The 72,089-nt window shown below is 43.1% G+C and overlaps 2 protein-coding genes across 2 annotated transcripts; both read left to right on the top strand.

The window, feature by feature from the left end:
* Positions 1 to 31,915: 31,915 nt before the first annotated feature.
* Positions 31,916 to 53,407, top strand: SUT2 (sucrose transporter 2). The gene is made up of 14 exons (XM_086822860.1): positions 31,916 to 32,341; positions 32,869 to 32,934; positions 33,016 to 33,114; positions 33,236 to 33,300; positions 33,832 to 33,916; positions 34,032 to 34,065; positions 34,175 to 34,274; positions 34,399 to 34,474; positions 34,572 to 34,904; positions 51,537 to 51,680; positions 51,766 to 51,996; positions 52,127 to 52,190; positions 52,574 to 52,617; positions 52,696 to 53,407. Exons 1-14 carry the CDS (start codon positions 32,114 to 32,116, stop codon positions 52,870 to 52,872), a joined length of 1,746 nt encoding a protein of 581 aa, XP_086678986.1. The 5' UTR covers positions 31,916 to 32,113; the 3' UTR covers positions 52,873 to 53,407.
* LOC147621837 (uncharacterized) lies at positions 45,556 to 46,880 on the top strand. Its single transcript, XM_086822861.1, has one exon. It carries the CDS (start codon positions 45,706 to 45,708, stop codon positions 46,771 to 46,773), a length of 1,068 nt encoding a protein of 355 aa, XP_086678987.1. The 5' UTR covers positions 45,556 to 45,705; the 3' UTR covers positions 46,774 to 46,880.
* Positions 53,408 to 72,089: the final 18,682 nt, after the last annotated feature.

Genomic DNA, 72,089 nt, shown 5'->3' with positions numbered 1-72,089 from the left:
GATAGCAGTGCTAGTAAGCACATTACTTCTCACCCGTAGTTTGTTCTCATCACTTGAATCTTCTCCGTAGTAGGGGAAACACTGTAACATGTGCAAACAACTCCTTATATCTTATAAAAGGAGTTCGTAAAATTGTTCTCATTGTTGTAAATGGTGGAACAATCATGCTTTCACATGTATTATATGTACCAGGGATCAATAAGAACTTATTATCTGTCTCTGCCATTACTAAGGCTAGCTTAGTGGTTCAATTTGAGGATGACAGATGTATTATTCATGAGTGCAGTGATGGAAAGCAAATTGTTTCTTTTGGTACTTTGTCTCATGTCCTTTACAGGCTAGATGCATATGAAAGACAAAGGTATGCTACATGTACAGTTTCTGCCACAAAGGCAATGTGGGTGATGCTAAGATGTGGCATGCACGCTTTGGTCACTTGAACTTTGGCAGTTTGCTGTGAACATGACATGGTGTTTGAGTTGCCACATCTTGAAGTCCCTATCAAACATGTTTGTGAGGGTTGTATTCTTGGAAAAATGCAATGGGCATTATTTCCCAAAGATGGTTAAGATGGTTCAGTCAAAGCTATCCAGAAATTGTAGCTTATACATAGTGATGTATGTGGTCCTATGAGGACACCATCTATTAGGGGCTACCTCTATTTTGTCACATTCATTTTAATGATTATTCCAGACATACCTGGGTATATCCATTGAAACAAAAATCAGAGATTCTTATATGCTTACAACACTTTGCTGCTATGGTTCAAAATGTTTCTGAATGTAAGATTGGTACCCTACATAGTACTGATCGAGGGGGGCGAGGAGTATATGTCTAAGGAGTTTCATGTATACATGGCTGATAATGCAATAAAACACCAATGTACTATGCCATATACACCTCAATAAAATAGTCTAGCTGAACATAAAAACAGGTCTCTCATGGTGGAGATGGCATGTTGTATGGTCCAAAGTCATGAGTTACCTCATGGTTTCTGGCTAGAAGCAGTCATGTGCGCAAGATATGTTTTGAGCAAGTGTCCTACAAAGGCTTTGCATTAAATTATGTCTTTTGAAGCTTGGAATAGTAGAATGCCCTCTGTGGCTCAATTACACATTTTTGGTTGTCTTTCTTATGCACTTGTGTCTGAGAAACTTTGCAACAAGCTTGATGATAAGGCTGTTAAATGTATTTTTGTGGGATACATCTCGGAAAGGAAGGGTTACCGTATCTATGATCCTTCTACCAAGTAGATTCTTGTGAGTAGAGATGTATTTGTGGAAGATGCAATTCAGCCCTTGCTTTCATGTATGTTTGCAGGACATTATTCAATGTAGGACAAATTGATATAGAGCGTTTGGCTAATCCAAGGAATGCTGAAAATCAGCCCACACATGTTACAAATTAGTATGTTTTTTAGCCCATAGCTCAGCCTATTGTGATGATGCAAATGTGGATGATGTAATTGATGTGAGGAAAGAAGGGAAATTGTGGAGTCTAAAAGTATGCCAAAATGGCTAGTGCAAACACTACTACGTAACAACAAATTGGCCACTCCTTTGCCTAGTAGAACACGTGCAAGCTCTCATCATGTATCTCTTGTTGATTTAGATTATACTCTTATTTCCAGTTTATATAATGAAGAGGAACCTGTCTCCTTTGATGAAGCAAAGGAATCTGAAAATTGGATTAGTTCTATGCAATCTGAGTATGATTTGATACTCAAAAATGATACATAGGATTTGGTAGACTTGTCTCTTGGGCAAGAGGGACATTGGTACAAAATAGATTTACAAGCTCAAACGTAAAGCGGATGGCAATGTTGAGCGATACAAAGCTAGGCTTGTTGCAAAGGGTTATGCACAAGAGAGACATTGACTATGGTGAAACCTTTGCACCCACATATCGTATGATGACCATGTGGACTATCATTGCATTTGCAACACATAAAGGTTGGAATGTGCATCAGTTGGATATGAAAACTGCTTTTCTTGAATGGAGATTTGCATGAAGAGGTTTATGTATCTCAGCCTCGTGGTTTTGTTCATAAAAGTGAAGAATCAAAAGTATGCGGATTGAAAAAAGCTTTATATGGTCTTAAGCAGCAGGCTCAGAGAGGATGGTATGAAAAGATACATGCATATTTGGCTGCACAGGGTTTTTGCAACAGCCCAACTGATAGTATCCTCTATATTAAGGAGACTAAGGATGTTTTATTGGTCATCATGTTATACGTTGATGACATGCTGCTCACAGGTCCTAATGATGATCATATTTCAACTCTTATAGTTGATTTAAATAAGTCTTTTGAGATGTCAGATCTTGGACCATTGCACTATTACTTGGGCATTGAGTTTTGGCAACGTAATGATGGCATTGTTATGCTGCAGAAGAAATACATTGATGCATTGTTAAAGAGGTTCAATCTTGAAGACTGGAAACTTGTGTGGCTACACCTATGGAGCCAGGTTTACCACTAACTTTTGAAGATGCAAGTGACTCTTTTGATACTAACATGTATCAAGAAGCTACAAGATGCCTTATCTTTTGGTGTAACACGAGGCTTGACTTTCAATATGTGGTCTTAATATTGAGCAGATTTATGCATAGCCCAGGCACAAAGCATTGGCAGCAGTCTGTCAAATGGGTGTTCCGTTACCTAAAGGACACTATGTACTTTGGTTTATTTTATCCCCAGGGGGTGAATCACAGCTACATGCATTTACAGACTCAGACTTAAATATATGAATAGCCCAGGCACAAAGCATTAGCACTATGTCAAACGGGTGTCCTGTTACTACCTAAAGGGCACTATGCACTGCTTCATTTTATCCCAAGGGGGGTAAATCACATCTGTATGCATTTACAGACTCAGAATATGCTGGATGTTATGACACACGAGTGTCCACCACAACATGAGTGGTTTCTACTTTTGCCTTGGTGATTCATATATATCATGGCTCATTAAGAAGCAACCCACTATGGCCACTTCTAACTATGTGAAGCTGATTACAGGGCAATGTTTATAGCTATACTTGAGTGTCTTTGGCTCAGGCGCCTTAGATGATTTAGGTATTAGCGAGACCTCAGCCACTACCATCTTCCCTGACAATTAGAGTGCTATGGCAGTTGTGAGGAATCTAGTTTTTCATGCTCGCACAAAGCACATTGAGGTGCACTATCATTATGTTAGGGAGAGATGCCCTACAGGGGAAATCATCTTAGCTTATGTGCCAACATAGAACAACTTGGCAGATTTGTTCATGAAGGCTCTCCCACAAGAGAAGTTTGAAGCTTTTTACAAAGATTTAAACTTACTTCCCTTTGGGGACTAGTATGTGCTCCCTATCACAATCCTAAGAGCCTTGGCACATATCTGTACTTCTAGTGCCAGCTCACCTCTTGTTCACATCATCTCTCCCAGGGGAGATTTGTAGCCATATTTGGTAGTGATATGTGTGAACACACTAGGGCACTTTTTCCCTCTTTAAGACGTTTCTTTCCATGTGCTATTATACACCCATCTTGGGGTATACTTATCATTTTTGTACAGCACACATTCATTATCTATCTATCATCCCATTGTGTGCTCTCTTGAGCTTCTCCACTATGTGTGTGTGTACGCACACGCATTCCTATAATCCTATTTCCAACACATACAGTTCAATATATAGTCAAGAATTTTCAAGACATGCACAAGCAACTTTGCCATTAATGGCGTGCATTGAGTGAAGAAGAGGCACTTTTGAAGTATATGAACATTAGACCATGATGGATGAATGCCAAAGTCACTGATAGAAACTTACCAGCCCCACGGATTGTTTGCTTAGTTGGTGGCATATAAGATAACCCTATTGGAGGAAGCACCTTATAGGGGTAATTATTACTTTTTCTGTTTTTAAAACATAGAGGTTACACTTTGGTGTTGAAATATGATGTCTGTCATGTCATGTATGGGGCACATGTATGTGGTGGGAATAAGGTAGAATAAGATTAGGATTCTATGAATTTGAAATGAATGTAAGCTAAGGTTAGGGGATGTGAATGGATGAATGTAAAAGGTGGTCAAAGGTCAAAAAGTAGGCACATGGAAGATGCAAGGGTGCACAAGGCATGTGAGCATTTATGAACACATGGATGGCACAAGTGTGCATAGAACATGTGAATGAGAGCAACAAATAGATGTAACAAGCTCATTCTCATAATGCAAAAATGTAATGTGTTGATTAGCCTTAACTCATATCTTAATCAATTCTATTAATCTTAATACCACACTCCAATGATGTCTTCCTTCCTTTATCTAACTTAGCTCTCTCTTGCAACCCTCATACACTCCATAGCCATCTCAAATCATGTATTTTTTCAACATGGTATTAGAGCCAAGGCTCATTTTCACTCCCAACACTAAGCATTAGCAAGTATTAATGCTTAGTGTTAATATTATCGTTAATGCTAATCACAAATATTAGCAATCTTATCTCTTTTTTTCACTTGGTTAAAAACGTTGAAGGCTTGGTATTGTCAACACACCACACCATTGTTCATGAGCTTCTACGCGGACTTTGGCACTCTAGGACACAGCCATGACTCGGAGGAATCAAGCAAAGACACCAAGAAACACGTTTGACACTATAGCCAGTGCTTGAATTTTTGGGAAAAAGCTTAAAATTGACAAGCTTGAGCTTGATCAAGCTAATTCCAACCATACTTGGTGGTTTTCAAAGGTCCTGAATGTGCCTGTGGAGTCAGATTTGCAAATGGAGCCGTGCACCTCCCTTTTCATTAAGGTTTTGTTAAGCTCACTGATCTTTGATTAAACGGTTGTTAATCCCAAGTATCAATAGCTCAACTTCTTCTTCATTCATTGTTATTCCACTCTCTCAAAGCATTTAGCTCAAATGTGAGTACAATTATCTTGATTGAAAACTCACAGTTATCTATATTTTTTTCTTGATATTAATGGTGATTAGTGATCTTAATCTTGATTAACATCCAAATTTATGCTGGTTCAAATCATTGTAAGGACTAGACACTACTTAGATACAACTATAAATCTCAGTAAGACCCTCCTCATTAAGCCAAAACTACCCAAATCCTAATGGATAAATTTAGTGGTGATGGATTCCATACATGGTAAACAAAAGTCATGTATCTACTCATGCAAAAGGAACTTTAGGGGGTGGTAAATGGAGATGAACTCAATGAAGAGAGTGAGGCTGAGGTCAAAGCATGGATACATAAACATAGAAAAGCTATGGCCATCATTGGGTTAAGGCCTTGGGGATATTATCATTCATCACATCAACAAACAAAGAGCATGCCAAAGATGCTTGGATGAGCTAGAGAAGGTATTCGGAGGTAGGGCAGGTTATTTTCACATAGGTTATGTAGGTCCCAAAATAGTAAAGGTCAACTAATTATCCATGCATTTGATTGTCTAAATTAGGGTTCGTTCTCCTACAAGGCATTGACAAGGCATTGTAAAGCTCAAGGTTGGATATGATAGGTTGGTCGATGAACATATTCTTGCTCTGGCTTAAGCCTAGCACACGTAAATAAATGAAGTACAAGTGCTTGCATGCAAGATATGACCTCTTCTTGGATTCTCTATCTACAAAATCTGGACATGTACAACACGGTTCGTCTTTCACATGCAAATCATATTTTTCCACATGTGCATCATCCCCATGCAATTCGATCTTGAAAACTTCATACTTGTGCTCCACTCTTTGCACTTCTTCTACCACCATAGCTTTCATTTTCAAGGCAACCTCTATTTTTTTGGCCACTTCCTCTAATATCGACGTGTAGTACTTGACTCTAATGCCATTTTGCATGCCTGAGCCACCAGCCTCTATGTTAGTAGTGGACCCATATGGCAGATCTTTTGAAGTTGGAGTTGTAAGAACCGTAAATCCCCACTGCTACGTGATGGGGTGGGCATAACATCTGCATTCTTGCTCTCCACCTAGTATCCACCTTCCCATAATGAATATACCTCCTCGTTTGTGAGGTTGGTTCCTATAGCAACTGGCCATATCTTGAGTGGTAGATTGGGCTTTGGGTATATGTTAGTGTCCACAATATAGCAATGAAGCACATGGTCAGGGAAGAACCATATCCAATGTCTAATGAGACCATTAGGGTGCTTGCGAATAGCCTTAGTAGATCCGTTGCCCACACCTCTTACCCCCATGAGGCATTCCGTTGCTACATGGGACCTTGTTGCCAATGCATGTCCTTTGGATTTTCCACATTGTTTCATTCACCTTGTGCTCAATAGCATTGCCCTCTGTGACTTTCGATGTTCTTTCTTGAGTACTGTTTGTATCATGTTCCTTAAAATTGATCTTCCGTGGGCTCCTAACATACTTGTGGTCTCTTACATGTGTGTTGTATTCTAGTTGATGCGTGGCCTCATCATCAATATCAATGACCACAGGAGATGGTCTCTTGTAACGTGCAATTTCTTTGTCAGAGGGGTAGGCGCCTTATACATGGGTGTTCCTTCAGTTGCCTCATTAACTGTTCGGACCACTTGGGATGGGCTTGTAGAGCACTTGGGATGGGCTTGCCTCATTAACTCTTCGGACCACTTGGGATGGGCAGCAATGCTCTTTTAGTTTCTCCAAGCTTGGACCTCTCCCTATGTGCTTGCCTTGAGATTAAGAGATTGCCTTTGTGCTTTACAAAATTGCATTCGCCATATGAGTAGTAAATGCATCGTAAAGAGAAATCTTGCATCTATATCCTTCCCCTGCCAGCCAACTCCCATTCTTGCTTTCTGCTAGGTTTGTTCTTGGGGTATTTAGACCATCATTACTTCTCTCTATCGTTGTCATTATTGAACCCCAATGTGCTATGCATATCTCCCACCAGCTCAACCAAAAGTCCATTTTTGACAAATTCCTATCCATCACATGACCATTGCGCCACCATTCACGTATCAATCGAGCCTCCACTGATGCAGCTTCACTTTATGGTAGGAGCCATGCGCCATTTCTCGCACATTGCTTTGTGCTCTCCTTGAAACATAACACACACATACTTTTTTATGGTGGGCAACCATGCTTTGCTCCCAATGAAATAGGCAAGACCTCTCCCTATCTGTCGTCAGGACATTATTTTTTCCACCATTGAATACATGCCAAACTATAGTCCAGTTAGCCTGAGCCTCTCGTCTGCCAATGAACCATAGAAATCTACCCTCTCACAACCATGGTTGTCCATCACTTCATTAATGCATTCCCAAAATAGACAATGGGCCTCCATATCCTCCTCTTTCATTTCACATGTCACAATCGTGAGAGAAGATCCTGCATGCTATGTGAAAACTCTAGTCACATTAAAGAGGTTACACAATTAGCTAGCTCTAACTATCTAAATACTTTACATTGGTAATATGCTACCTTAGATCATACACATGACAAGCCATGGTCACCCAATCTAATGTTTGTTGAGTGTGGTCGAATTGTATCCACGCATGTCACAGGTCACCAGAGCCGGTCTGTCACATTCGATTCACCAAATCCAACCTTGAAGTGGGTCCAATGGTGGACATCTTAAAAACATAGCACTTCTCACCTAAGGACCCTTGACCCGGGAACTTGCATCCGTGGTGGAAGAAGTTGTAAGTGCACTCTTGCTTCAGCTTCAAAAGTGCATCTAAGCCAAATCTCTCCTTTGAAGGCACATGCCGAGCTGCCAATGACTGGCCTCTGAAACCTAAAAATCAAATTGTTCAAATATCACAATTTACTTATCTAGATTTTAATAACTCTTTTACACAAACCTAATTGCCCAACCAGATTAGCCTATTAGTTATCTTCCACTAGTGGTCCCATCTCCTCTACAATGTTGATGAACTCTTATTCCCCAATGAAATGTGAGGAACCACCTTCTTGCACTAGTGCTCCCATTACGATTTCTTTGGCCACACACATTTGTACCTTCCTTGCCCCAGCACTATGATCCACCCCGAGCACTCATCGTTCATCAAAGGGTATCACATAATAGATGTAGCAATGCACATCACCAAAACTGAGAAGTAATAGCAAAGATGCTTTCCAGACGCATTAGTACACTCCTCTCCAGTGGTTGGTGCCTTTAGCATGCTTCCAGTAAAATGTGATATATTTGACACCATGTGGTTCTTTAAACACAGGAAAAGTTCATTAACACACTTCAAACTACCTAGGCAATAGCTTCTACGACATACTCCAAGGAAGGCAATGTTAGAGGTTTGTGGCTTTGACCACCAGTGGTGATCATACTTATGCTCCATGGATTCCATTCATGAGCGTGTTTCCATGGTCGGTGGGAACTCAAATGCAATATCACCATTATATTGTCTAGGAATCTCCACGGCCTTGATAACCTCTTTGACATTCAACAAAATCTTTGTTAATGTGTTTCCCTTCTTCATGCTCCAAAGGTATTCCAAAATGCTCTTACCATCTCCTCTTGCATGTGGATGAGCCTGATACATTGGTTTTGTTGTTATCTTGAAAGGGGCTACATAAATCTATAACATTTATCTGAGTTGGAAGACCTCTAGGTGGCGGGCTGTCTAAGATGGCTATTGATTATGGGTTTGAGTTCAATGAAGCATCAATTATTGCTGAGTAAGTGGCTGAAAAGAGAGTCCTCAAGTATATAGAACTCCTCCCCCTCATGATTAGAGGTTGCCTCAAGAGGGATATGCAACTCTCGGGACCCAATCTTTACTATGGCTTGCAATCTTTGCTATGGCTTGCAATCCATAAAATGAGTGGGGGAGCTACTTATTCATATAAAAACTTTACACTACTCACCAGAACTCATCCATTATTGAAACTTAGATTCTTTTTAAAAGATGGGAATGTGATTTTACAACTCATTGTAAAGAGGAACAAAAAGAAGTACACAAGAATAAGAAAGAATGGCACAACATGTAGGTACACAAGTATTGAATGGTGATTAATGCCCTTAAATGAGTTGGCCATTTTTAATTCGATCATTTTAAATTAATTATTATTTTTGAAAAAAAAATAAGTTTAAAATTTTAAATTTCAAAAAAAATTATCCTCTAATATAAATATATATATATATATATATATATATATATATATATATATATATATATATTCAAAAATTAGCAACCCTACATTCTCTCCTCTCTTCTCTCTCCATCACTCCTCTATCTCTATCTCTATCTCTCTCTCCCCTCCTCTCTCCCTCATCTCTCTTCTCTTTCTCTCTTGTGTCTCCCTCATCACGGTTTACAAGATGAACATCGAAAAACATAATCATCACTAAGCTATAAAAAACTCGACAAATACATTAAATAAGTTGGCATTATGAAGTAGTACCAACATTATTACTACATCAAAGAAGTTGGCACTATGAAGTAACGCCAACATTAATACTATGTTCAATACTTAGGAAACACACTCATTAGGATCTTCGACGTGCAACCATTAAATGGACCGAATTCCTAATTAGTTGCTCATTCTCATCGTTGATGACTCTGTATATCCTCCAGTAAGCAATTGTGCTTCATATTCTAAGCTCAAATATATCTATCGTTGCAAGTTCATTCTCCTTTGCTTTGATTATTTGTTTTAATTCCCATAATAAGCTCCCTGAAATCTCTCTAGCTTGGTACAAGTCTGGATTGTTTGAGTCATTATTGTACATCTCATCAAACTCCATGTATCCTTGCAAGATGATACACTCCATGGTTAGCTCCTCTAACGATGGCGTGGCCATGACACATAGAAGGAAAAAAGGAGGACTTGTTGATGGAATAGAAGTGGGAGTATGCACGCTGATAAAGTATAGGGGACCAAGCCTTGTTAGAGGATAAGGGTGCAAGGGGGCTCTTGGGATGCAGGAGAGGTGGGGTGCGAAGCCTTAATAGAGGATAGGGAGGGGAGGGGGCGCTTGGGATGTAGGAGAGGTGGGGCACGAAGCCTTGATAGAGGATAGGGAGGGGAGGGGGTGCTTGGGCTGCAGGGATGGGGAGGGATAGAGGATAGGGAAGGGAGGGGGTGCTTGGGCAGAGGGCTTTTGTGGGCCCTCCAAAGGCCACATAGCATGGCCGGTGGCATGCAAGCCACGCAGCCTACATGCGTGGCATAATGCCACATTCTACCACATCACATGGCATATGTCGCATGCCACACACGCGACACACTACGCATGGTTGCCACGTGTAATGCCCAAGTGCAAGCATTACATGTGGCAACCACGTGGAGTGTGCGGGATTGCGTAGTCCACATGGGCACCACATGCATTACACATGGTGCCTAGTCATTGGCGCCACATGCAATACATGTGGTTGGACATGGCACGCCACGTGTAATGCCCAAATGTGAGAATTACACGTGGCGTCACCACATGCACTGAGCAGTCCACATGGCTCACCACGTGTAATGTCCGATTGTGTGAGCATTACACATGGTGAGCCACATGTAATGCATGCATTACACGTGGCACCACCATGTGGACTGCATAGTCCACATGGTGACACCACGTGTAGTGCAAGCTTTGCACATGGCACCGCCACGTGGACTGCATAGTCCACGTGGCAACGCAACAAACACATGGGCATTACACCACATGACGTACCGCATGCCACGCACGCGGTATAGGCCATGTGGGGCATGGCCTACCAACAGCTGCGTGGCCTGCATGGCTGTCCCACCATACAGGTTACGTGGCCTTTGTGGCTATGGAATGGCTTTAAAGCCGTTGCACAACCAAGCCCTCTCACCCTCTCTAGCCTTCAAGCGCCCTCAATGCCCTCCCTTAAGCGCCTTCATCAAAGCCCTCCCTCAAGCGCCCTCAACACCTTCAAGCTTAAGCAACCCTTATGTGCCCTCAACACTCTCAAGATCAAGCAGTCCTCACATGCCCTCAACACTCTCAAGCTCAAGCTCAAGGGATCCTCACGCGTCCTCAAGCACCCTCAACGCTCTCAAGCTCAAGCAGTCCTCATGCACCCTCAGGACCCTCAATGCCCGAGAGCCCTCAATCATCCAAATTCTCGAGGTAATATTCTTTTAATTAATATAAATTGCATAATAATTCCTAAATATTAAGAGATTGTGTGCATATTTAATACAATGCTAATTTAGATAGTTGCATCACATCCTATTTAAACTAAAAATTAATCATGATTAAAGATTAATTTAAGAACTATTCTTAAATATAGTTACATATCAATTTTAGAACTATTCAAGACATAATGCCTCCACGCAATTGTTTACAATCGAAGGGGTTCACCGGATCGCAATATGAGATCACTCTCTCGCAAGACATGGGTATATCACAAGTGGCCACATTAAGCGAGGTAATGAACACCTCTCAATTGCAGTTAACTATGGGAGTTGGTTCTTTAATGCCTGCCGACAATTGTGTGGCCAACAGTAGTGCCATAATTGTAGAAGAAGAGGAGTAAAAGAGAGTTTCGTCGAAGTGTTTGATCAACACATCTCCACGAATTGGGTGGAGGACCACTTGGTCGACAACCAAAATCGCCTTCCTAGAGTGTCACTTTATCACCTCCTTGCAAACTTGACAATCCACACGAATGAGGATTCCGTTGAGGGGTCAATTAGAAGCATCGAGTGACGAGAGCACATACCAATCGACAATGGTGACATTCATTGTCTCTGAGGGATTCCCTGGCAAAGCACTTATTCCTCAACCGCATCAAAGTACAGTCAATCACAACCTATCATTGTCAGGTGACTTTAATACGATACTAGAGGAGATCGAAGGATGGCAACACATGGTTGGGAAGATGTTTGTTGTTTGGGATGGCAACCATCGACTCAAAGAAGCTTGGCAAGGATGGGTGAATACCAATCGAGTCGAAAAAGAGAGGATTCCCAAGGTGAATTGCAAAGTGGTCTAATTCCTTGAGGAGGAGGAGGTGGAGTTCTTGTTAGTGCTGCACATGATCAACAAGTAAGTGGATTTTACATTGTTTTTTTGTGTATGAAATGAACAAACATTGTATATGTCATCCTTTACCTTTTTTTAAATGCATGCAAAATTTTCAAGGTCACTATCATTCATGTGCCGAACACAACGGCACCATATGATATAGTTATGATGCAGCGTGTAGGTTTTGCCGATCCATAATCATTGTTTTCAAAGTTCAATGACGTTGATCATGCATGGGCCCAGAAAGTGCTTATTCATCGTGGACCTAACAAATCGTGGACCTAACAAATCCAAGTGGCTAAAGCTTCCAATAGCACTCTTGTCACAATTAGTTTTTAAGGCATGTTTTGATTTCGAAATATGTTTCTTAAATATAAACGCATTGCAGTCAGAGTTCAATGCTACATACCAAGCGAAGATCAGTGGCTTGCTTGAGCAAGGGAGTAGAGAATACATGATGAATGTAGAAATGTTCAACAAGAACTATAGGGATGCCCTCAAGGAGACGGAGGCACTTTTCACTAAAAGGGGACATGAGCTGGCACAAATTTCCAACCCCGACTGTGGAAAAGAGTTTTTTTTTAAAGTGATCTCGTGCCAAGGCTGGGGTGAAAAGACTAGCAAATTCACTACTCCAAAGCTAATAGAGATTGCTCGAGCACATATTTCAAATGAAGAGTAAACTCTCTTGATGCATTACATTCTTTTTTTAAAGTAAGTAGAAACATAATGTTTGTTCACAATGCAGGAAATATAGGCTCCTTGACATATTGGTGGCTAGTGGTGAGTTCGCTACTATGAGGGGCACGCAGATTCCGCCATCCAACAAAGCGTTCTTCATGTGGATCCATTATCATTTGTAGTGGTTCCAATTGACCGAGTACACACTACAATTGTACGTGATGTTGGAGGAGGTGGGCTCACCCGTAGTTAGTCGGCATGCACAAGAGAGCCACAGTGGACTCTGGAGTAGGTATCACGGATACCCTGAAATCTTACAAGAAGTCTCATTTTGAGAAGGCATTCATAAGGTGAAAAGGACAAATACATGCCACCTTGGATCATGACCAGCAACCACACCTGTCATGCATAGCACGACCCCTCTTATACAGGTATGAAGTAGCAAAACTCTTTTTTTTTTTGCCTTATATGGTGGAGAAGTTGTCATTCATATTATATTGGTTTCTTGGAATTCTTTAATGTTTTTGTATTAGGTGGTGGAGAAGTAGTGTATGTGATCGGATCTACATTCCCGAGCACCCTTTAGATGCATGGGTGCTATCTGAGATAGAGAAGATAGGATTGTACCCCGAAGAGTGGATCAACAAGCTTTGGGGCAAGGACACATAGATACTTTGCCCATGGTGGTTAGAATATCCAGGGGAAGTAGAGCAGTTTCAAAGGACATTTCCTTGTGTACAGTATTTAATTTGTATGAAGTATGAAGCTTGTTTTTTGGCAATTTAAAGTTCTAATGTTGGTTAAATGAAGTAGTGAGAAAGGGCAAGAAGCCTACCACCGAGCAGCAAATCAGCCCCCAAGAAGAAAAAGGGTAAGAAATCCACAAACGAGGAGCCTCCATCGTCCCAAAAACACTCCGACTCGAGTGGGAAGGGGATGACATTAATGAGGAATCGGAGGACAGCCATTCCAAGGATGATGAGCATGAAAATGAGCATCAGTCCCATGCACAGGGCAAAGAGTAGGTGACCCTTTTACATGGTGAAAGCAAAGAGTAGGGGCTGGAGAGTTTAAAAGATGACGAGGTGGCCGTCTTGGGATCTAGTACATGAACTTAACATGTCTAAACATTCATTAATTCATTTATTCATCGATAGTAATAACATGTATTTGATGTTGTCTAAATGAAGACTATTGTCCCGTTGTGGTGGACCCCCTCTACTTAGTTTTGAGCTCCAACATTGATCACCTCTGTCTTGTGCTTTTGGGAAAGCGAAAACACAGGTACGAACTCTCAGGCGTGCTATTAGTGACTCTCTCCATTCATCGTCATTATAGTTTTTGCAGTCCCCTTACATGCTTTGTTGTTCCAGGAATCTTGCAATATTACAACAATTCATGGGATCTCTGACGAGCCTTCGATAGCCTTAGAGGCATGCACTTGGTGTGGACCAATTTTCCTACAGATCTGTGTCTTTGCAAGGACGATGTTGTGGTTCCTCGAGGGAGGTACTTGTGGAGTCGGCTTTTGTGCTTTCTGCAAAGTTCCTATAGGTCGATGGAACTATGGTGTGCACTCTACGTGCGAAGCACCTGAGGATTACTGTGTAGGAGGTAGGAACTTGGAACTTCACATTGCGAAGGAATTTGTTCTTACGCTTCCCGCGATATCTATATGTCATGTCAGAAGATGGCCAAGAAGAGGTGAGTGCAAGATTCTCTAGTTTCTATCAGAATGAGGCTCAATGATTTCCCTCCCTAATGTACTTACTAGTGTGTGTACGTAGGTCTCTATTTTGGCCAAAATCGCCAGCTTCATGCACCCTAGTGAGAGTACGTCCAGTCGTCCAAAGTATGACATACGGGGAGGCAAGGTAACTACAGATTGTTCAGGTTTCGAGGAGGGCGATGATATCTTCTTGGACTCGAAACCACATAAGGAAACCTCACCATACCAGTTGGATGCGGACGAGAATCCCATCAGATATACTATTGAGCATAGCGAGCCTTTTGCAAGGTAATCACATCATGATTCGAGTAGTGAAATCATTATATAGTAATTGTCTTAAACATTGTCTCACAGGGATGTAGTCTTAGATTGCTTTGCCAGTACTGGGACCATGGCTAGAGCATGCAAGACACTGCATGACATTGCATCAACAAGCGAGGAGAGCAAAAAGGTGTGCCTTAGTTCATGTCTGCAAGACGACCACTTGCCTCTGTGCATGATGATTTGGGTAACTAATTTTTAGTGGAGAGGTCAGTGAATATGCTCAAACGGGAGCAACGTATGGACGTAGGGGCATCATATTCTCCACTCCTCCTAGTACCCATGATCCCAACACAGTCTAGTCCCTCGTCATGGCCACTTGGTGTTCTAATGGAGCCCCAATAACGACATGTCATGCCACATACATCCCCCGTGAGTTCTTTTGCAGTTCCCTCATCATGGGCACCACAGCCTAATCTTGCGATGCCACTATTCCCACTCGCACCTACACCATTTGGTAGAGCTCCCTACCCCATACCACCTTCCTTCTTCCACTCGCACATGCAGTGTCTATACTGATGTATTTCACTAGCTTTTAATGAAAGAAATATATTGGTTTTAGACATTATTGTTGTTCACTCATATTATGTCAATGGCATTGTTTTTTGCTTCTCCCATGGCATTGTTTTTTGAGAGAGATGGAAAAATTAGTGTGAGATCTCAACAACACGAGAGAGAGAGAGAGAGAGAGAGAGAGAGAGAGAGTGATTGTTTTTTGAGATGGATAAATTGGTGTGAGATCTCAATGACACGAAAGAGAGAGAGAGAGAGAGAGAGAGAGAGAGAGAGAGAGAGAGAGTGTTTGACCGAGACATTAAAATAATAACATTTGTGCTTAAAGTAGTTATTCTTATGCTTAAAGTAAGGACTCTAGTGCTCAAAAAAGTCTTTTTTATTCCTTTGAAAGTTATAAAAATAGTAGATATTGCCATGTTCCAAAACTCTTCTTCTAGACACATCCCACACCACCCTCCCCTTATATCTTCATATTGTAATAAGCTCTTTGTAAATTCCTTTGTCATGGCTTCATCTAGAAATCCCTCTAATACGACTACGTTTGCAACCATCTTAAGGAAAGCTCTTCAATCTTTCATGCACCTCAAAGAAAAGGAACCTAGATTGGATGCCGTTATAGAAGCATGGACAATAACATCTAAAGTGCATGAGCTCTACAAGAATCTCAAAACATGCCAAGCGGTAGACCTTGCAGACAAGAACATGCTAGTGGTGAAATCAACAGCCATATGGAAAGCTTTTGGCATCATTGAAGAGGCAAAGGAGGATCCTCTTAGAGCTAAAATTGCCACCTTCATTCGCCTGTTAGGGTAGATGGAAAAGGCCAAGATGATAGTTGAGGCCCAAAATGTTTTCATATGGTGTCTTTGTGAAGAAGTACAAATGATAGTGTCATGTCATAGGTGTTTGTCTCATGTAATTATGTGGCCTTGTAAGTTTGCTAGGAAATATAATGAAAGTTTAAGATCATAATATGGTGACTTTGTAAATGAGTTGCAATGATAGTTGTAAACGAGTTGCAATGATAGTTGTAAATGAGTTGCAATGTGTGTAGTGCTCTTGTATCCATCTACAATGTCACCATGAGTCGTAATGTGCCTGACAGTAGAGGGAGAGAAGTGTACAGAGAGAAACCGCTCGCCTAAACACCAAAAAAGCACTCGCTCAAAAATGCTCACCAAAAAATACACCCCCTTGGCCAAAGACTGATTTGGAGAAGCGATGTCAAGCAAAAAGAAGCATAGGCGATGGTGAAGCAACGAGTTGCAAGAGGTGAAAAGAAAGAGAAAATTGAAAACGATGGGCCTAAAAAAACATGCAGTTTTAAATACTAGCAATGAGTGACAAATATGGGCAACTAGCTCATAAATAGGGGTGGATGACACATACTTTCATGCGTGAAAAATGTTTGTCATGGTCGCGAAAAATCTAGGTTTTTCACAGTCATGAAAAAGTTGGATTTTCACCACCAAAAAAATTTCATTATTTTTTTCCCTTTGTTTAGACATAGAGTTTCCTTGCACCCTTTAAAATCATCTTGCTACCTCAGATCATCCTTTTGATCCGCTTTTTGGGCGTGAAAAAAACAAAATACTCACAATCATGAGTATGTACTGGTTTTTCACATCAAAACATCGCTTTATTTTTTTACTCTAAGCTCGGCTTGTAAATTCCAAGGTCAATCTAAAACAGCCTACATGAATTTTGTACCTCTGAACCAACTTTTTTGGCCGTGAAAAACTAAAGATACTCACGCTCGTGGATGAGTATTCACTGGTTTTTCACATCAAAACATCGCTTTATTTTTTTACTCTAAGCTCGGCTTGTAAATTCCAAGGTCAATCTAAAACAGCCTACATGAATTTTGTACCTCTGAACCAACTTTTTTGGGCATGAAAAACTAAAGATACTCACGCTCGTGGATGAGTATTCACTGGTTTTTCACATCAAAACATCGCTTTATTTTTTTACTTTAAGCTCGGCTTGTAAATTCCAAGGTCAATCTAAAACAGCCTACATGAATTTTGTACCTCTGAACCAACTTTTTTGGGCTTGAAAAACTAAAGATACTCACGCTCGTGGATGAGTATTCACTGGTTTTTCACATCAAAAAAGTCTTTTGAGTTTCCATCTTTTAAAGTGATTTTTTGTGTCCTGGGATCCTACTGACTTGTGGGATACACATCCCTTGCTTATGGGAAGAACTTTTTGGGCGTGAAAAACTCAAGTTGTGAGTATATACTAGTTTTTCATGTCAACTACTCTACATTATACCATGTCCATGGCTCCACATATTGATTCCCTTGTCCTTGTGATAGCTTTGGCCTATCTTTTGAGCTTCATTAGGACCTCAATGGAAGGCTTCTTGGGCCCTTTTATTTGGCAGTTTAAGGAGTCAAACCTTTTCTCTTAAGAAGAAACGTTTTCTAATTAGAAGCTTCAAAACGGCTACTTTATTCGAATTTGAATTTTGGGGGGAAAATGGAATTTAAAATCTAGCACACAAAACCATATCATGTAACATATCTATGGAAAGCTCTTGATGCGTAGATCACGGATCTATAATCTCCGCTCAAATTGGAGCTTGTATGTAGAAGTTATGGAGGTCCGAAAATTGTAAAATTGCCTCCCCCCCTTTTTGGGGGAAAAAGTGCACCCTTTGACCACTCTTACACCTCTCTTACAAACCCAACATTTCAGTCCACATGGCAACCCCCCATTTGGCTATTCCTTAATCACCTTGATTAGGCTTGGGCAAATTAAAGGGCCCAAGAAGACCCCATTCACTTCCTAATGTGAGTTCCTTCACCCTCTAGTCTTATAGTATCCTCTTCCATATTTGGTTGTAGGAGGATACTACTATTGGAGATTCTCTAGTTTCTTCCTTGAGTTGTGAATCTCATCTTCCAACCATTGGATGAATCCTTGACTTGTGTATCTCCTCTTCCAACCATTGGTGGATGAAACTAGTGTTGGATCTATGATGGGAACTAGGTGCAATTCCTCCTTGGCTTTGCACTTACCCTTGTCATCATTGATGCTACTTATCTTTAGTGGCTCTAGTTTATCAAGACCCTCTTGGATTATTTTTGCATGTTCATAATTGTTAGGACAATGTGGCACTTATAGTTTTATTTTCCACATCAATGCTTGTGCTTTGAATGTTCCCTCTTTCTTTGTTAGGCTTCACTTGTGCATTCTGTTAATGCTCTATTCCTTTGGTATTCTTGCAATTGGTGCCTTAATTTTATATACACTTTTAGGCATCAATACCTTTGTGGCACCTTGGTAGTATCCTTGCTTTGTTAACATTACCCTTGCTACCTAGAAACTTTGTCTTGGTTTAGTTGGCTTATCTTTCGTGTTCTTTTTGGTTTTGAGGTAGAGACATCCCTCCCTTCTATTTTGAGGTAGTAACTTCCCTCCCTTCTGCTTCGGTAGTCAAACCTCTTTATTCCCTCCATATTAACCTTGTGCGAGGGCACTGCTTCCTCATTTATTAGTTTAGCAATTTGTTGCTTTTGGAAACTGTTGAAATGTCACTTTAATTGGCCTTTCCCTCATGCAAATCTCATGGCTCATTGGATCATTCTTTAAGCTTGAATAGCCCTAAGTCACTCTTGAAGAGAGTCAAAAGGGTAATCTTTCCTGGTCGTCATTTTTTTGCACCTAGATGGTCCATTATTTCCATTATATGGAATAATAAAATAAACCAATCCCTTATGGCATGACATATACCTTTTTGGCCACAAAGTTATTGCTAACAAGAATTTGCATATTTAAACATCCCTTAACCTTAGCTATGCTACCATGGAAACTTTGAGTGTCTATATTAGTTTGTATCAACTCCAGTTTACCCAGAGGGTTCCCATGTTTGATATGACATCAGTGTCGAGAGTAGAGCCGTACTTGGGTTGGTGTTTCTAGCCACTAATACTGACCCTTGTAGATTCAATATCCAAGTCATCATCTTCCATGGATGATAGTGTACCCATGTTGGTTGATAATGTTTTACCCATTCTGTGTTTTACTTTGTTGATCCTACCTATGACCTCTTCTTGGGTGAGCCTTTTTATTCTATCTTGTTCTTTCTTTTCCTCCCTCTTTTTATGCATTTAGGCAAGCATATCCTGAGCTGGGGATCCATAATAATTTTTAATTTCCTCCCATTTTTGATGTGCCCATAGGTTTTAATACCATCCAAGGTCCCCATCACCTCACTGATCCAAAAGGGTCCCAATCCTCTAAGTTTAAACTTTTTTTACTTACTACTCCCTGTTCCAAATAACAAAGTAGGTTTCCCTCCTTAAGCTCCTTTCCTTGACGTTTTAGTCAAACTATTTCTTACATCAAATCTTTTCCACCATTAACTCATGCATGACTATTAGTATGGTCTCTTCCATCTTTTTTATATTGATAATTCTTTCATTCATTGCGTTCTCAATCAATCTTTTGCTGACTATGATTCTCAAGCTGGATACTATGTACTCCATGAGAATCATAGTATCAACCCCATAGATCAACCAAAATGTGGGTGTAACCCATTACTATCTTGTATGATGTTCAATGAGCTTAATGAGCCCATATCTAGCAATTGTATGTTTGTGCTCCCAGTCTTTTTCTACTTGCCTGAACATTTTTTGTTAGAATACCACATAAGACCTTGTTCGTTCTCTCTACCTAGACAATTGGCTTGTGGATAGTAGGCTTAAGACTTTTAGTGCACTATCATAAAGCCTTTCATGACATGATCAATCACCTTGTTGACGAAGTGTGACCCTTGGTCACTAACAATCTCCAAAGGGCATCCAAATTTAGAAATGACCTTCTTGTATAGAAATTTAGCAATGGTATGAATGGTTTTTGTTAGAATGGTGCATAAGACCTTGTTTGTGCTCTCTACCTATCCAATTGGCTTGTGGATAGTAGGGTGAAGACTTTTAGTACACTATCATAAAGATTTTCATGACGTGATCAATCACCTTGTTAATGATGAAGTGTGACCCTTGGTCACTAACAATCTCCAGAGGGCATGCAAATCTAGAAATGACCTTCTTGTATAGAAATTTAGCAATGGTATGAGCATCGGTCTTCCTAGTAGCCCTAGCTTCTACCCACTTTTTGTGAAGTAATCTGTGGCTACTATGATGTAGCGGGCTTGGGTTCTTTGTGTAGCATGACTAATGATTTTTGCAAAATCAATTCCCCATTTTTTAAAGGGTTGTTGGACTATTACTGTGGTGGGAGACATATTGTCCCATCACAACATTTGCAAATTCATCTGCAAATAATGTTGCCACCATAACCTTGCTTGGAGAATTTTTCGTGTTGTCACTTCCCCATTAAAGTGTCCTTTAGCAATTCCATAGTGTGCTTCCTTGAATACTTGCACAAATTCATCAACTTGTATAGTTATCAAGCTAGCTTAATAAACCACTACATCTTATCTTTATTCAATTGGCAAAAAACCATAAGTGAGGTATTGAGAGATTTCATCACTCCAATCTTGTACCTTGTCGATCTTAAATAAGCATGCATCTAGGGAGATCATCATTGATTCCTATGAGTAGGATCGCCATTAGGAATTCATGACATATGATCAACTAAAACATGTTGCATCCCTTTTCTTATAATGGTTGGGAAGTCAAACTCCAAGAGCAAGGGCAAAAATATTGTATTCTTCCCCATAGTGTAAGGCTTATTAACAAGATATAGCAAGGCCTGGTGATCCCATAAATAATAAAATTTGTTGGCCAAAAGATAGTGTTTGTATTTTTTCATGTCATAAACCATGGCTACCCTTCTCTTTGTGTGGTGGTGTAATTCATTTCCACATCATTAAGCTACCTATTGGTAGACAAATTGGGTAGTCCAATTTGTATTCACAACATGGTTGCTCTCCTAGTTGTGCTACCATATGATGAACTTAAGAAGGCTCTGGCAAAGTTTTATGCATCAATATTCACGTGGAAGATTATGTCATTATGTCCCAATGAAGGGGTCTTCAAATTAGTGCACTTTCCATGACCTTCTCAAGTTCATCATATGCTTGTTGACATTCCTCGGTCCATTCAAATACTATAAGTTGGGCATGCCATTGTACTTTATACATCTATACAATGACCGTGGAATCTTTGCATAAAATACTATAAACCTTCTATAGTACTCGACGTGTCCCATAAACCTTTGTACTCCCTTAAAATTTATGGGTGGAGGTAGTTCCAGAAACAACTTGACTTTGCTTTCATCCATGGAGATACCATTATTAGACACAATGGGTCCTAGTATAACACCGTGCTTGACTCAAAATTGGCCATGTGTCCTGGTATAACACCATGCAATTTCAATGGGTTCAAGGATATTCGATGCAATTAACCACCCTGAAATACCTTTCTCAAGTAAGCCAGGTGGTCTTTCCACCTAGAGTGAGCACACAAACCGTTAATGAAAACTTCCAACCACTTCTATAGATAGTATTTGAAACATGTGTGCACATTAGTTGTTGGAAGGTTGTAGGGGTATTGCTTAATCCAAAGGGCATTAGTTGTTGGAAGGTTGTAGGGGTATTGCTTAATCCAAAGGGCATAGCTCGATAGACAAAAATGCCTCCCATAGTTGTAAATGTAGTTTTGTGTGATCCTCAAGTGTGATAGATGCTTGGTTATAGCCAGAGAAGCCATCTAGGAAGCTATATGCTTCCTAGTAGCTACTCTTTCTAACACATATTTAGTATACTGCAACAAGTAGTGATCTTTTCACATGGCCACATCGACTTTTTTCAAATCTACACACGTTCGTAGATTTCCATTTTTCTTCAGCACAATGACAATAGGTTATACTACCGAGTCAATGTGCTTGATTTTATAGACGAATCATGTAGCAATAAGTCTGTGACTTTTTTCTTGCACAATAGTGGATATACTTGGGGTTCATCTAATAAGGCCTTTGCCTCACTGGCCTTAAACCCTCAATGATAGGGATCATATGATGTACCACTTTTGGTGTGGTACTCCCTTTATATCCATATACTAACAACTCAACCAATTCCCTTTCTTCTTCAAAAGTTATGAACACTAATTTGGGCTCCTCCCTAGGTCGAACCCCTAGGTCGAGCGCACCATATGAGATTCCTTCTTTCCCCTCCCTAGTGCGTTGGGCTCTAAGGCAGATAATTGTCTGCTTGCCCACCATATATATGTTTTATAATGAGGATCAAGGACTCATGTAATTTCATTACATCTTTCTTGGCCTCCTTTTAGGCTAATATCCTATTAGCTTCGTGCTTTACCTCTACCCAAGGCTTTGTTTCACTTGTGCCTTTCTAATTAAAAAGTCACATTTCAACTTTTCTTGGGGTCTAGGGTTCCTCTCACGCATTAAAAAATGCAGTAATCTTTTCTAGCTCTTCACCCTAGTTTTCTCAAAATTTCTTGTGCCCTTTTATAGCTCAACATATCTTAGCCACTGCCCCCCACTGATTCCATAACATATTGTTACGTCCAGCTTTGTAGCACTGTTACCTTAACCATCTTCTAATATGCTTCCCTCTTGGCAATGCTTCACTTTCAAAGCTTATTGTCAACTTTGTTTCTATCATTTTAGCAACATTTCCAACTTTTACCATCGTGGTAGAAGTCAAAGGTCTGTTTGAGTCACCATGTCCGAATATATGTAGTTCCTCGACTAGGGAGGAATACATCAATTGTTGACAATACATACATCCGATTTTCACTGAAATCTAGATGTGGGAGCGACACATACATCAAGTCCTCATCCTTAACCTTGTGTAAGATCCCCACCCTACCCTTACTTGGGTACAAAGGACAAAGCTAACAATGGAAGAATAAACTAGGCGACTTACTCGGGGCCTTACCCACGCTTTCTTGAAGGTGGGCTATCTAGAAGAAGTTTTCTTCCTAGATTTTTCTAAGAAAAACCTAATATCAAGAAACAAAGGTAACTCCTCCAAGATTATTTTTGTGATTTATTTCTTGTTAAAAGAGTATCTTTGGATTTTACTCGATCCAACATCTTAGCCTAACCTCGTCCAACCCCACAGGTTATCCAATCCACCTATGCCTGTGTATAAGGCAAATAACTCCAATGCCCCCTAGCCAATATGGTTTATATAGTTACATGCATATATTGAAAATAGACACACCGATTAATCATTCAATTATTTCCAATTACTAACCACTTCAGCTTTACCAAAAATCCATATCAATTCCTTACACCAGCATAGTATGCTTTGGACCAATTGCTTTGAATCCCATTACATAGTATCAAACCAATTCCTTTAGGTCCTAGACCAATTACCATTGGTCCAACATCCAAGTTAGTTACTTTAGACTTTAAATCCACAACTGATGTAATTGGTCTTTCAAGGATTGCCCTATCCAATTTTGGACTAAAAACAGGTAGATCAATGAGGAATTAGATACAAATACAAATATTGGTTTCATACTAAAAACAGGTAGATCAATGAGGAATTAGATACAAATACAAATATTGGTTTCATAGGATTATACCAACCATTTTTAGGTGTGGTTCATTGATCATTCAAAGGGCGGCTCACTCTATCGACCATTGTTAGGTGCAGATCACACCATCAATCTCCCTTTATAATAGCCTGTCTCATATCATTAGATTCCACATGAGCCCATCTACCTCAGATAGAGTTGCTTTCACTAGCCAGGCCTAACTTAGGGAGCATAGTATACCCATGATGAGTTTGCTTCAATGCTCCATCACTCAATTGTGTCTGTAGCACATGCTTACACCCTTACCGAGGAGGGTCACAACCCCTTCTAAATAAGTAGGTATAATAGGCTCAAATGTTGTTGATGTCTTGGTTCTTTCTATATAGGCACCGGTTCTTGCATAACAATTCTCTGTCCCATAAAGGTTAGATACAATGAAGTTTTCCCTCACAACATGGCTTTCTAGGCTTGAAGTGGTTTCCTCAAGAGAGGTTGGCACTTCACTCGGCCCCAAGGTTCTATGTTCTAGGTCTATGTTGGATGTGAAAGTTCCCTCCTACCTAGACCTTTCGATCCTTTGTACTTCCTCTACGATGTATGTGTTACTGTCCTCATCCACATATGTCATTTGGTAACTAGCTGGATGATAACACCTACTAGCTAAGGATATATTTGTAAATTTGGTGTTCCCATCCTTCTCCCTTTGTGTGTTAGTGACATTGAAGAGGTTACCTTGGGCATCCTTGTATAATCCTATGTCACCTTAATTATCTCTAACCCACCTCAGGAAGAAGAATCCATCAATCACATTCAAAGGTTGCGTGGTTATTGGCTCTGTGCAAGCTCCCAAATTCTTAAGGGCTCTGTGCAATACTTCTACCCATGTCACACATCAAATGCTTGAATTTTGGAGGAGTCTTGCATGGAAATATATATATATATTTCCCTCAAAATCTACATAAAAATCATGTCCACCATGCGAAGTGATGAAAACTTTTAGCTTTTCTAGGATTTGTGGTCCATGTCTTGGCATAGCCCCCGCCGGAAGTGAACATTACTCCAAGAGCACCCTAGTATGGTCAATGTAGATGAAAACCTTTGTAATTTCATGATATCCATAGCACTATAGCAAATAGGTTTAATTTGTAGTTTGTGTGCAAACGTATTCCCCGATATTCTTGTTTGATGCCTCTTCTTTCTCCAGTCGGATGAGCTTCTTGAGCTCTCTTAGCCCTTCTTATTGATTCACCGATGAATACCTAATGTTCAGCAATCTCCATTCCCACTTGCAAAAGTTCTACAAGTTTTATATTCCACAATACCGATCTAGTCTCTTCCGTGGGTGAAGGACTTAGGTGTCTGGCACTATAAGGGAGGTCAATTCTACTCTAGGTCTAGTACAACTCCCTAGCATCAATGTGGGCTCATGTGGAATCTAATGATCTTTGATGGTGTGATCTACACCTAACAATGGTCGATAGAGTGAGCTGCTCTTTGAATGATCGATGAACCACACCTAAAAATGGTTGGTATAATCCTATGAAACCAGTATTTGTATTTGTATTTAATTCCTCGTTAATCTACATGTTTTTAGTCCAAAATTAGATAGGGAAATCCTTGAAAGGCCAATTACATCAGCCATGGATTTAAAGTCTAAAGTAACTAACTTGGATGTTGGAACAATAGTAAAGGAATTGGTTTGATGCTACATAATGGGATTTAAAGCAATTGGTCCAAAGCAACTGGACCAAAGCAATTGGACCAATTTAAAGCAATTTGTCCAAAGCATACTATGTTAGTGTAAGGAATTGATATGGACCAATTTAAAGCAATTTGTCCAAAGCATACTATGTTAGTGTAAGGAATTGATATGGACCAATTTAAAGCAATTGGTCCAAAGCATACTATGTTAGTGTAAGGAATTGATATGGATTTTCGGTAAAGTTGAAGTGGTTAATAATTACAAATAATTGAATGATTAATCGATGTGTCTATTTTCAACATATGCATGTAACTATATAAACCATGCTAGCTAGGGGGCATTGGAGTGATTTGCCTTATTGGGTCCAACGTGGAGGGAAGCCTTACCTTATCTTTGAGGATGTGGTTTATTTCCATTGACAAGATGGCTTTCTAAGCTTGAAACAGTTTCCTCAAGAGAGGTCGGCACTTCACTCGGCCTCAAGGTTCTATGTTCTAGGTCTATGTTGGATGGGAAAGTTCCCTCCTACACCTAGACCTTTCGGTCCTTTGTACTTCCTCTACGATGTATGTGTTACTGTCCTCATCCACATGTCATTTGGTCACTAGTTGGATGATAACACCTGCTAACTAAGGATATATTTGTAAATTTGGTGTTCCCATCCTCATCCCTTTGTGTGTTACTGATACTGAAAAGGTTACCATCCTCATCCCTTTGTGTGTTACTGATACTGAAAAGGATATATTTGTAAATTTGGTGTTCCCATCCTCATCCCTTTGTGTGTTACTGATACTGAAAAGGTTACCTTGGGCATCCTTGTATAATCCTATGTCACCTTGATTATCTCTAACCCTCCTCAGGAAGAATCCATCAATCACATTCAAAGGTTGAGTGGTTATTGGCTCTGTGCAAGCTCCCAAATTCTGAAGGACTCTATGCACTACTTCTGCCCATGTCACACATCAAATGCTTGAATGTTGGAGGAGTCTTGCATGGATATATATATATATATATATATATATATATATATATATATATATATATATATATATATATATATGTCCCTCAAAATCTACATAAAAATCATGTCCACCATGCGAAGTGATGACAACTTTTAGGTTTTCTCAAATTTGTGGTTCACGTCTTGGCATAGCCCCCACCGGAAGTGACAATTACTCTAAGAGCACCCTAGTATGGTCAATGTAGATGAAAACCTTTGTAATTTCATGATATCCATAGCACTATAGCACATAGGTTTCATTTGTAGTTTGTGTGTAAACGTATTCCTTGATATTCTTGTTTGATGCCTCTTCTTTCTCCAGTCGGATGAGCTTCTTGAGCTCTCTCAGCCCTTCTTAATGATTCACCAATGAATACCTAATGCTCATCGATCTTCATTCCCACTTACAAAAGTTCTACAAGTTTTATATTCCACAATACCAGTCTAGTCTCTTTCGTGTGAAGGAATTAGGTATCTGGCATTATAAGGGAGGTCAATTCTACTCTAGGTCTAGTACAACTCCCTAACATCAGTGCATAAGATGAAGCCTCATATTCAAAGGTCGGATTTAAATAGGACTCGGCAAATTTTTGACATGGCTGCATATGCATGAGCTCTTGATCCAACACTAGTCTAATTACTTGTAAAAGTTCTTATGATTTTTTTATGGTAATTTTTTGTAATGTTTTTGTATCTTTGATATTCTAAATAAGAAAACAATAACAAAAGGAATAGAAAAACATACATAAATGCATAATGTAACTGTGAGTTCTTTTTGTTTTTTCCTCTCTAGAATCCAGTTAGATCAACGATCGGGATAACAAATGGACAATCTAGAAGTTAGATAATATGCCACTTGTGTAGGTGCTTCGAATTATCAAGGCTCCAATCAAACTTAGATGATTGCAATTAACGATCCTGTGCACGATTAAAAATCGGGTAATCAAAGAAGAAGAAATCTTTGCACTTGAAAAATGATAGAATTCCCCTATTCACATTATAAAAAATGATTGTATATAAGATGGCTTTGCCCCACCAACTTAAGTGGGTGCCCAATTCCTATTTCTAACCATATATACAAGATTTATGGCTATGGCAAGCTTCAATACAATAGTGGCCCATGGCTTAAACATAATGTGAATATAATTGAGGCTAGAGGCAGAGATTTTCGGTGTACAAAAAAAGAGTTAACAGTTTTTCCCCTTTATTTTAGTTGGGTTGTGCTAGCCCATGATGGGTAGTCATTTTCACCCTTTGGTTCCTCCTCTGCTTGTGCTTGTGCAAGAGCTTGGGCTTGTGCAAAGCTACCATATCCTCTAGGATTTAGCAAGTGGTTTACAAGAGAATGAGCAAAAGTTGATGGACCTTACTTACCCTTGTTTCTCACAACAAAGGCACTTAGAAGCTCCTACCTTGTTTGTTATGATCCATGTTATTTGATGGACGATAGTCATGCTCATTTATTATTTGACGGGGACGCCCGAATATTTTTACTAGTCAGTAATGGATGGATTTCCATGTGTGGGTGGACTCCCACGTGTATTTGGTGACATTTTGGTATTTGATTTATATTTTTAATGATGATGCCTATTTCTCATGAACGCGTTAGGATTGATTGATGCGATGTCAATTGATTATTACTGACGTGGTTTATGTTTTTAGGTGATGAGGTGTGCAAGGGTACCGATTTAGGTGTTGCACAGTGCGAGGGTACCGATTTAGGTGTTGCATGGTGTGTGGACAGATCTCATTATTATATTCACAATATTTTGTGGCCGTATGATGGCGTTTGATATTATTTTGACATCATTGTGATGTGTGTGTGGGCACACGTCAATTTATTGTACAGTGTGCGTGCGAGCACTAGTTGATTTATTTTGTAATGTCCATATGTGCAAGTTAGATTATTGTATTTGAAAATTGTGCAAACCTTAGAAGGCTTGAGGACAACGGATAATTAAATGGCAAAGTCCAAACATGAATATGTACTATATTTTTGGCTCAAAGTCTACTTTTGGAATATATCACAAATACCCACGACGCGAGAAGAGGCCACTCACGTTGGGGGGGGAGAGAGATTGCACCCAGTCTTGTGTTCTTGATCTTTTATGCTTTTGATTCATGCTATGATGTTATGGTTTAATTTCTTTTATTAATAAAATTGTGGAATAATTTAATCTCCATGTACCATGGTCCTGTAGTAGTGGTATCAGAGCAGCACGACAAATTCAAGAATTGAATTTGGGTCATGGTGGAGAGTTGAAGAAAAATCAAGAAACTGGTTTTTTCTCAAAGGCTATTGGCTTGAAGCAATTTGAAGGCTTTTCAACAAATTCAAATATACTTGCACGGGAAGAGTAGAATCTGCAGCAAGAGTACAAGGCTTTGGACAAGGACACAATTCATCCAAAAATCCAAGAGGTAAAGAAGAGAAGGTATGGAAAACCTTTGGGCAAAAGAAGCTATGTTTATGTGAATTTTATGAGCCATAAAGAAGAGAAGGTATGGAAAACCTTTGGGCAAAAGAAGCTATGTTTATGTGTTTATGAGCCATACTTACCCCTCTATGGCCCAGCTATAGGAGGAAAACATGAAAGAATATGTGGAGAGGCACAAATAGAAGGCCATGGATTTATAGGTACCCATGATACACAACACAAAATTTAAAAAACCCTCACATAGCAAATTTATTAGATGTCCAAGTGGTTGATACACAACACACAATTTAAAAAACCCTCACCTAGAAAATTTATTAGATGTCCGAGTGGTTACATTTTTTATTGCGTACTCTTTTAAAAGATGGGAAAGGGAGCATCCTATAGAAGAAAACTCTTAAACACCTGTCCTAACATTGTGGGGCCCGAATGGGGCTCCAAATGACCCGGATGGATGGCTATGAGAGGTGGGAACATTGCTATGCAACATGTAGTACATCTTTGTAGGCTAAGACTACACTGTGGATAGTGGCACCAACTATGATCGTGGACCTACGTGGTCATGTCATGGCAGCTCCATGCCTATACAGCTAACCCCTTCTCCAGATAGTTCATCAATCAACACTATGAGTTTACTCCCTAGCATCTACTAGGATATAGCCTCCATCTTAGCAAATCTAGATCAACCATCAAAGCTCCCCTCACAAGAGCACACATGTGTGGGGCTTTGCCATCTACTCTCTATTTCTATTATTATGTAATTTGAGTTTTAAAGTTTTGTGTTGTGAAAGATCCTACTTCTTATGGGTTGTTTTTGGTATACACCACACATTTTATCCTCTTACATGGTATCATAGCTCTTACTTGGTTCAATCCTTTCAATTGTTGACTAGCAGTCTCTTAAAGAAATCGCATCTTCTACAAGACCCTACCCCCACCACCATTTTGGTGTACTGATAAAGCTTAAAGCTTCTAATAACACTTTAGGCCTACATATTCTTCAGCTCGTTGAATATTGCCATGTCTATTTATACCAAATATCAATGTTTGCAAGCACACATGTACCATGTGCGAACATTGCACATGTACCATGTGCACACATTCTAGTCTTCATTTTAGGTATGTTTATATTCAACATAAAGATTATGCCAACTCTGTTTTCCTTTATAACCAAGCTTGACACTTTTACAGATCGTGCTTAATTATTTGCCTAATAGAAACTAGGTTCTTTGTTATTTTCGGCACATAAAGCACATTAGCAACCTTCATTTTACTATCCTGTTTAGAGATAAAAGGACTTTCCCAACATTGTGTAATAGGATGTGATGTTTGTTTCCACATAACATAGTTTTTCCAAATCTCTTAATTCTCTAAACCACTCACTATGGCTAGTTATGTGGTTAGATGAACTAGAATCAACATACATCACCTAAATTTGATACATCTACAATCATGGAACTAAGCATATGATGGTGCATCATAAATAGATACTCACTTCTTTCTTTAGCCTATTTACTTGAAGATACATAGTTCCCTTGATGTAACGTGCCACTTTTTATGTCATAGTAATCCTTTGCTATATGGCATGGTTTGGCATAGTAATAGCACTCTATGCCATTTTCACTCTGATTTCTTTTACATCCACTTTAGCCTCTCTGGCTCCTCCTACCTCTAGAGTGGCCTCTTCTACCTATTTATGATTAAGTACCATGTTGTTATTGTCCATGATTCATGTTTTCATATCAGAGTAGAGGGTCCATGGTACTGAATGGGAGGGGAGTAGAGTGCCCTCTCCGACTACTCCTTCGATTGCGCTTTCTTTTGCTAACAAGCCATGTCTATCAACAAGCAAAAAGTGAAGAGCACACTTTCTCTAAAAAGACACAATTTGCCTCTTTTATCCAACTTACAACTTCTTCGAAAGATCATTCACTTTTTCTAGGCACACTCATTCGCCTGCTTCTTCTGTTGACTCCTTCACATGCATGTAAATGGTGGTGGAAGCTACATTTGCATTCTTTTTCCAAGGTTAAAAAAGGCGTGTTTTCCAACTGCCGTCATGTGTGCTACATTTTCCAAGTGCCATGAGTGCTTGCTTTTTCCACTGGGTGTGCTATGCTTTTAAAATTTCCATGAGTGCTTATGAGTAGGGGAAAAAAACTTTGGGCTCATTGCCTTAAGGACAAAGTAACATTGCTTTGTTCTTTCCAAGGGAGAAACCATATTTAGCCACATAGTAGAATAAAAAATACCAAAAGCAACAAAGTTAAGCCTTTTTCGCAAGCACTCGTTGTGCCTGAGGTGAGAATACATCACATCAATCTTCCCAAGGCTAAATCGATTATTGTAACTCAAATGCTTAGAATATCTTGTAAGTCTCTATAGTTCAAAAAGTTCCAAGTGGAAGTTCTTGGTGTTGTAGGCAGGAAACAATGTGGACCTCTAACTTGTAATGTTTGTAATGCAATGCAATCTTTGCAAGAGAGAAAATTCACAAAATTTTTAGATGTTTTTGACATGCCCTCTACGTTACCTCTGTAGAGAAATGTGGAGCATCGAGACGAATAGAGCTAGTGCTCGAAGTTGAGGAGAACGAGGTATCAAAAGGTGATTGTTGTTGAGGAGTACCTAGTGAAAGGACTCATTTGCCACATCTTCTCGCTTCTCTGAGTTTTGTGGGTTAAAAAGAAGGATGATTCCTATACAATATACTATAGAGCTTTAATCAAAATTACTTTAAAACATTGATATTTGATGCCATGGATGAAAGATTTGATAGATGATCTAGCTGGAGTGAAGATCTATAATAAGATATATTTAAAAATTGGATATCATTCATATTAAGACAGCGATGTGCCTGAGACAGATTCTTTCGTACTCACTTTAGTTATTATGAATCTTGGAATGCCACTTGGGCTTACTAATGCACCAGACCATGTTGATGCCTTGTTAATGAATGATATCTTTAAACTGGTCATGGTGAGTGTGAGAGATTAAGTTGTGAGGAGGGTCGAGGTTCTTTCCTCAGGGACAAGGAAGTTGAGCCCTCCTGTGCTTTTTATCTCCAATGATATCATGCCACGTGTTTGAATGATTTGATGACACGTGGGAAAACGCGCTTGCTTTTCTTTCTTCTCGTCGCCGTCGTTCAGCGAGATCTCACTTGCCGATACCATAGCCAGCGAGAACAAAGCTTTAGCCAGTTGACAGGAGATTGCTATCGTGCATAGCCATAGCAGGAAAAGCTCAGGGGACATCAATAGCCATAAGCGTACACCGCCACCGCATGTTCGTCTAGCCGGTGCAGCTGGGGCTATGGCGTCGAAGAATGCCGGCCCCCGACCGGTGGGGTCTGATTTTCCGGCACTCTCCCAGCCCCTGCCACCGCCGGATCATTCCTCCGACAGGCAGGTTTCCAACGGCTACGCGAGCATCCCTCCCCGCAGGAGCTCCTTCGTGACCCTCGGCCTGTCTTCCGTCGTTGCCGCGGGAGTCCAATTCGGATGGGCCCTGCAGCTCTCGCTTCTCACTCCCTACATCCAGGTTCTCGCTTTCTGCTTTTTCGCTTTTGGCTTTTTATCATCTGATAGCCAGCAGATCTGCCGGTAAATTTAGCGAATTTGCCTGCAACCCAATCTTCTTTTGATCAATACCCACGATGCGTTCAGTATTGTAGATCAGCCCGAATAGTTCCAGATCTGTCTTTGCGTATGTTAATTTGGCAAAGTCCCATATTGGAGCTTTGCAATGGACCATCATCCCCATCTCCAGAGCATTGTAGAATCAGGGTGTGTGTTCACAGGCAGCTCGGCGGCAGCTGGAATGCATGACAAAATGGAATGTTTGAAGGGATGAAATCGACTATTAAGAGCTTTTGCATTTTTATATAGTTATTATCACATCAAGCTCCTGCCTTGTGAAGACATTTGGCATTGCATTTTTATTGTTCTGTGGGTCGATGCCCCGGATAGTGTATTAACATGTGGATATGGTATCAGAAGATGAGTCTTACCTTTATTCCTTGATCTGGAGTTTTATTTCTTTTCTTAATATTAATGGGTGATCTACAGACACTGGGAATAGAGCATGCTTTTACGTCGTTCATATGGCTCTGTGGTCCGATCACAGGCCTTGTGGTAAGACGACTCCCCATGTTCTCATGCTCCAGTGGTTTATACTCTCGCAAGGCCTTATGCTGATGGGACCATTTTATAAAGGTACAACCTTGTGTTGGGGTTTGGAGTGACAAGTGCACACTGAGGTTGGGACGGAGGCGCCCATTCATCCTAGGTGGATCGCTCTTAATTTGTCTGGCGGTAAGTCCTTTGTTTTGTTGTGCTGGTGATTTTTAGAAGAGTCTTCTGGTTAACACCACATCATTCTGCAAGAATTTATGAGAGGGATTGCCTCCTCACAAACTCACATTGCTCAAATCAGGTGACAATCATAGGATTTGCAGCAGATATTGGGTATCTCCTAGGGGACAGTGACAAGGACTGCAAGTGAGTTTCTTGTGATGTTGCCAAAATAGCTGTTATTGTGCTAATTCTTGCTATCTTTAGCGGTCCATTTGCCCTATCAACTACTTATTTGTTGTACTAATTCTTTCTATTTGCTACTTCCCTTAGTGCTAGGCTTCATTATGGTTGCGTCTGCCCTGCATCTCCAGAGGTTTGACAGAAACACAGTACGAAGGGCTTTGTGTGAATATATGCTCGTGTGTGTGTGTGTGTGTGTGTGTGTGTGTGTGTGTGTGTGTGTGTGTGGAGTGTGTGAGAGCATATCTTGATACAGAGTTCTACACCCACTATTGGGCACTGATGACATTAGTGGGGATGTCGTAGTATCTAGTCCATACTATGTATAATGGAGTTGATAGTTATATATACTTGTGGGTTGACTACCATGAGTATATAACATGCACGTTCCTGAAAGGTGAATTTGGGCATGTTCCTGGATTCATCTAGGTATATATATATGTTATTGGGTGACTCTGCACAGCTGATTATTTGAACTCACTGTGTTGTCCGTAGGGTTTATCAAGTGAGACGCCCCCGGGCTGCAGGGGTATTTATTATGGGTTTTTGGTTATTGGACCTTGCTAACAACACGGTGCAGGTGATGTTCCAAGTTAAAGCTAGTTTTTTTTTGTGTGTGTGTGTGTGTGTGTGTGTGTGTGTGCGCGCGCACAAATATTAGATGGAGTTTCTAACCTTGCGCTGTGCCTTTTCAGGGTCCTGCACGTGCACTGCTTGCAGATCTTGCTGGTAGGTTTTGTAGTACTTGTTACAACTTTCTGGGAGGACATTTAATGAGCTTTGCTCTGGTGCATTTGTGGTCTGAGGAAGGTGTAAGCAAGTCTTGTTTTGAGTACAGGCCCAGAGCAACGCGACACTGCCAATGCAATATTTTGTTTGTGGATGGCCGTTGGAAACATCGTAGGGTTTTCAGCTGGAGCAAGTGGTAAATGGCACAGGTATGACACGGGTTCTCATCTGGGACCTTGCAATGCTATGCTTAGAGATGCACCATGATGCTTAAGGTTGCAGTCAAAGTGTTACATTTCTTGATTGTCTTTGTATCTGGATCCAAAAATGCAGATTGTTTCCCTTTGTTATAACCCAGGCTTGTTGTGAAGCTTGTGGAAACCTCAAAGCAGCTTTTCTTGTTGCCGTGGTAAGGACTGCCTGTTTGTGGAGTTTTGCTTGTGCTTTTACTTTGTATGTAGCCCTTACTCTAGAATTCTGACTGCTTGATGCTGTTACTGTGACAGGTTTTCTTATGCTTCTGTACACTCGTTACCTTGTTTTTTGCGAAGGAGACACCCCTTGTCTGCATGTCCAGGCAGTTGGAGGATGGTTCTCCTTTGCTGTCCAGGGAGCCAGAGAAATTAATTGAAATGCAAGGCGTTAGAGTCTCGAATGAGATTGGTCATCTTATAGGTGGTGAGATGAATGGAAGGGCAGAGTTTTCACATGGAACAGAGCTTGAAGAGGCTGAAAGTACAGGTACTGCACAGGGGGCTGTTTTGGTCAACCTTCTAACAGGTGTCAGACAGCTTCCACCTGAGATGAAAAGTGTGCTGATGGTCATGGCACTTTGTTGGGTATGTCTTTTCAACTCTTATCTTTGGTTGTTGCTTCTCCTCACATATTCACACATGCACATGCAGATGCCATAGAACTATGAACATATGTGCAGTCATGCACAATTGCTTATGTAGGCATGTAATCATGAAATTGGAAGCCGTCTATTACTGAAAGTCTTGGCTCATTGATGCACCATTGGCAGTATAAATCAGATGTGTGTCCAGATCCGAACATCCGTCCATAGCATCTACTCAAGTCTACTGCCTCTTACCTAGGCCAATGTAAGACTCCTCTTGTAGACCTAGCTACAAAGATCCAATTGCTTACTGTCAATCCAACTCTCATCCAAGAGCCGAATCCGAATAGGGCATTTAGTCTTAAAGTGCAACAAGCTCTACCTTAACAACCCTAGCACAGACCAACAACACAACTCTAGTGTCATACAAAATGGCATCCAGCATTAGTTGTGGGCAAACACTAGTCCACGTAATGCACAAACAATTCCTAGTGCCATATGTACTTCTAGTACAATATTTGAACCACAAGATCTCTATGTCCAATCCTCATCTAAGACTGAATGGAGATTGTGTATTTTCATGTATAACCAATAGATACTCACGTCTACTTTTAGGGAAAGCATAAAACTCCCTGTCAATTTTTGCGTATGTCCCATGTCCTCGAACAACTTGAAGACAACATACGGCTTCGAGCTACTTTTCACCCCACCAAATTGGAATGAACTTAAGGTCATCAAAGATTCACACAATCCCATTAATAGAGATCCTGAAGGACAATGGTTATATTCCACCTCCAACATGTCGGGTTACACCCCATCAAACAGGTGGAAAGTCCATATGACTCCAAATTCTTGACTCAAAATAACCCTTGTGGAATCCCGTCCACCCTGGAGTATCACAGTCCAACCGTTGATTGGTCTAGACATTCAGTCTAAGACCAAGAAGTTCCAAACTTCTGATCTCTCTCATGTACAATTCTGAGGATACCTCATGCATCAATACTATTTGGCCATCACGAGAGAGAGAGTGCTGAATCATAAAACTTGTCACCTATGAATGACATGTCAATGCTAAGATAACCAAGAAAGTCCCTTATCTTGTTGTCACTCACCCACAGACTAGCACTGCTCGTCTCGTAGTTACCCCAGAGGTTAACTATGCCAAAGAACAGAGTGTTGACAAAAAACTTGCGAAGCCCCAGGAGATCCTACATGGGAATACATTCTTACATCCCATACCACCAGAGCACACCCACTTACATTGATGTGAGGTACGATACTATACGGTTTGTATGATACGATACCGTACGGGAAAATATGGTACAATATTTTTTTTTCTTATCGTACAGTACAATACGGTTTTTAAAAAAATACTTACAAACTTCGGTATTTTCAATTTCAAAGAGAAGACAAGTTGTCACATGACACAAACCAAAATCCCATTAAAACTAAGTTGAAAACATACATAGATGAATCATGATGGGCTAACTCATACAATGTGAGCCGCTCTAGGCGCAGGTAGTAGTAAGTACAAGAAGTGGTGTACAAAAAAGAGAGGCTAGGTGGTTGGGGCTAGAATCTAGATGGAGGAGGCTAGATGGAGAAGTGATCACTATCAAAATCAGAGCTCTAGGATCATCTCCATCAGAAGAGTGTCCATCGGAGCGCTCGTGGAAGTCGCCTTCGCTAAGGATGTTGCCCTCGTCATCAAACTTGGGCTTTCTAATGTCTTGTGACAAGGCAATTAGAGCGTCCTCATTTGTAGGAGCGGAGGAAGAACCACTGGAACCTCGTCGTGTGTAGGTTTGCACTATGCTACTTGAGTTGGGACGAAAGGTGCATTCGTGAGTGCCTACTCGCACTCCTCTGCTACTAGGCCGAGTTGTTGCACGCCCACGACGAGTATGAGAAACTCGTCGATCAATCTCCTCAAGCTCCACATAGAGCTCCGCATACAATCTCTCCTCCTCCTCATCTACCTCCTTGTGGAGAGTCGCTTGTGAGTTTGAACTCATCCACATTGACCTACAAGCGATAATGCGCATTGACACATAGTTATTATCAAATAAAACTCAAAAAGTGACCCATTAGAAGTTCACTACTTAAGTTTTAACTTTTAAGTGGTCATTAGTTGTAACTTATAAGTTATACCTGGCTAGCCGAGTCCATCTTGTGCATGGCACGCAACATGCGCAAGTTAGTGCGGCAATACACTAGCCGCTCTAACTGTCGTGTGCTCAAGCGATTGCGGAGCTTCTCGTGTGTATGAGAGAGTAGGTGCTCCAATTCCTCTCACATGTGTAGAGGATAGAGGGGGGCAGAGAGAGAGAGAGAGAGAGAGAGAGAGAGAGAGAGAGAGAGAGAGAGAGAGAGAGAGAGAGAGAGAGCTGTATTAACGTCTACTAGAGGCCGAACTCGACCTATGAGACAAATCAATGTACAATTGTCAATGTCTTTTGGATGTCCAGAAAAAAAAGGACAAAATAAACATGAAATAAAGTATGAAAGTACTGAGCTAGTGGGGGGGTGTGATGGATGGAGCACTACTGCTAGAGGCTTCGTATGCAACCTATATGCGTAGGGTATACAAGAATGCAATGCAGATCTGTCTAGCTCCAACCAGTACCATAATGGGGGTGTAATATGTGATACATAGGCGATGGCGAGGCAAAAATACCTTGGAGCATGATCTCCGGGTGTGAGTTTAATTGAGCTAGCCGCTCCTGGATATGGTGCTGATGTCGAGCCCGTATCTCTGTGATCTCCCTCTGATGTAGTCTGGGAGTCTGGTAGCTTGGTGCTCTCGGTCTCCGTCTGGCTCGGAGGTCCGTAGTGCGCTGAAGTGTAACCCCCTCCTGTGTCAGGGTAGGCACTGGGATAGATCTCGAGAAGAAATCAGTGAGTTGGAGCTGTCACCCACCTCTCCCTGTGGTATGAGTCCGTATCAGTGTCTCCCTGTGGCGCTATGTCTCTAACAAGAACTGGCCAAATCTGCACTGGTTTGCGGACTCCATGATCTGGTGGAGTGAGGGATGTCCACTAAAGATGGTGGTGTATCTCTCTCTAATGACACTATATGCTCTGCATCTGCATACATAATGTTCCTCACTCTCAACCTCCTCCTGGCATAGTCTGCATATCCTCTCTGCTCTGGGGATCCATGCTGCCCTACCTGCCTCAATGGCAAGCTGGTGTGATGACACTCTGAGCTGGCCAATTGCCACTCGGGCACTGTGAGGCATGTACACATCCATGTATCCAGGTCTCTGTATGAATCCATCCGTTGAGATACGCATAAACTGATCTCTGTAGTATAGCATCTTCGGCGGTAGAGGCTAACTGGGTGTAATCCAAGTCTCTTGAGTGTATTGTTGCCATAAATCTTGCCGAAGGACTCTGTCCCTCTCACTATGAGAGAGCTGGATGTGTGGTGCATGTATATCATACTGGAAAGGTGGCAGGTGATCTATGTCGAGACTATGCTGAGTGAGCCACTGTATCATCTGTGAATACCATGATCTCCTATCTCCACTCTCTATGTGAGAGTCGATCTGATGGCATCTCTCTGATCCTTTGTATGAAGTAGATCGTTTGGAAGAGGGCCTCTACTAGCATAGGAGGTGCAGTAAACTCCGTCCGGACAATGTCATGTGGGACGGAGGGTTTGCTGCGGATCATCCGTGAGAGCATGAGAATCTGAGGCCTCTCTATCTGAGACCATGTGGAGGTGGCGAGCCCAGGTGCCCATACTGTTGCAACATACATCAAAGCAGGGGTGACTAGTGTGTCAAACAACCACCCCTTCGTGCAGGTCTCCTGGAAGTGTGCCTGGTGACACTGTCTCTCTAGCATGGCCAGAGCTGCATACCCTCGTGTGAGTCTATCCCTGGTTGCCTATGCCATAGTAAATCTTCCTAGCGGAGTCGTAAATGTAATCCCCAAGTACACATGAGTCTACCACCTCTACTTGTCCTCCCGCTAGTGTGAAGATGGCCTGTTGTCGAACCAGCCCTGAGGTGTGGAAAATCATGGCCTTGGTTTTCCCAAGGTCCACTGTAAGCCCCCTCTGTGTGTAGAAGTCATCGAGTGCATGGAGATGGTGCTGTAGTCCCATCCGCGACTCAGAGACCAGAATAATATCATCTGCATATAGCATAATGTGGACTGTGGTACTTGAGATGTCTACCCCGTCCCCACCACCGTGACCAATGAAGTCAGCCACCTCATCGATGTATAGCCCAAATAGTGTAGGAGAGAGTGGGCATCCTTGCTTCTTACCTATGGTGCTAGCAATAACATCAGATAGCCTCCCGGGGCATCGTATGCGCCCGAGGACCTGCTCATATAAAGCATAGATAGATGCCCCAAATCATCTCTGATGGGATCCCCAATGACTGTAGGCGCAAAAGAGTCTCTCTCGTGGCACCGTGTCAAATGCTTTGCGGAAATCCACAAAGCAACAGTATAATCTCTTCTCTCGCGCCCTAGCCTGGGCAATCAGACATCTTAGAGTGAATATATGGTCAATAGTGGAGAAAGCTTGTCGGAATCCAGCCTGCCCTGGTGCTCGCAGACCCTCCTTCTTTGCATATTAGCTCAACTCTGCCTCGAGCACTGTGCCATAAAGTTTGGCCAATGTATGACCAATCATGATAGTCCTGTAGTTGCTGGGGTCTAGCATGTCTCCTGCTTTGTGGATGCCAATGTATAACACCCTGTCTGCTGAGAGCCGCAGTCTAATCCACATGTATCTAGCCTCCTGGTCACTTGCTACCACCTGTAGGCGCTCCTGTAGCTCTCGTGCTTGAAGAGTACCGCTACACCTCCAGATCCTCTCGATGTGCTCTGCCGTGTGGTCCCCTTGTATGTAAACTCCCACTGATAGCCCTCTGCTTTGGGTAGCCCCCTCTCTAGGCTCTGGTGCGTCTCTGTAAGTAGTATGATGTCCCATCCCTCCATGACCTCCTCCATCCTCCCAGGATGTGTCCAAAGTGCTCCATTGCAGATCCAAACTGCTATGTGTATCTGTGAATTTGGATCCTCCATAGCCGATGTCCCATAGGCCGCCTGGCGCTAATTTGTGGCCTTGCCATCGATGCTGGCACGGCCATCGCGATAGAATGCTCTCTTGCCCTCTTTCCGGGCCTGTAGGACTCTCGGCATGCATGTTTTCCTGTGTTCTATCTGCATCCTTGTAAGGTCATCATCCAAATAGATGGGATCTCCCCGTAATCCTCATAGAATCACCCTCTTTCTCATGAAGGTGACCCTCTCCGTCTCTCCTGCAAACTGTAGGCTCGCTTGCGTATTGAGTCTTTCCCGGCTCTCCATGCTTTGGTGAAGGGGAGAGGGTTCTCTTTCTTGTAGCCAAGCTTCATGCATAGAAGCTGTCCATCTTTCTCGGGAGTGGAGTCGGGTGTCTCGGCTATACCTGTGACTCGAATGTTGAGGCGGCGGGCATGCCTCATCTTCTTCTCCTCAATGGTGGTGTGAATGATTTGGTGTTCTTCCCTTTGAGTCTCCTCCCTCACTTCTTTACGGATGTTCTTCTTCACCACTTCAATCCATCCTGACTGCTTGGCTTCGAGTTTTCCCTCCATGTCCTTTGTGATCTCCTTGGAGATCTCTTCTTAGATGGCCGTGAGAGTGTTGTCATTGATCTCCCCTTCTTCCTTCTCGGTGTTCTTGACGGCTACCAATTCCACTTCAATGCACTCACCTCCTCCTTGAGTGCCGTGTTCTCTTGTTCAAGGTTCGTGACCCGTGCTTCGAGGGCCATGATGTGCCGGTGTAATTTGTTCTCCACCTCATTGAGGTTGGAATTGGATGTCTTCTTGTTCTCCTTGATTAGTGCCTTCATTGCCGTCTCGAGGGCCTCGAGCTTCTCTTGGAGACTCGGAGCCATTCCTCGAGATTACTCTGCAGCGCTTCCCACAGGCAGGGAGTAGCGAGAGAGAGAGAGAGAGAGAGAGAGAGAGAGAGAGAGAGAGAGAGAGAGAGAGAGAAATGAAATGAGATATTAACGTCTTCAAAAGGCCAAAATGACCTATGAGACCAAAAAGGTTACAACAATTGGTGGATTTGATACAATCTCTGTGTAAGAAAAGCTAAAACAACTAAACAACTAACTGAAACTGAAACAACAACTATGAGGAAAAGTAAGGTACTAGGAGCTCCTAATGGATAACATCTGGGAAGGAAAACTCCAGCAACAAAGGTAAGCATCATATACATCACTATCCAAAGATGTCTCTCATCGGTCGATGGCGGATATCTTCAAAGGTGAGAGCTTGAGAGCTTCAAAGCTTGAGAGCTTGAGAGAGATCATAGATGGAGGGCTTGAGAGAGAGAGAGAGAGAGAGAGAGAGAGAGAGAGAGAGAGGGGCTAGAGAGCTTGGAGGTTTGAAGCTTGAGAGCTTAGAGTTAGACTCTAGTCTCTAGATTTCAAAGACTTGAGAGCTTAAACCTTAAGGCTTAGAGCTTGAAGGCTTGAAGGCGTGGAGGAGCTTCAAGGCTTGAGCCTTATATAGTAGAGGCTATTCTATATAGCATATGGGCCATGGCATATGATATATGATATATCATATATGACAAGGCCCAAAACATTCAAAACAGGCATCCAAATGGTCGAAAACGGTCAAAAACGGCTACTTTGCAAAATTGTGCACAGGCGGCAACGGTTAGAAATGGTCGGAAGTTGGACCGCACGACACCGTACGGTATTCTGTACGGTAAGGTGTCGTACGGCATACGGAAACAACCATGCCCACATAAAACTCCCGTTAAGCATGATCATAGGTTTAATGGCCAACTTTCTCCCCTACAACCCAGTTTTGAAGAAATCGAATTCTTCTTTGAACAGCGAAGGTCACTTTAAGGGTCAATCTAATCCATGCAAAGTCAAGGATGAAAGATACCACCATGTTCATACCTAGATCTAGGTTGCAGGAAACGTGGGTTGGAGGAGGGAAAATGTCGTTTCCCCGTTTCTTGGCTGATGTGGACGTTCCCCACAGGGGAAACATGTGGGAAAGTTACAACTGGTTGCGCTTAGGCTAGGCAGTGTTTTTTTAAAAATAAAGCTGGTCCCATTTTTGATAAATGATAAGTGGGCAGCGTAAACTTGGGTCCCGTTCTATTAAAAAAAGAAAAAGTCAAGTTTGAAGATAACGTTGTTTAACAAATATGCAAATCGCGCGGCGCGCCCTTCTCTGTGCACACACACACACAGACTCACCTCATACACTTGCACACACGTCCCACACAGAGACTCACTCGCCTGCATACACCTCTCTGCACATCAGTTTTCTTCATGCAGGAAGAGGGAGAAAATAAGCAGCCACCTTGCTTTTGCTTCAACTGTGTCCCTCACATTGTGATTTTTGAAAGTTGGAGCTCATAAGGTGGTCCAGGTATGCACAGACAATGTAGCAAACTGCAAGCTTGCAGGTTAGCTAGTGGAACTAGAGTACAATGCGTAACTCATTGCTTGAATCTTTTGTTTAAAGATTTGGCATCGATAGCGTGGATGGATAGGGCAATCGCCAGAGGCAAAGAGGTGCAACAGTTCATTGCAAACCATGATGCCACGAGCCTCGAGGGCTATGTTCAGCAAGCACTCCAAGCTAAAGCTCACAAGTGTTGGCAAGAACCCACACATAGAGGTAGCCTGAGGCAGCTCTAGTCAAGAAGACAAGCATATGAAGAGTACGACTAAGCTGTGGAATCAACAAGCTTTTCTATGCACGTAGATTAGCATGCACAAATTGGATCTAGGATCATTGTATATATTCATGTTTGGAATATACAATAGATTAGGTATACCTTGTCTTCTGTGTGTTTGCTAAACATAGGATTAGCGTTAATCATAGACATGCTTCTGCAACGCATGACACACTACTGTACACCCCCAGGTCATGTGCCCATGGATGGGACAAATATCTGGCCTTTGAACTTGCCAATTGTTTGGTGTGCCCACAGTTGGACTAGAGCAGGAATGAAGCAAAGGTGCATCCGTCGTAGTGCTCCAAGTTTAGCACGAGGGGATGTTACGTGTGTACCTTAAAAAATGGAGCCTAGAGGACATCGTTTTTCTTGCAGCTGTTGGTTAGGAGGGTAGCTAGCCCACACACACACACACACACACACCCTCAAGCACAGAGAAAGCCTGAGTGCTGGAAAAGATGTACTCAATAATGATATGAAATGAAAGTACAAGTGAGTACCAAAAAGCCTATGGCTATCTATTCCCACGAAAGGGAGTAGCCATTGCTTACTCAGCAGATATCATGTTGTTCCTGTTGGAACGAGATTGCTCTTCACTGAGCACGAGAGTCACAAGGTTGTCAAAAGTGACCACATTAGGTACAATGCCAGCCAACAACCGCAAAGTGGTGCCAAATGTCTGATAAGGGTCGGGCAAATTACGCAAACCTGTCTGAACAAGATAGCCATCTGTCAAGACCTCATCAATGTTAATGAGCTGCTCTCGTAGGTCTTTCACATGCGTAAGGTACTGATCGATAGACCTTCAAGCATGCGGTCATTGCCCCGAAGGTAAGCTACACGAGCCTCATTGCGACTTGAATACAACGCCACCAAGGTATCCCAAGCACCCTTTGCAGTGGTGCAAGAACAAATGTGCGGAATGATATGCCTGCGGCATGAGAGAGCAATCAATGCATGGTCTTGAGCATCCCTTGTTGGGTAAAGGCAGTGTGCCTGCACCCAGTGTCCGGCAGCCCACTTATGTACACACATCTCCTTATTCTTTTAGTTAGTGAACAAGGGGCTCACTCTCTCTTGGTTGAGACAGTGGATAGCTCCACCCCCCATCTCTCGTGTGTGCTTGCTCTGCTCCCGCATCGGTCCAACAACTGGTATCAGAGCGACAGGAGAGTCGCGGTGTGCGTGCCTCGTGTGCGCGCTTGCGGTGTGCGGTGGAGCTTTTGGCCTCGAGTACGGAGCTCGGCCATGGAAGCTTGAGAGAGAGCTTCGGGGACAGAGAAAGCTTGAGGGCCATCCCTAAGCTTGAAAGATCGATTAGTAGGTGTGTATGCATTTGTAAGTGCTAATTTGAGAGGAGGATTGCAGAAACAGATTTCCGCAGGTGCATTTTTTGGCCCGAAAATCACTTTTTTGGCCATAAATCCCTCATACGAACTCAGATCTGCGCAACCCAAGAGTCTTTTTTGGGGTTTTGGCACGTTCCGAACGCAATGGTGGTGTTCATTTGACCTTATTCTGATCACAGAATTTTCTGCAGCAGCTGTGTGCATTTCGGATCTCCAATTTTGACGTTTTTCACAGGTTCCTGGTACTATGTTTTGCAGCTTTGGGGCTGATTTGCTCCAGTGCTCATGTACGTGAAATGTGGTGAGCTTTGGATTCCGCTCGTGCATGAGCGATGATGCTCTTCGCACAGGATATGTATGCTTAGAGCAATGATTTGCAGGACATGTATGCCGATTGCGTGAGACAGGTTTTGTGTGCTCTTTTATGAGCATTGACAGGTTGCAGGTATCTCGCCAGGTCTTGTCTTTGAGCTACAGGTTGTGTAGCGTGGCCGTATTGCGCATTTTCTGGCAGGTTGACAGGACACGATTACTGGTAGAGACGTATGCCTATTGTGGGTCTCGCTTTTGAGCGTGTTGTAGGCTTGTAGGTGGAGTTATTTGTGGTCTTTATGCATGCTCCTCTTACAGCGAGTTGAGTTTTTCTCGTGCATGACCATAGCTTTGTTGTCTCCTACGAGCACAGGTGCCGTTGTTGGAGTTTTCTCCAGTCCATAGGTTGCAGTTTTGGCAGCGTGTATGCTCTTGGTGCCCAGTGTGTTGGCTTAGAGCAGTGGATGCCCTGTTGAGCTCCGAGACACAGTGTATGCATTGTTGACAGTGACAGACTTTGGGTCAGAGTTGCCGTGTTTGGCATTCTATGCTCAGTGGGACATATGCTTAGTTATATGCCTTGACAGCTCATGCCTTGGTACACTTGACGTTGGCAGTGTTTGCCTCTTTGGTTGCTTGTTGCCGTGCTTGGCATTGGGTGTGCTGGCAGTTTTGGGCTTTGCCATGCGCATTTGTGAGCTGTGATAGCTCTTTGGCATTGTGGATAGCCCTATGTATGGTCATTGAGGACACGTACTATTTAGTCAGCTGATTGGATTGCAGCCATTGTTGAGGGTCGAGTGAGGTTTTCATTGAGCTGGGGGATACCCATGTCCGGGATCCTTTCGGTGATACAGGTACTGGAGCGATCCTGCGAGCACCATAGGACCCATGCATAGTGTCTGGTCACCTATGTCAGATGCAGTGTGATTCTCCGCAGTGATACTTTGCGTTGAGACTTGGTTGTGCTCTTTTGAGAGCTTTACACCTTTAGTTTTGGGCTATTTTTGCCTTGGCTGGTTATTTTGGTTTTTTGGCCATTTACTGCCGTTATGCTACCGAAATTTTGTCAAAATTTGCAGCTATGTGATGCCTCTTTGTGCCATTGATTGGTAGCGTGTATTTCGCTACGCTTGCTCTCGAGTGGGAGATTGTGGTATTCTCGAGCATTCGTTGCTCACAGAGGTTTTGGCAGTGTATACAGCCAGCTTGTTTTGATGCCTTGATATTGCCATTGGACTTGCAGTGTTGAGCACATTTTGGTGCGAGTAGCACAGTGGTTTGCTGCGAGGTTTGCAGGTTATTCTTGTTGGCAGGCATCTTGTGGTTTGGATTGCGTCGAGGATTCCGCATCCGCCACATACAGTTGTGCGCATTGGTTGCTTGTCTTGTTGTTCAGTGTTTCCTTGCACACACATGGCTCTGGATTCCGTCCAGCATGTTGTTGTCCGTGTTCCTGATACAGATGAGCAATCATTGTTGCCAGAGGTTGAGACGTTGAGGTCTCGTACACATCATTCTCGTTCTTTCCATCATATGCGCTGTTGGCATTGTGGCCACACAGGGCACATTAGGCGTCGTTGCTTCAGGCGTATGAGGCAACAGAGACGGAGATGTATGCATGATGCACAGACTCCTTTGACACAGGTGAGAGAGGCAGCTACAGTGACTGAGTACGCCAGTGACGGTGATGTCACCTTTGCCTCTAGTGTTCCTCCTGCATACTTTGATGGATGCTCACTTTCTCCACGTTGGTTGCTAGATGCAGATGCTATGTTTCACGTCACGTCTCATCATGAGTGGTTTAGCACATTTTCTAGTGGGAGACTTGGTTGTATGCATCTACATGGCTCAGTGTATGAGATCGCAGGTGCAGGAGACATATGCTTGTCATTGCCTAGTGGTGTTCTGTACACACTTAGTCATGTGCGCTATGTTCCAGATTTGGGAGGACAGAGTCTCATTTCAGTGAGACAGTTGAGAGACACTGGTTGTCAGGTACTGCTTAGAGAGCGGTCTTTCCAGATGCATTTGGGTTCGCTGGTTATTGCGAGAGGTGCCAGGAGTGGCGTGGTATACCCTTTGCATGTTTCTCATTTTGGAGACGGTGTGGTCTCTGTGATATTGCAGCCATGTGGAAAGCGAGAGACGAGCCGTGTCTCTTTTGCAGATGCGCTGCAGGATGCTCAGGCATTGATTGAGCAGGATGCTCACACGTTAGTCAAGCAGGGAGATCTAGCTGTGCAGGACATGTTTGTGTGCGGACATGTAGAGCGGGAGTGCTCTAGTGAGGCACAGCAGATTATTCCTCCTAGGACGGAGATGCCTCCTTTGACGGAGATGAGTGACATAGAGTTCTTTGACATGCTTATGTCAGACGAGTCACAGGACGCTCAGACATTGGTCGAGCAGGTAGAGTCAGCTGTGCATGATACGTCTATGTATAGACAGGTAGAGCGTCTTTGCGCTAGTGAGTCACAGTAGAGTATCGGAGAGGCCATACAGTGGCCGAATGATTGCAGTGGTGCTGATTCTTAGGTTTTGCAGTCATTCTCGTCTTATATGCCTTTGCCAGATGATGCTGACATTGTGATGCATGGACAGGTAGATCCTGAGGATGCATATGGCACTGAGGTTGCTGACAGTGATAGGTTGGCTGAGATAGTGCAGGTTTCGTCAGCTTTCGGGTCTCTCATGTCTGACCTTTTGGTCTCGAGACCTGATCTTGCTTATGCGGTTGGTGCATTTGCAGTGGGAGTTGTTAGCCGTTCGGTGGCTGACACTGGCATTGTGCATTGTGGAGCTTTGCAGGTCCTTACTAGATACCTGCATGAGGTGCATGTACGCTCTAGCAGTGTTGCGCACTCTGAGTGGTCGCTAGAGCGCATACAGGTGCATGCACGTACTTGGAGTGAGCCAGTGGGCGTAGGTTGAGAGCCGTCTTCTCTCACCTCTTGTATATACTAGTTGTAGGCTAGTTTTTCTCGGCACATAGCCTTTAGTGGGAGAATGTTGGGTAAAGGCAGTGTGCCTGCACCCAGTGTCCGGCCGCCCACTTATGTACACACATCTCCTTATTCTTTTAGTTAGTGAATAAGGGGCTCACTCTCTCTTGGTTGAGACAGTGGATAGCTCCACCCCCCATCTCTCGTGTGTGCTTGCTCCGCTCCCGCATCAGTCCAACATTTCTAGCATCCCAAGTACGCAAACCTGTCTGAACAAGATAGCCATCTGTCAAGACCTCATCAATGTTAATGAGCTGCTCTCGAAGTGGTGCCAAATGTCTGATAAGGGTCGGGCAAATTACGCAAACCTGTCTGAACAAGATAGCCATCTGTCAAGACCTCATCAATGTTAATGAGTTGCTCTCGTAGGTCTTTCACATGCGTAAGGTACTGATCGATAGACCTTCAAGCATGCGGTCATTGCCCCGAAGGTAAGCTACACGAGTCTCATTGCGACTTGAATACAACGCCACCAAGGTATCCCAAGCACCCTTTGCAGTGGTGCAAGAACAGATGTGCGGAATGATATGCCTGCGGCACGAGAGAGCAATCAATGCATGGGCCTGAGCATCCCTAGCATCCCAAGTACGTTGTTGCTGAGTAGGAGGAGGACGAGGAGGTGGGCGTGCAGGAGGGTGAGTGGGAATCACTTCACCTTCTGTTGGAGCAGGTGCAAGAGGACGCTCCTTAGTGCCATCCACATATAGCCATACATTCTTGGCAACCAAAACATGACGCATCATATAAGCCCACATAGGGTAGTTATCCCCATTGAGCTTGTACTCTTGAGATAGCATTCCAAAGAGGTCATTATTATTGTTGGCCATGATAACACAGCAAATCTGTCACAAGTCACCACGAGTAGGCAATGCCCAGCAAAACCGTAAGAATGCGGGAGATAAATAGCAGGATAAATCAATGGATTGGAAGGGAACTCTCCTTCACCACAAGAAATACATATGCATGTCCCAAATCTGCAAGTGTACTGCACGATGATGCAAATCTATCAAAGTGTCCACAGTGGCATACCAGCAAACCACAAATGTATACATGTGCCGTGAAAAACACAATCAACTGACACTTGTAAAAGCTGCAAGTGCTCAAATCTTGGCAAAATCAAAGGTAAATTGGTTGAATGCTCCAAAAATGGGCTCAATGTAGAAAAGCCCTAATTTTTAGGCAGCCAATTAGACCAAATCTGAATCGGATCTGCACCTGTAAATCTGCTAAAGCACTTGTCACCTGTACCAAATTTTGTAATGTCCAAAAATTTGGGGGAAATGCCCCAATGCCAAGTAAATGTGCCTATAACACCCAAAATTACCTGCAAATAGTGTCGATTTTTACAAAATCCTCAAATTTCTAGTACAATTATGCACCAAATCTGTTGAAATCAATGCCAATGTGTGTCAATGTTGCAATTGTAGGCTTAATGGTGAAAAGCCCCAAATTTCAACAGGCAAAATGTGCAATTTCAGGTCAAAAACTGCCAAATCTCACAAGGTTAACCTGTAAACCTGTATGGGATTGATTTTTTTTGAAAATTTTCAAATACCTTAAATTGTGCAGTGTGCAGTGTGCAGTACACTTGCAAGATGAACAGCAGTCGTAGATTCAATTATCGGTGCAGATCTGTGGCGGATGCTCTATCAATTAGCTAGGCAGATGCTCTATGGCAACACAACAACGCCAGGTACTGTTGAGCTGGACGGTGGCAGCTGTAGGGCTACGTAGGGCAGCAAGCCAGGACTGTGCAGCAAGGGCAACTGGGCGGCACAGATCTGAGGCGCAGGCGGCGACGGTGGTACAATTGGTGGCGTTGCGCACAGGTACAGGCGGTGGCGGTACAAGGCGTAGGTACAAGGCGGCGCACAGTAGCATACGAAAAATGCAGAGCAAGTCCAATCGGGCAAAACGGGTCGGTGGTCTTCAAAAGCAGGCGGCGCTCAGTGGTCGTGCAATAGGTCAAAACGTAACCCTAAACCAAAACGTAACCCTAACCCTAGTGTTGGGAGGGCAGCAGGGTGTAACCCTAATCCTAACTCTAACCCTAACCAGAGTGTTGGGAGGGCAGCAGGGTGTAACCCTAACCCTAACCCTAACCGGGCTATGATACCAATGTTGGGTAGGAGGGCAGCTAGCTTGCGCGCACACACACACACACACACACACACACACACACACAACCTCAAGCACAGAGAAAGCGTGAGTGCTGGAAAAGATGTACTAAATAATGATATGAAAGTACAAGTGAGTACTAAAAAGCCTAGGGCTAAGTGCCCAACACACATAAGTGTGTTCACACGGGAAAAAACCTGTGTCCAGTCACAGGGAAAAAGTGCCCGTGAGTAAGCTGGGCTCACACCTGAACTAGTCGGGAGTGGACATGACCAACTGCAGCTAGGTACAAGGCAACTGGGCAGGTTGGAGCAGTTTTGGAAGCCCAATAGACGCCCAAAAGTGCCTTGGTCATGTGCCCATGGATCGCCCAAATATTGGGCACAATATGTGTGACCACTCCCTATAGGAGGCCTACAGTTCGGAGGACAATATACACATATTTAGAACACTTAATTTAACTGTTATTAAACGATGGAAACAACATCATCAACACAAATACTGGAAATACTGAAAATACAAATGACACTAGCACTGGGGCCGGAAAGGGCCGGCCCCCCCCTCAATACTTTTTGTATTTCTTGGAGTATTTATATTTGTACAAGTGTCACGGGCCTGACAGGCCAGATTTCTCCACAAGGGAGTGAAAACAACCAAATAAACTGGTTCAAGTCGATGAAGAGGTGTTGGTCAGAGTAGCCCCAAATCACAGGCTCATTCCCACCTTCACTGGGTGTACACGTGCCTTTCACTGGTCTTCCGGGACCGTGCACCTACAGGCACGCTCGTACTAACGCAGGCAGGCTTAGTTCCGTACGTCGTACGGATCAGATCGTATGTACGATTCGTACCGTACGTATCCGTACGATCAGGTATGATTTTGCTATTTTGTAACTTCTTGTCTACAATTTTGGGTACTGCAGCCGTAAGGAGGCGGGTACAGCAGGGCAGTACCAAGCGTGAAGGAGGAAGGAAAAGCCACCAACCCCACACGTGGATAATTTCCAAAAAGGTTCCATGCAAAAGCCTTTATTTTTAAAGGTTATAAAACCTTAGATCAAATTAACACTTTGGGCACCCTCAAAAGCAAATGTCCAGCCCCTATTTAAAAATGGATGTGAACACAATACCTTATAAAAATTAAGGTTTACTCTAGTTTATGGATTTTACCTTTTAAAAAGGGGAAAATGAAAATACTTACCACCTGTTCACACGCCACACCACCAAGTCAGCAAACAACATTCCACGGTACACTGGGGACGTCCCCGTCTGGTGTACTGGCACGGCATAACAGGCAGACACGCAAACAAGTCACGCAAAAACAAATTTATGCATGCAGGCATAAATGCATGTGCACAAATAATGGACGAAATCTCCCTTTCATGAAACTTGTACAAGAAGAACCTGTCGGGCACAAAACTGGCGCGACAAATATAAATAAATATGTCCTGGTCTTCCTATGGAGTGACAATCCCATAGGTAAGACACCACCCTGGCCATACACGGGTGGCACCAACAGGCTCCCGTCCATACAACACGAAGCAAATCACACACGGGTGACACAAAACTGGTTCCCGTCCATGTGACGCAGCACTGATTGCACATGGGTGGCACCAACAGGCTCTCGTCCATACAGCACGAAGCAAATCACACACGGGTGATACAAAACTGGTTCCTGTCCATGTGACGCAGCACTGGTTGCACACGGGTGGCACTGATCTGGCTCCCGTCCATGTGACACCATAAAACTGGCCCTTTCACATGGGACACTGGCGTGGCCCCATGTGAACATGGCACAAATCTGGCCGCTCTATGGAGTGACAGTCCCATAGAAGTGGCTCCAGAAATGGAGATGGACCAAATGGTGACAATATGAGCCTATTTAACTACCTTTTTGATGATATTTTGGGTTTGAAAACTATTAGCCGGACAGAGCCTATGACCTACTCCTTGGCTGTAGAGAATAGGTATTTCAGTGCATCAACTTTAATTTTCGAAAGGGGACCCTAAACTTCTATAGTAGTATCATCTAGATCTAAGACATTTTTGCACTTACGGACATCTGAACACCAGGCAGCTACACATGATGTGACCTTTTTTCTGTTTTTTTGCATTGTATGGCAGTTATCATGGTTTCCCTTTTTCCTCTTTGATACGGACTGGATGGGACGAGAGGTTTTTCAGGGTGATCCATTGGGTGATGCCGAGAAAGCTGTCGCTTATCAAAATGGGGTTCACAAGGGAGCGTTTGGTCTACTTTTGAACTCTGTAAGGAACAACTATTATTTCTTGACTACAAGTTTTCTTTGTCCTCCTGTTTTGCTGATGATGTGCAGAATGTTGTGCTATGCAGATTGTTCTAGCGATTGGTTCATTCCTGATTGATCCGTTGTGTCGCCGCGTAGGGGCCAAGTTTGTTTGGTCAGTTAGTAATTTCACGATATGTATCTGCATGGCCAGCACTGCTCTTATCAGTGCAGTAGCAGTTCGGAAAGATGAGAAAACTGGGCATCTCTATACATACGCTAATTGGGCTAAAATTGCAGCAGTTGCTGTTTTTGCCATGCTAGGTCTACCATTGGCGGTACACCTTTTGCATTCCACAACTTTCTAATCAATTTGTAGAAATAATTCAAGAAAATGAATTTAACTTTGTAAGGTGATTTTAGGGATTTATTCTTATGTCCATCTCAGCTAGGGGTTTACTTTTGCAGGTTACATATAGTGTACCGTACTCCATCACTGCTGAGTTGGCATCAGACTCTGGAGGTGGACAAGGTGTGCAAAATTTGAATAAAGCTAAGAGCTTACTTGTGCTTTATTGACATAAGATAGTATGACAACTTTGAAACCTATTAGTTGTGATAACAATTTGATTTAGGGCTAGGATCTAGGCTTAACTGGAACTGCAGGGGCATTCAGATTCTTGAAGGTGTCAAGGGTTTATCTCTAATGGCTAGGTAGCCATTTATAACATGGGCATTTGACTCTGTTTTTAAACTCTCTCTCTCTCTTTCTCTCTGTCTCTCTCTCTCGTGGCAGGTAGGTATAGATGCAAACGAGTGCATATGGAAGTGATTTGGGCATCCAAGTAGCCATATTTTAGAATATATATTTGGAAATCTTGCTATACTAAATGTTTTGAAACTACTGTTTCTCAGGTTTGGCCATGGGTATTTTGAATCTCGCTATTGTAGTTCCCCAGGTCCTTCCTACCCCACATCTACCCATTAATAATCATTTCTCTAAGGATATACCTGGATTTAACTTTCTCTTTGTGCAGATGGTGGTTGCCTTGGGAGCAGGGCCTTGGGATGCTCTCTTTGGAGGGGGAAATGAGCCGGCTTTTGGTTTTGCTGCATTATTTGCTTTTGCTGCAGGAATTGTTGCTTTGACCAAGCTGCCACAACTTGCTAAGGGTAGCTATACTTTAGCAGGTGGTGGTCATGGCTTTGGTTGATCTGCTCTGCGAGACCAATTTTGGTAAAAATCATTTGATTAATCGCACCACTTCCAGATGCAGTGAGTGGGCATCGAATCCACGACTTCCGCGTTGGGACTTTGACCCCTCTTAACCACTCGCTACATGGCGAGATTCGATTTACCACAGATTCACTCCTATTGTTTTGACATTCTTTCAGTTGCTCAAGGTTTATCCTTGGAGTAGTCTAGGTAACACAAAACAGAGTGCACATGATATGTATGCTGAGCCTCATGTATAACCTTTGTGAAGGTTTATTACCAGTCTTTTAGGTGACATGCATGATACATTTGTACAGAAAGTTGCAAGGGTCCCCTTCTGGGATCTTTGTTTGGTTCTATGATTGGGAGAGGGGGATGGGGTTGGGATTTTTGTGGGTGGGATGGTGTCTAGTGCCAGGCAAAGAATCACCATATTTACTTGTGAATGGGCATTGGTTGCTTTGGATGTTTACATCATAACTGTTTTTTAAAAACCTTACATTTTTTTTCCTACACTACATGTTTTTTTTTTGGGGAATACACCTTGCCACTCTTGAACCTGGCCACCTCAGTTCATTTTTGTAAACATATGGTTGCTACCGAAGGCGCATTTTTCTCCAGTCTATACATGGATGACAGTCTATACATGGATGACAGTTTCTACTCCCAAATTAAGTGGCAGAAGCCAAATTTAGGATTCCACATGATTATTATTATGCTTTTGAAATTACTTAGTCACCATGGTATACAAGTTTCTCCAGTCTATACATGGATGACAGTCTATACATGGATAACAGTTTCTACTCCCAAATTAAGTGGCAGAATCCAAATTTAGGATTCCACATGATTATTATTATGCTTTTGTAATTACTTAGTCACCATGGTATACAAGTTTCTTGATCATGGTTTCTACTGAACTCATAGTTTTTTGTGGGGTGAGATTTGCCATCAGCTGAGGGTAGTCATGAGGGGCAGAAGTCACTCAATTTGTGTGGCCAGTTTCCATGTGAACGATAATTGTTTTATTAGCCATCTGACATGGCACTAGGGTCTGCCTTTCTTTGCTTTTATTATTTTCCAATTCGAAAACATTTTGGGGGGTGGCTTTTTGCTTTCCTTTGGGGAGACAGACAAGACGGCATGGAACTGGGAAATCTATGCGAAGGTAGAAGTGAGGCCTTTTGTCCTTCAATCAAAACTAGCCAAGATTACTGTTTATAGAAAAGTAACAAGGCCAAGGTTAGTGCTTCAACCTCTACAAAGCTTAGTTGATGTCTACTATGCTACTCTTTATAAATGCACGTCTATGCATCTAGTGGAAGAGGAAGACCATGCCCTCAATTTGCATGAGGACATATCAAAGCCCCACCTTAAACACCAATTAGGGTTACCACTATGAGTTAAAAGAGACCCAATCAAGCAAGGAAACTACTTCTTATCCCATGGTCATGGTAGAAGGCACTTTGCCATCTAAGTAGTGGTAGTTGTAAGTATTAATTAAGACAGATGCTGAGTATAGTGCGTGTTGGGAACCTTTATATCGTCTTAAAAAGAAAAAGGGAACCAAACAAGGGGTTTATTGATGCGAATGATGTTTCTTGTGGAGAATAAAAAGCATCTTTGGAACAAATGGAATGTGTAAGAACATTGTACTATAGGTGTAGGTGTACTTTGGACCAAAAGAGTGGTTAAGGTGTAATGTTGTAAAGAGAATTATCTTGGAATTAATGAAAAGCACACTTTATATGAGAAATGATATAGTTAATATTTTTGGACATAAGAAATTTGTTCGCTTGTGGAGACTTTGAAAGGAATCAAGCTATCTTGGCATCAACCTCTACAAAGCTAGTTGATTTCTACTATGCTACTCTTTATAGCACATCTATGCATCTAGTGGAAGAGGAAGAATGTGCCCTCAATTTGCATGAGAAGCCCCATCTTAAACAATGTTACTGCTATGAGTTAAAAGAGACCCCATCAAGCAAGGATACAACTTCTTATCCCATAGTCATGGTAGAAGGCCCTTTGCCATCTACGCGGAATGGCAGTTGTAAGTGACAATACGAATGCTGAGTATAGTTTGCCTTGAGAACATTTACATCAGCTTAAAATTAATAAGGGAACCAAACACGGGGTTTATTGATGTGAATGATGTCTGTTATGGAGATAAAAAGCTTCCAATTGACAATTTGGTGCATCTTTGGAGTAAAGGGAATGTGTAAGAACATTGTAATATAAGGTGTTGGTGTACTTTGGGCCAAAAGAATATGGTTAAGAAGTAATGTTGTAAAAAGAATGATCTTGGAATCAATAAAGAGCACGCTTTATGTGCGAAATGATATAGTTAATATTTGTGGACATAAGAACTTTGTTCACTTGTATGAAATTTGTTCGCTTGAGGAGAGAGTATGAAAGAAATCAAGCTACCTTATAATCACCCCATTTTCCATCATGTGAAGGTTATTTCTAGTTCATAGATAGTTTTTTTGATAGGTGGAGATTGTTACTATTCTAGTTGGAGATTAGACAAAAAATTATAGTAGTTACAAAAGATGTAAATATAGATTATTTATTTTCTAGTTAGTCAATCAGCTATGTACAAAACATTGTCCATCTTGAACATGATAATAGAAGCATAGACAAATTCAATGGGCAAAACTAATGGTGGAGAATGGGAATGATTCTTTGAGGGGAAAGGGCTCAAGCATATGTTGCTCGATGTCAAGATGGATGACTATGAAGAGGGGTCACTTGATTCCTTAGAAAATGGATCGCCTTGTATATGTTGAGCATATGTATTGATTTGCTTGATTACCAAGAAAGGCATCATCTTGTAAATGTCGAGCATATGTCGTGATTTGCTTGAGCTTGGGGGCATATTTACATACCAAAGGAGGTATTGGTAGGGTTGTACCAAAGGAGGTATTGGTAGGGTTGTGTGTGTGAGTGGTGTATCTTTTAGCTCGGCTACATCCCCTCGAATAGGGGCTTTCCAAAAAGAGAAAGGATGTCTTGTCACCTTGTCCAAAATCACAATTGAATGGAGTGGCATAAGGAAGGAATAAAAGGATAATGAAAATTGCGCAGGGCCTTGGAAGTGTCTTTCCTTACGGCCCAAAGAGGAGGTAATCAAGAACCGACTTCACCTTGCAGGTTATCAGGAATTGGCTTCACCTTGCAAGTTATGGATGGTCCCATGGATATTTTTCTCATGCACGAGCATAAGCTTGATAACAACCAGTGCACTATCTAGCAAAGCTTTTATCTAGGTACACTTCTTGGTCCGCTATAGATGGAACTAACGGTGGAGTATATATTTCATGTGACAGCTGTATTTTTTCCTTATATGATTGGTCATGGAGTATGTACTTTAGCCACAACTATATTTATTCCTTATATGATTGGTCATGGAGTTATTATCCTTGCTAGAGCACAATGGATTATGCTTATGCATAGTGGATTGGAAATTGGTATGCTGAATGTGTATGCTCCTAACCTTTGAGGAGAAAGAACTATTTTTGGGAACCCCACCATGGACTTTCTCCCTTAGACAGATCATTGGGTCGTTCGAGGTTACTTCAATATGTTTGAGCAACTTGAAGTCATCAATGACCCACTTGAAAGGGCATCCTTGGAGTGATTAATATTTTCCTTTTTTCTTAGGGATTGTTGGTTAGAGAATGACTCTCATAGGAAGCAATATTCTACTTGGGTATGTATACCAAAGTCTCTTTACTTAGATGCAGAGTTATCATGGTAGATGATGGATGTTTGGAGAGCTTGTGATGCTCTTGACTCTAGGTAAAGAGTTTCTCTTGCCTTAGAAAGTGTCAATGATCTTTATCATAATGTCACCCTAGCTAGGAGGCAAGGGAGCCGTCGTGTGTGGATTTATAGATAGAACTTGAGAAACACCCTGATGCCCACGATGGATCTCAGATGCATTATGCACTGTTAGGGCTTAGTTGCGCCTAGACTTTCATTATCATGCACATGAGTAATTCTAGATTCAAATGGGGAGGTAGATGTAACATGCATTGCTTTGCTGTCCAGGGCCTCTCCCACAACAAGGAATGCATTAGAATAAAGAGCCTGACATGGTTAGGAGGATTGCCTATGATTTTAACTGCATCTTGTTGATTTTCACTCCTCAAAGGGATAGGGCACAACAGAAGATTTGGGACTCCCTACCTAGGATGATTTCGGATAACATGTGTGCATTACTTGATGCCTCTTTTTGGCAAATGAGCTTAAAGATGCAATTCATGCATTACCACATGGTAAATGTCTTGGGGATGATGGCTTCTCTTCATTATTTTTTGGGATAACATTGGGGATGACATCACTGTGGCATTTTAGGCTGTGGAACACATGCTTTATGCCTCCTTTTCCTATCCACCTCATCCTTAAGGGTGGTGGTAAGACACTTTGCCTAATGAAGGCGCTTGAGAGTGCACACAAAATTCTTGCCAAGGTAGTGATCATGAGATTACAACCAGTGTTAAAGATAGTCATTCATGACACACATAATGGATTCCTCTAGGGAGAAGCAAGCAGGCTAAGGCAAGTAATGAGCCATTGGCAATATTGCTATTTTATTTTGAAAAAGCCTATGGTACTCTTGCATGCATGTGATTTTATAAAGATTAGATCATAGGAGTCCCTTGCCTTTATTAGAGGCTCCCAACACTGTCCTTGCTTGTAAAAGGTCGAGGTAAGTGCTTCTAGATATCTCCCTCATACGATATGGTTGCCCCTTAGCTCCCTTGATGCATCTCATTGTTTTACAATCTTTGAGCATTTTTCGTAGCTCCAAGTATCTGCATTGAGATTGCCATTTCGCATGGAGGAGGAGCTTTTGGACTTTGAGTTGGCTGATAATATATCGATGTTTCTTGAGGCATCTTACTCATGTTTACTCATTTCGCAATGCCTCCTTGTTGGAAGAGTTTTGTCGAGCAGTTGGGCCATTATAAATTGGCATATGTGGACTTTGGGTCAGTGACACCGAGAGGATTGATTGGGGCATAGATCTTGGGGCTTCACATGGATCGAGGGAGGACAAAATACCATATATCTTGGATGCCAGGTTAGGACATAGATTACAATTTCCCAATAGCTTGCCTCTTTGCTCATGGCATAAAGAAAAATCTCCTTCATTGGAGCTCATGGAAGATTGATTTGACGTGTCTAGATCCTTGGTGGTAAAATGATGTGCTACTTGCCTCAGCTTGGTATGCCACTTCTTGTTGATGTTATGAACATAGATGCATTAGATAGTTTGTGGATGGCATAAAGGAAAAGCTCCTTCATTTAAGCTCATGGAAGATTGATTTGGCATCTAGAGCCTTAGTAGTGGTAAATGATGTGCTACTTGTTGCCTTAGCTTGATATGTCACTTCTTGTTGGTGTTATGAACATAGTGCATGAGACAGTTTGTGGAGGGTGATCCATAACTTCTTATGGTCAGGGCATGATGCTACATAAGTTACCAGACGTTTTTGTTGCTTAGGAGAACTATCATCCCAAGCAACACGAAGGCGGGGATTGAAGAATGATCTAAAGATCTAGTGCAAAGCTTTGATTTGCAAGTCATTTAGAAAAATTTTAGACCAAGATTTTTTCCCTTTAAGGGTTCTCTCTCTTCAAGGAAAAGTGTAAACAATGTTATAATATATTGCCTCTCTCTCTCTCTCTCTCTCTCTCTCTCTCTCTCTCTCTCTCGCGTTTAGAATCAAGGAGATCTCATTTTAGACTAAGATTTTTTCCCTTTAAGGGTTCTCTCTCTCTTCAAGGAAAAGTGTAAACAATGTTATAATATATTGCCCCTCTCTCTCTCTCTCTCTCTCTCTCTCTCTCTCTCTCTCTCTCGTTTAGAATCAAGGAGATCTCATTTTAGTAGTTTGTAATAAATTTACCTATAATTTTATTCTAGTAGTGTCCCTTGTCCAAGATTGGGACCAAATCTCCTCAAAATTCAAAAAGGTGAAAATCTACTATTCTATTCGAGCTAAAAACATGCAGCATTGTAAGATGTGACACTGTTAACTACTTATTTGAATTTTCAACTTCAAATTCCATTAAAATCGGGTATGTTTGAGCTCTCAAAAAAAAGAAAAAAAGAAAATGAGATATCCTGATGTCGATGTCTGATTTTCAAATTTCTTTTTACCCATGCCTAGTTCTATGCTTTCAGAGTGTTTCTATTAATTTTGCTTGAATTTCATTGATTATTATGAGTCTTAGGGCATTTCTTTAATTTTGAGACTTGTTTTGAATTTTTAAAATTTAAAAATAGGGTTTTGAGGTACAATTTGACTGTGTTTATCTCTCTTATTTTCTTACTTTCCCTTTGTAGAGAGAAATTTCGAATCTCTATGTGTAGCCTTCAACTTCAAGGTGGCATGCTCTTATTTCTTTCTTAAAAAACTTCCTTTCCCTCTATCACCACATTAATGGCATCAGTCTTTAAGTCTAGGATCATTTTTGAAAGGCAAGTGAGAGAACGAAGGGTATGCATTTAGTGTATTTTTCTTTATGCATCTTTATGTTCAAAGACTGTGCAAATGGGAAGAGAGTTATGGAGGTGTGTTTTCTATCATGTTTTGGTGATTTGTTATGTTTATTTTATGGCATAAATAACGGTATGAGAGCAAAGTTTCATGCTAAGCTAATTTTGGGTTATGCAGATTATATTACTCTGGTTTACTATAATAGTTTTTTTAGGTTGTTGTTTGGTGTAATGTCTTTTTTATTAGGTTTGATGTATTTTACTATTATGGTTCAAAGTATTTTTTGAAGAAGATTACATTTGTGGGTTAGTGTGTAACTATTATGTACATAGTTTTTGTTATTATTTAATTTTATATATTTTGTTTAAGGTTATAATGTACGCATGATGATGGGGAAGTAGGCGAGGATCCATGAGCTCACTAATTCACTGAGTGAAAAGGAGAAAGAGTCTCAAAATTTCCAAGATCCGGTGCATGTTATGTATGTAGAGAATACAAAATTGCACAATAAAGTGTAAGGTTTGGAGAAGTAGAACTAAAAGACACAAGCAATGCCTACAAAGACAATTGTTGTTGGGCCCACAAGATGACAGCAAGGGAGGAACGTGAGTGAGTGAGGATGCTAAAACCAATCCATTAATTGGTGAAAGGAACTGGGCAATACAATCTTCAAGCCTTTGTAGAATGTTGATACATGAAGAATATGTTTTTCAATCCAAGCGAAAAAGTGGATGAAGCAATTGCAAAGGGAATGGTTCTCTACACTAGAATACCCCAAGTTTAAATCTATTGGTGATGATCTTGCAAGAGAATGCTTACATGGGGTGAGAAATACCTTTACACTGAAATGCTCAGGGCATATATGACAAGGTAGGGATTAGCTTCAAATCGTATGCTATAGCAATTAGATGCAGATGTCAAGGCCATGATACATACGAAATGGGTGGTTTCCTTTTCATAAACTATTTTATTTATTGCAAGAACAAAAAGATGAAAATGCTAAGGTCTTGGACCTAATTGGTGATCCCATGCATTTATGCGACATGCATGTCTGGGTCAAAGGAGGGTTCCCTTCATGCTGCATGCAGACAATTGCTTTACAAAGGTGAAGTATGACCATCTGTGTTGTAGAGGAAAGCTACATTTTATGTTGAAGCTAGATGTGAGTGAAGTTGTAAAGGTTCAAATGCTTGAGCAGGTTAGATTGACACTTATGAGCATAGCATTGAATCTTGAGTGAGTTAGCTTGACACTTATGAACATAGCATTGAATCTTGAGATCAAGCCCAACTACCCAAAATACTTAAGTGTAAAATCAAAGAATACGATATGGTGGCTTGCTGCATTTGAGGTGCCAAAGGAGGACCACGAGATACTAAAGGTATTTTTTAACTTGATAGAGATACCTAGTATTGTGTGGTGTCAAAACAATGGAGATGTTTTACATATTGATGATACCAAGTAGAATGACATCTTGCTAGAGATCTCAAGACATTACAAGTGCATGTTTGGGGGGCCAATTCGATAACAACATAATTTCCTTGCTTTCTTTGTATATAGTACTAAGATTCAACCTACTTTTGATATCATGAACCAACATTACAACTGCATTGAGGCCAAGAGAAACCAAGAAGGATGAGAAAAAATCACCAAAGAATGGAAATTTACCTTACAAACCATGTTTTGGGGGAGTGAAGGCAATGAAAATTTTCTCTCCAAAAGGTAAATTGCTATGATGCATAGAAGAAATTACACATGGTCGATGTGTCAATTGCTTGTCGTCGCGCTGAAGCTCCCGCTCTCCCCCCTGCTCACGCTGCCTGCACGTCCGTCCCCCTTCCCACCCTCGCGCCCTTTCCCCCCCTCCGCTTGCCCTTGCTTTAGCGCCCCCCCTTCGCCTGGCTCTATTGTGCTGAAGCGCCCACCCCCCTCTTTTCGCCTTCGCGTCCCCCCTCCCCTCTTCAGCACCCCGTCCCCCCCTCCGCCAGCCCTCTTTTCCCCCCCACCCCTCCTTTCGCGCTGCTTCCGCCCCCCCTAAGGGTTTTTTCTTCGCCGCCTTACCCCCCCTCCCCTTCTTTCTGGTTTTTTCCGCCCCCTGGGGGTTCTTTCCCTTTTTTTCCTTCCGCCTTCCCCCTCCGCCCTTGGTGTGCAGCTCGGTTCTTGCAGGTCTCTCCACATTTGCTCCGCCTTCGCCATAGCTTCAGACTCTGATGGAGGCTCCTCTCGGCCCACCTCAGAGGGACTCTTCCGCAGCCCCCTCACGCGCCCCTGAGGATACCCCCATCAGGCTTTCTCTTTCGCCAGAAGAGGAAGCAAGCCTCGCCGCCGCAGAGGTGGAACGCCTCCAGGCACATTCCACCATCGGCCGTATAGTCGGCACTCGCCCAGCAGAGGGGAGATCCGGGATCTTCTCCAGGCCTGCCGCCTTCTTGCAGATGTGGGCAAGATCCTGGACGTTCAGCTATACTGGGCCGTGGACACTACCAGATCGAGTTCGAGACAGCCAAGAGCGTGGCCCAGGTCCTAGCCATGAGTCCCCTTGACATCAGGGGAGCTCGGGCATTCTTCAGACCTTGGCAGCATGGCTTTGACCCAGCAGCGGTCGAGCAGGGAGAGAGCCTTTTCCATGTTACAGTTTGCTTCCCTGGACTCCGCCGCGAGTATCTTCCGCTCCTTTCGAGGCTAGGAGCATTGGTGGGCTCGGTGCTCGAGACTGGCCCCACACAACAGCTTCAGTGGTGGCTAGACCAGCTGGGCTACCTTCGGTCAAAGTTTTGGTTTCTGACATCTCCTCCCTTCCAAAGGTCATTCAGCTACCTAGGATAGGGGGGGATGGATTGATCAGAGAGTGGAGTTCTCGGGGCTCCTGAACCAGTGCTTTATTTGCAGACAGGTCGGCCACCTGGCCAAGGCCTGCCCCCATAGGAGGCCCCGACCTTCACTGCACAGTAGCAGCACAGCACAGCAGGCCTGTGATGGCCCGCTGCCCACAGATGCGGCTCGGCAGGTAGCCTCCAGGACACCTGCTCAGCCCACAGTGCGGCTCGGCAGGTAGCCTCCGGGACAACTGCTCAGCCCACAGAGACCTCGGAGTGGCCTGGACAGGGGCGTCGTCGAGGGAGACAGTCACAGCAACACGCCCAGAGACCGATGCAGCAGCAGCCACAGTCTTAGCATCACTGGGTTCCCATGAGGAACAGCTTTGCTCCCCTCTAGGAGGAGACCCCAGCGCCCCCTCCCCCTCCCCCACCCCCACCCCCACCCCCACCCCCCTCCCCCTCCCCCTCCCCCTTCCCCTCCCCCGTCCCCCCCTCCCGCCTCGCTTCCACCTTCGCCTCCTCCCGTCCTCGCTTTGGTTTCGGTAGTAGCGGCTCCTTCTCCACCCCCTTCTTCCCCCCTCCTCCCCCCCGCCCGCCTCAGCTCCTCGAGAGGCCCTGGCAATCCCTTGGCGTTCACCTGCAGTCCGGAGGGCTCTGAGCACCGACCTTGCTCGAGCATCGCAGCAGAGGAGACTTACCATGCCGATTCGGGCTTCACGGATATCCTCTATCCGTAGTCCGCTGAGTCGCCTCGACACTAGACAGCGCTCGAAGGCTTTTGATTACTCCTTCACATGCCTTTTTGGAGGAGAGGGCCCCCATGAGCCAGCACCCCCATCAGAGTTCATGTAGTGATACCTCCAGCCCGCGGGGAGGAGGCACTTGATTTAGCGGTGGCCTTCTCATTCCCTCTCTGCGGCCCATGCGACCGGGAGTGGACTCTGGAGCTCGCTCTTAGCACTTTGAAGACTCAGGTAGTTGAGTTTTCTCACCATGTGAGCGATCTGGAGGTGACAAATGTGATAGGCCACGACTATGGGACTTGGCTCATTTTTTCTTTGATCCCGGGAGTGTGGATGCCTCAAGGATTCGACATTTGGTCGTTCGCATAGTGGCAAACTTAGCACGCGACCCTGGATATGTATGCATACACGAGGTTTCTCTGTCTGAGTGGGAGGCAGTCGCCATGGAACATAGCCACTGGCATCTGATCCGAGATTCTTGAACACCGGGTGGGCAGATTCGTAGCCGCTCGGATGGGGACTATTCTCCATCCAAGCTGCTTGCGAAGGCCCGCCGTATGGCTGCGACAGCATCCACCTCCAGCAGGTCATCCATGAGGATCATCTCATGGAATGTACAGGGCCTTGGCGGAGCACATTATATACGTTATCGTGGCTGCTTGATGTAGGAGCTTCAGAGATGCCTGGTTGGAGGCAGTATTGATATGTTGATGTTGCAGGAGCACCATTTGGGTGAGAGTAGGATCCGGAGATATGGCTCGGTGATGCCTGGTAGATGGGACACCTTTTGGTCTGCAGGGTTTGGCCCCTTGGGTGGGCAGGGAGGAGTATGTATGGTCATTGCAGATGTATGGCAGGTAGGCCATTGTGGATCGCGGGATCATTGTGCCTGGTAGAGCACAGTATGTCATTCTAAGGACGCATGATGAGCTCTTTGGCGTGCTCAATGTCTATGCGCCCAACCATGCTAGTGCCAGAGCAGAGTTTTGGACCCAGGTTACGGATGCATTGCCAGAGGTCGCACATTGGTGTGTTGGGGGAGACTTCAACATGCTTGAGGACCCGGCGGTTGCCGATAGGGTGGGAGGTAGTCATGTTACAGTGCACGGTACGGAGCTTGCAGCTTGGGAGCGATTTTGCATGACGCCGTTGAGGATCACTGATGCATGGCAGCATGAGGCCTTCTACCGCTCTCAGGACAGTATTAGTTTCTCTCGGTCGGATTGCCGGCAGGGAGAGACTAATCTATCTCGGATTGATCGCTTTTATGTGGGCGATAGGTTAGGGGAGCGAGGGGGCTCCGTTGGCATTCTTGCTATGGCACCTCTTTTTCAGACCATGCGCCAGTTATTTTGACACTTGAGGAGGGGACACGAGAGACCAGCTTGCAGTTGAGGATCCCAGAGAGGGTACTTACAGATCCTAGTCTCGCTGAGGACATTGAGAGGATATGGCATGATAGTCAGAGCTCTGACCAGGATGCAGTAGGCCAGTCTGCTCAAGGACTCATCGAGCTCAGCTCTTTTTTGCACGCTACAGCCTTGACACAGTTGGGAGAGGCTCGCAAGCGGGAGCGTCGGCTGAGACGTAGCCTTGCTTCGCTTCAGCACCTTCAGGAGCAGCAGCCTACATGTGAGTGGGTGGCATCCCAGAGCTGAGCCAGGCACGCTAGGAGGTTAGAGAGGCAGAGGAGCAGAGACATGAGTTTTACTATTGCCGCCAGGCCTCTCAGTGACGCAACTTGGTGATAGAGTGACTGGGGAGTTTTTTGAGATTACTGGACCCCGCCATGCTCAAGCAGGAGTTCGCCAGCTTGGGAGGCCGGATGGATCGATAGCTATTGAGCCCGAGGATATCAGAGCCATTGCCACTGGGTTCTATAGAGAGTTGCTTTCATCGGAGCCAGCCACTAAGGCTCGGGATGCTTGCAGACAGACTGTGTGGGCCCATGTGCAGAGGAGGGTCAGAGATTGTATGCGTACAGTTTTGGGTGTGCCTCTCTCAGAGATTGAGCTTGCTGAGGCCTTGAGGGTCCTTCCGCGCCATAGTTGCCCAGGGGAGGACAGATTGACGCCTGCCTTTTTTATGCGCTATTGGGAACTTTTGGGGCCAGGCCTCCGCAGGGGCTTTCAGTATGTTTTGGACACTGGGGTGATGCCACAGAGCTTTTCAGAGGGCTTGATCTTTCTTATCCCCAAGGGGGAGGGAGCATCAGATGATATTCGGCATTGGAGACCTATTACAATCCTCAATACTATCTACAAGGTCTTAGCAAAGGCCTTGAGTTTGAGGATTCAGGGGAGTTGATTCATGCTACCCAGACAGGATTCGTCAAGGAGCATAGTATCCTTGACAACATTTTCATCTTCTGGGAGAGCCAAGCTAGATTTCTTGGTGAGGACTTGGTCGTGATGCTTCTCGATTTTGAGAAGGCATATGATAGAGTCGATTGGGGTTTCTTAGAGGGCACTATGCTTTGCCTGGGCTTTGAGCCAGGTTGGATTCGAGGGGTGGCGGCTCTATATTCCACAGCTCGTAGCGAGGTGCTGATTGCAGGAGGACGGGGGCCGAGTTTTGAGTTGATGAGATCAGTCCGTCACCAGGGGTGTCCTCTCGCCCCGTTTCTTTTTCTCTTCTTTGCTGAGGCTATGAGCATGTATCTGACGGGGCAGAGGAGGTTGGTTTGAGAGGACTCCAGCTACCAGTTCGAGGGGAGGACCTGCTCGATGCTGAGTTTACTGATGACACGGGTTTGTTTTTGCATGGCCAGGAGGCCAATCTTCAGTGGGAAGAGCAGTCGCTCTAGGTTTTTAGTGCAGCTTTGGGAGCATTGATCAATTGGCGCAAGACAGTGGCCTTTTGGATCAGTAGCGCTCCCACTCCGGCATGGAGCCCAGACTCGGGTTTAAGATGGATTCTCTTGGCACAACAGTGCGATATTTGGGATGCCAGATTGGACTAGATTTGTCACCTGAGCAGCAGATTGCCCCGCTTCTTCTGAGCATTCGGAAGAAGCTTTTGTATTGGAGTACAGCTCGTCGGCTATCCTTGGCTGGGAGGGTAGTGGTGGCAAATCAAGTGCTTTTAGCGACCATGTGGTACATTACGTCTTGGTGGATCTTCTCGAGCTCTTGTATCAGCCAGGTATAGAGGATGATCAGGAACTTTCTTTGGTCTGGGCGGGATGGTCAGCCAGCCCGAGCAAAGGTTGCTTGGGCAGTTATTACACTTTTGTTGGCCCAGGGAGGCTTGGGCATTATAGATCCAATTGGTCAGAGTAGAGCCTTATTGGGGAAGCTTATTGTTCGGGGGCTGCTTCCAAGCATGCCGAGGCCTTGGAAAGAGCTTCTTTTGCAGTGGCAGGCTCGGGCTCCGCCAGCAGGGGGGCACTTAGGCAACAGAGATACGATGGATCTTCATAGAGATGAGGAGGACATGCCTCAGTAGAGGACGGGAGGACAGATTTGCCTTGAGCATCTTGAGAGCTTGGGAGTTGCTGAGACCGGGGCTCTCTTAGAGACCTCCTTGTGATGAGGAGCGGGCCAGACAGTCGCTCATCAGGAGCCTAGCGGTTCGCACAGAGCAGGGTCATATGCTGGGTTCTCGGCCTCGTCTAGCCTGGGGACCATTGGCGGCAGGCCCAGCACGCAGTTTTGGAGACTGGCAGGCCTTCTGCAGTCTCCCAGAGGAGATCCAGTTGGAGAGGCTGAGTCACTTCAGAGGGGGGCTGATTATGAGGGATGACATTCAGGAGGCACTCACAGAGGAGTGGTTCATGCCTCTCGAGCCCGTGGCCCCACGGTGGATGGGAGCCTTTACACAGTTGGAGATCCTGATAGATCTAGGATGAGGACAGACTTGAGAGAGTGGAGGTGGAGTTGCCTTTGGTTGCAGAGTGCATCTTTCAAAGGATACGGGTAGTGGCCACCGCTTCTCGAAAGTGGCATATTGACCCAGACCCTGTGGACTCTAATTGGCGCATATGGGCATATGCAGCGCGCCCCTTGGCCCGACTCCACCAGTGGGACCCTGGCGAGTACGAGTGGCATGATCCTTATGCATCCCTTGAGGCCATAGAGATCACCTTTTTCCAGTATACTGTTTGGTTGGGGCGACATGTTTTGGCGCGGCGAGGAGGATGGTCTCTCCAGCTGCATTGGGGCACTGGCGGGCTACAGGGACTCTCACAGGAGTTTTTGGAGGATTTTTGGACCACAGGCTCTGGGCTAGTCGACAGGCACGTAGGATCTCGACTTTCCAGTGGCTGGTTGCCCACAGGGGCTCTCTGCAGTTGGCACTTGTCTACAGTGGTCTTTTGACGGCCTGCGTCCGATGCGACCACCCTATGGAGACACAGAGACATTGCCTATGGGACTGCCCTCAGGCGGGCGCAGCAGATTTGGTTGCGGATGCTGCGCATTCTGGCCCCCCTCTCTCCAGGGGGTATGTATACGTGGGGTGCCGCTGCTTGGTCAACTTTGTCAGGGCCTGCTATGGGCTATGAGACAGGCAAGACAGCCAGGCCATCAGATTCATTAGGGGCCAGCCTCGCCTTGTCCCTTCATCGGATTTCTCGTCTGTCGTGGTTGGACGCAGGAGAGGGATCTACGATGGGAGCTCCTCAGCAGCCTCACCATCTGTTCACTTGGAGGGCCTGGTGTTTCACGGCCTTTGAGGGAAGACTGGAGCCACCAACAGTGTTCGAGGGATTTGGCAGGAGTTGATCCACACCCTGCGAGGACAGTATGACCGCATCCGGGGTGGATGAGGCGATGTTGCGGCGCTAGGCCTTTCACACCACTTGGCGCAGTGGCCCCTTCTATACCCTACACGCGCAGGGTCCCCCCGTTGGCACTACAGGCCACGTGTTTGGCTTTTCCCCCCTCCTATTGTATGATATTGACCCTTAGTTCTTTGTACTGATACTTGTACTTTTCAGCACCTAGGGAGAGTCTCCCTGGCTGCTTTGCTTTGTTCTGTGCTCTATTTTCTTACGAGCAGGAGAGGATCTTTTGTAGCCCTACGGGCGTTTTTATATAACTAATGAAAGGATCTTTTCTTGAAAAAAAAGGAAATTACACATGGTCGTTCTTGAGAAATGGAGGCAGGACGCAGATAGCAAAGGAAAATGTGTGGATTACACTAGACAAATTGGCACCAGTTATACAAAAGATGACATTCACATTTGATGATGCCAAAGAATTTAAGGAGGTGGTGACTAAATTTTACAAGTCAATGACAGAAACATGGAATTTAAATAGCATCACATTATGTCGTAGGATTGGTCCTCAATTTCTCACAATGATAGTGTGCATATTTTGAGTTTAATTGTGGATACATTGTTTGTGTTCATGCTGCACATATTGGAGGTTCATGATTTTTACTTTGTTGACCAAGGAAATTTGGCAATTCGGTCACCACAAGGCATGCAGTGATCTAATTGGCAAGCTCAATAAAGAAAAAGCTCATGGAGGTGGAATCTATGATGCAATCTCATTAGATAGTTCCTCTAGTGGTGGTACAGGAGAATAAAGACAAGGTACGAGGAGAAGATGTTGCAGTCCACACATCCAATGAGACACAAGTAATTCACAAGGCAATTTATCTTGTTAAGAAAGAAATGTATGAGAATTTGACATATAGCCCAATACCATGAAAGTTAGTTGTTGAGAACTCAAGAAAAAGTTGGTAGCAAATAGAAAATTTGAGAGCAATGTGGTGATGGATATGTTTGAGTTATAAATTTAGAAGCAACAATTTAATTATTTTGATAATACAATCAAGGGATCAATCCGATGATATTGGTCATGAATGTAAACATAATAAAATTTGTTGGCGTTAATAACTTTTTGAAAGTGTTTATAGTTATAGTTAGTGTTGTAAATGGTGATAAGCTATCATGTTGATAACCACTCACATAGTAAATGGTGATAAGTTATCATAGTAAGTGTTGATAAACCATTCATAGTAAATGGTGATAAGTTATCATAGTATGTGTCAATGACTTATCGTACTTCTATTTATAAAGGTGATGGCATTTCCTTCATTTTTCTCCACTCTTCCATCTCTCTCCATTTCTAGCTTGTGAGTATGAGTATGGTGCACAAAAAGAAATGTGTGAGAAAGAGATCTACTAATCTGTGGCGTCAACCAGGTAACCCTTATAGTGAGAGAGATAGTGAACATACTATTTTTGATAATGGGGAAGTTACTTTGTCTACTCAAAATCATCCAAAACCTCCTCCAAAGCAGAGAAAGAGAAGATGGAGAGACCATGCATCGAATAAGCACCAAAAGAATCCCGACTTAGGTAAGGCACCACCGTTGTTGTTGAGGCTAATCAAAGAAGTATTGCGAGATCTATAAAGGAGGAGTGACTACTACTGGTTTTTTGCTCAAGATCAAGCCTATAGTGTGGAGTGATGGGTCAACCCAAGCATTGCTTGTGCTGCAAGAGGCACCTGAAACCTACGTTGTGGACTTGATTCATGATGGCCAGTTGGCAAACCATCCATGCCAACTACATCACTCTTAAAGACAAGGAGGATGCTAAGATTGTTTGAAGGATTTGCAATAATACTGATGTATTCAAACAACTCTAACAAGGCTTGAAGAGTGATGTTGATGTTAGTGTTAACTCCATTTTGGGATTAACAAAAGCACTCTCTACTACACATAGGGGTAGCAATAAGTGTCATGAAAAGGCATTATAAAAGTTGTAAAGATTATGAGAAAATATGGCCATGACCAATCTTATTAGTTAGGTTTTAAGTTTTAGGCACCCAAATGTGAATAAGGGCCAACTGTGTATAAGACACTTTCTCATGATGAAATGATACAATCCTCCTTCGTGTTAAGTGAGTTCTTGTTATCTCCTTGCTTTTGCTCTTATGTATAGATGTGTGTGTGTGTGTGTGTGTGTGTGTGAGAGAGAGAGAGAGAGAGAGAGAGAGAGAGAGAGAGAGAGAGAGAGAGAGAGAGAGAGAGAGAGAGAGAGAGAGAGAGAGAGAGCATTAGCAAATGCTTGTTTACTCCTAGCACATGTGCCTTTTCTATGCTTGGTGTGTGAGAGACAGAGGTGAGTATTTGTAAAGGGAGGTGCGTCAAACCTTTTGTTGATAGCAAGAGGGCTCCAAGAGGGAGGCTTGGAAGCCACTGGTGGAGCTTGGCTGGTGGAGCTTGGAGGTCACGAGGATGATGGGCTTGATAGCAAGGTAAGAATCCCATGATGGTTTTTGTCTATTTCAATACTTGCATGAATGAGGGAAAGTTCTTGAAAGGGTAGAAACGAGCCATAACAATTTTGGCACCGCTTTCGACGGGGAACTAATCTTGCTTCTTCCTTATTCTTAGAGTGCTCAACTCCTTCCTTGCATGCTTAAAAACCTATATTTTTAATTTGGTTGAGATCTGGTGTGTGAAGACATGAGTGGATAAGGTTTGGTGTGAAGACGTGAGTGGATAAGGCTATCAAGTGGTGAAAATCTTTAGCATGACTCAAATAGCCATATTTTTTTTTATAGTTTTTATGATTTAAAAAAGAAAAGCAAAAAAAACACCACCTTGGTTTTTCATGTGGAAAAAGAAAAAATGTTGCAAACACAAAAATCAAGAAAAAGTTTCGCAAGTACTCACAAACTAATGTTTCAACCAAAAATAACAAAAAAACAAACTTCTACCATACTTTTCACCCTTTTGTAGTAACCTTATTCACTCATGTATTCACACCAAACCTCAACTAAACTAAAAAATATAGATTTTTAAGCATACAAGAAAGGAGCTGAGCACTCTAAGAAGAAGAAAGAAGAAGAAAGGAGCTGAGCACTCTAAGAAGAAGAAAGAAGCAAGATTAGTTCCCAAAACTTTTATGGCCCATTTCTACACTTTTAAGAACTTTCTCTCATTCATGCAAGTATTAAAATAGACAAAAACCATCATGGGATTCTTACCTTGCTATATCGAGCCTAGGATTTCCATGACTTCCAAGCTCCACCAGTGGTTGCTAGCTCTAAGATTCCAAGCCTCTCTCTTGTTGTGTCAATGGAAGAGGAGTTGCATAAGCAACACCTCCCTTTATAGAGATTTTTGTACAGAGGAAAAATCTATACCTATCTTAATGAGCAAATCTATTTCACTCTTAGGATCTAGAGGGACATAGAAAGCATTGCAAGGGCAGGAGAGACCTTTTTCTTGACAAGTGAGGAGATGGAGGTAGAAATGGAATGAAATTTAGACAGGCCTAGAGACAAATGTAAATTTTAAATCAAAGAAAACAAGAACTGAATGTGAGGAGGGCCATAGCAGAATAGAGAAACCTAGAAGGAATGCAAAATCTAGAGCCAGACATGAACGAAAGGGATAGATTAGAGGTTGTAGCATAAGCCCAAGACATTGCATAGGATTTGGTAGAAGGGATGCCACCCTTAGAACCAATTTGGGAAGATCTAAAGGGGGAATGGGAATCAATTTGCCTTCATGGGGGATTAGGAGGACCCAACCCAAAAAAGAGGGAAAATCTAAACAACATGTCAAGGACATTAATAGGATGATGAGACTGATCTCGGGTTCCTCACATCCATGTAATTAGTGCTATTACAAGGACATGAAAGGGTTCTCTTGAGGGAAGATGCATTGAATAGGGAATTCCCACCTTTCCCCAATGACCTCTGGTGGCCAGAGAAAATTACCATTGAAGCACCAACCCAGGAAGGGAGAGGGAAAGGAGGATCATCTCATGGAATGTACAGGGCCTTGGCGGAGCACATTATATATGTTATCGTTGGCTGCTTGATGCAGGAGCTTCACAGATGCCTGGTTGGAGGTAGTATTGATATGTTGATGTTGCAGGAGCACCATTTGGGTGAGAGCAGGATCTGAAGATATGGTTCGGTGATGCCTGGTAGATGGGACACCTTTTGGTCTGCAGCAGGGTTTGGCCCCTTGGGTGGGCAGGGAGGAGTATGTATGGTCATTGCGGATGTATGGCGATTAGGCCATTGTGGATCGTGGGATCATTGTGCCTGGTAGAGCACAATATGTCATTCTGAGGACGCATGATAAGCTCTTTGGCGTGCTCAATGTCTATGTGCCCAACCATGCTAGTGCCAGAGCAGAGTTCTGGACCCAGGTTACGGCGGATGC

Source organism: Cibotium barometz, chromosome 29 (genome assembly GCF_041138505.1).
Source record: "Cibotium barometz isolate CiBa-2024 chromosome 29, ASM4113850v1, whole genome shotgun sequence".
Lineage (NCBI taxonomy): Eukaryota > Viridiplantae > Streptophyta > Polypodiopsida > Cyatheales > Cibotiaceae > Cibotium > Cibotium barometz.
This window is presented reverse-complemented; position numbering and strand designations above follow the sequence as displayed.

Bases quoted from the DNA above. Each gene is read 5' to 3' on its own strand.
- SUT2 (XM_086822860.1), top strand. From the start codon at position 32,114: ATGGCGTCGAAGAATGCCGGCCCCCGACCGGTGGGGTCTGATTTTCCG. The intron at 32,935-33,015 runs GTAAGACGACTC...CATTTTATAAAG, and splicing joins GTCCGATCACAGGCCTTGTG to GTACAACCTTGTGTTGGGGT. The intron at 34,475-34,571 runs GTAAGGACTGCC...TTACTGTGACAG, and splicing joins CAGCTTTTCTTGTTGCCGTG to GTTTTCTTATGCTTCTGTAC.
- LOC147621837 (XM_086822861.1), top strand. From the start codon at position 45,706: ATGGCTCTGGATTCCGTCCAGCATGTTGTTGTCCGTGTTCCTGATACA.